The sequence below is a fragment of the Populus nigra genome, chromosome 1 (assembly GCF_951802175.1).
Source record: "Populus nigra chromosome 1, ddPopNigr1.1, whole genome shotgun sequence".
Taxonomy (NCBI): domain Eukaryota; kingdom Viridiplantae; phylum Streptophyta; class Magnoliopsida; order Malpighiales; family Salicaceae; genus Populus; species Populus nigra.
Genome location: NC_084852.1, coordinates 15,052,444 through 15,107,188, shown reverse-complemented (window position 1 = coordinate 15,107,188; position 54,745 = coordinate 15,052,444). Strand labels below are relative to the sequence as shown.

The 54,745-nt window shown below is 33.2% G+C and overlaps 7 protein-coding genes across 10 annotated transcripts; 3 read left to right on the top strand and 4 right to left on the bottom strand.

Moving 5' to 3' along the window:
- Positions 1-4,463: 4,463 nt before the first annotated feature.
- On the top strand, positions 4,464-8,127 carry LOC133682366 (chloroplast envelope quinone oxidoreductase homolog). The gene is made up of 4 exons (XM_062105718.1): positions 4,464-4,762; positions 5,128-5,269; positions 6,200-6,291; positions 7,217-8,127. Exons 1-4 carry the CDS (start codon positions 4,697-4,699, stop codon positions 7,904-7,906), a joined length of 990 nt encoding a protein of 329 aa, XP_061961702.1. The 5' UTR covers positions 4,464-4,696; the 3' UTR covers positions 7,907-8,127.
- Positions 8,128-20,596: 12,469 nt separating this feature from the next.
- On the bottom strand, positions 20,597-21,633 carry LOC133669839 (NAD(P)H-quinone oxidoreductase subunit 5, chloroplastic-like). The gene is made up of 4 exons (XM_062090195.1): positions 21,486-21,633; positions 20,939-21,155; positions 20,744-20,903; positions 20,597-20,602 (listed from the first exon to the last, which is right to left on the bottom strand). The coding sequence occupies exons 1-4, from the start codon at positions 21,631-21,633 to the stop codon at positions 20,597-20,599; spliced, it is 531 nt and encodes a 176-aa protein (XP_061946179.1).
- A 4,474-nt stretch (positions 21,634-26,107) lies between these two features.
- LOC133671807 (chloroplast envelope quinone oxidoreductase homolog) lies at positions 26,108-29,476 on the top strand. Its single transcript, XM_062092585.1, has 4 exons — positions 26,108-26,335; positions 26,610-26,751; positions 27,584-27,678; positions 28,600-29,476. Exons 1-4 carry the CDS (start codon positions 26,270-26,272, stop codon positions 29,287-29,289), a joined length of 993 nt encoding a protein of 330 aa, XP_061948569.1. The 5' UTR covers positions 26,108-26,269; the 3' UTR covers positions 29,290-29,476.
- A 324-nt stretch (positions 29,477-29,800) lies between these two features.
- On the bottom strand, positions 29,801-38,572 carry LOC133671738 (uncharacterized). 3 transcript variants are annotated; one of them, XM_062092581.1, is made up of 9 exons: positions 37,477-38,571; positions 36,326-36,381; positions 36,171-36,253; positions 35,938-36,016; positions 35,148-35,258; positions 31,947-32,056; positions 31,116-31,199; positions 30,344-30,381; positions 29,801-30,176 (listed from the first exon to the last, which is right to left on the bottom strand). In XM_062092581.1, exons 1-9 carry the CDS (start codon positions 38,438-38,440, stop codon positions 30,106-30,108), a joined length of 1,596 nt encoding a protein of 531 aa, XP_061948565.1. In that variant the 5' UTR covers positions 38,441-38,571; the 3' UTR covers positions 29,801-30,105. The 3 variants fall into 3 exon arrangements, 1 of the variants encoding a protein (XP_061948565.1); XR_009834367.1 differs by having other exon boundaries at positions 30,116-30,176; positions 31,918-32,056; XR_009834373.1 differs by lacking the exon at positions 31,947-32,056 and having other exon boundaries at positions 37,477-38,572.
- A 171-nt stretch (positions 38,573-38,743) lies between these two features.
- On the top strand, positions 38,744-40,039 carry LOC133671781 (uncharacterized). Of its 2 annotated transcripts, XM_062092583.1 has the most exons (3): positions 38,744-39,272; positions 39,353-39,507; positions 39,769-40,039. In XM_062092583.1, exons 1-3 carry the CDS (start codon positions 38,898-38,900, stop codon positions 39,812-39,814), a joined length of 576 nt encoding a protein of 191 aa, XP_061948567.1. In that variant the 5' UTR covers positions 38,744-38,897; the 3' UTR covers positions 39,815-40,039. The 2 variants fall into 2 exon arrangements, with proteins under 2 accessions (XP_061948567.1, XP_061948568.1); XM_062092584.1 differs by having other exon boundaries at positions 38,745-39,272; positions 39,353-39,896.
- Positions 40,040-41,910: 1,871 nt separating this feature from the next.
- Positions 41,911-45,034, bottom strand: LOC133671764 (glucuronokinase 1). Its single transcript, XM_062092582.1, has 6 exons — positions 44,686-45,034; positions 44,450-44,599; positions 44,045-44,233; positions 43,852-43,968; positions 43,192-43,352; positions 41,911-42,430 (listed from the first exon to the last, which is right to left on the bottom strand). Exons 1-6 carry the CDS (start codon positions 44,908-44,910, stop codon positions 42,187-42,189), a joined length of 1,086 nt encoding a protein of 361 aa, XP_061948566.1. The 5' UTR covers positions 44,911-45,034; the 3' UTR covers positions 41,911-42,186.
- Positions 45,035-45,345: 311 nt separating this feature from the next.
- Positions 45,346-54,085, bottom strand: LOC133695050 (golgin candidate 6). The gene is made up of 19 exons (XM_062116813.1): positions 53,865-54,085; positions 53,684-53,736; positions 53,367-53,494; positions 53,229-53,281; positions 52,647-52,793; positions 52,473-52,546; positions 52,310-52,379; positions 51,981-52,034; positions 51,769-51,864; positions 50,927-50,977; positions 50,766-50,852; positions 50,522-50,635; positions 50,366-50,437; positions 49,981-50,166; positions 49,710-49,813; positions 49,512-49,560; positions 49,265-49,330; positions 46,897-47,664; positions 45,346-46,070 (listed from the first exon to the last, which is right to left on the bottom strand). Exons 1-19 carry the CDS (start codon positions 53,886-53,888, stop codon positions 45,519-45,521), a joined length of 2,748 nt encoding a protein of 915 aa, XP_061972797.1. The 5' UTR covers positions 53,889-54,085; the 3' UTR covers positions 45,346-45,518.
- Positions 54,086-54,745: the final 660 nt, after the last annotated feature.

Genomic DNA, 54,745 nt, shown 5'->3' with positions numbered 1-54,745 from the left:
ATTTTAGTAAGATAGTATATCCAAATTAGAATCTGAATCATGTTTATAAATTATAATTTTACTAATTATATATATATATATATATATAATACTTAAATTATGAATTATTTTTATAGTTTTGAATTTCACTAAATTTCCATTAAACCATACAAAAGACCTATGCATCCATTGAATTTTCGTGTATTACTTTCTTTTCACATTAAACCCATAAAAAAACAAACATACAATTAGAAAGTTATGAAAATTCTTGACCATTATTCTAGCATCTTGAATGGTGAGATACTAGCTTGAAAAATGATATTAGTCCGTGGCCACAATAAAATTATGAAAATGAAAAGAAGAAAACAAAGAGAAAAAAAAAAGAATTCAATAGAAAATATCCTACCCCTTGTTATGAATTTTTATAATAGATTCAACATATTTCTAATACATTACAAGTTTATATGTGGGTTAATCCTAGTACAAATAGAAACAATATAGAAAAAAAATATATTTCAAACTAGAGCAAGCAAAATACAAAATATAAAAATATATCTCTTTATAAGGTTATAAAGCCTTTTAGGCTTTCTCATCAATATTGGGCTTTAATAAGCGTTGTAAATTTTTTATGGGTGGAGGCACATATCCAACTTGGATTGATGTTGTTATAGGATTAAATTAAGGTAAGATCTTTTTATTTTTCTTCTTTTTTTATGTTTTTTTCATTATACTTGTTTTTTATTTTATTTTAAAATTTTTCTGTTCTTAATAATTGTATGAATGTTGTTGTAGAATTTGTTTTTCATGCGAAATCAATTTTGTTGGATTTTAGTTGTATTTTTTTTCAATTTTATTGGTCAATTTCAATTAAATTAATTTATTTGTTGTTGGATTATGAGTTATGGAATAGGTTTTCTAGGTTAGGTGGAAATGTTTTTTAGTTTATTTATTTATTTGTTGTTGTTGTTGTGTATTTTTTTAGTATTATTATTGAGTATTATTATTGATTGTTGATTTATATTAATTTAATTATTTTCTACTTTGTTAAATAGATTTTTTTAAAAAATATTTTTAAATAATTATTGACAGTATTATCAACATATTAAGTTCGTTGGTATATTTCAAAAAGTTGGAAAAACATTACTACAAATATCACTGTTTAATCACTACAGAATTGTATATGGTATTTCTATCAGTTACATGGAAAAATTCCCGAGGAAAATACCAACAGAATGAAGCAGGTAAATTTTTTTAACGTACTTTTATCGTCAGTAAATCTATCGGTAATTTTACTATTGACAGACTCACTGACATATCAAAAATTATCGATGGAGTATTTTTATCCATGAGCCCGTCAATAAATTTATTACTGACAAAATGAGAGTATAAATACCAACAGAAAATTCTGTTAGTAAATCTAAGAATTCTGCTAGTGTAATATGAAAATTGACTAACATTGGGACATGCTAGTCTCATGAATAATGTCAAAGGCGTAGTGATATTTGAAGAAAAATATCTCATAAGAAGTATATTGTACCTTAATACTGAGAAAGTAACTCAAATAACCCAAGTTTTGAATAAAAAATTATATGCTAAGATGAGTAATTAGATGAGTCATAAAATCATTATCATTACATGTGATAAGGATATCTTTCATTTAATCATGTACATCCATTTTCAATTTACAACATCTATAGAGAAAAAAAAACTAAAGACTAGGTGTGTTTATGGACCAACATATCAAATTTTATAGCCATAATTGAATTCCATTTAGGATGTTATTTATCCTTAGCATAACAATTAGGTTTGGATAAAAAGTGTATAGCAATCATGGTTAAGAGAAGATGTAGGACATGATAGTGTTTAGGATGACATTAATATAAGGTCATAGCATGAGTATGAATAAGAATATATTGTGGGAGATTCAAAGGAGAAGATGACTTAAAGGAATTATTATCCATGATAACATTAAGACCAAAAGTATTAGGCAAAAACCTAGAGGTGGATGAATGATGGAGACAATACGAGACTATATTAAAATTAGAGAATAAAAACCAGATAGAGAGAGAGAGAAAAAAAGCCAAATATGAAGTAACACTTGGAGTCCTACAACTAGGATATGAAGGGGAAAGAGGTAAGGTAAAGTACAACACAGAAAAAAAGAGTAATAAGGTAGACAAAATAATGTTAAACATAGAGAATTGATATTAGAAGGATAAAAAGATAAGGACTATAATGATGGAGAGAAAAATAATGAAGTGGACTTGGTATAAGGAAATGGAAACTCATGGAATGTACAATGATGGACAATGTAGACATCATGAGTAGAGATATCCATGCAATGGTATCCTAGATGATCTGAATTATAATCAAGGAAGACAAATGAGGTATGGTGAAAATCAAGTTTATATTTATTGTATCGATGTAGAATAAAAAAGTATATGGAACCAAAAACCTTTAAAAATGCATAGTCAAGTTATCATTTGAAAAGTTTAGAAAAAAAAAAGATTAATATTGAAGAATTGGTATAGGTATTCAGTTGATAAGAAAAAATAAAAGTTCAAAGATAATAATAAAATTTTTATAAAAGAGAAGTATGTCTAAGTAACGAGAGGTCAATTTCAATAACAATATCGGCGACAACATTCCACGAACCTATTATGCTCGTATGTATAAGGATAAATAATATAATGTGCAATGCCTACAATTTTAAAATATAAAATTAGTTTTTAAAACTTGCCTCCTTGGTGACTTTAAAATTATTTTATATGAGTTCGAAACTAATTTTCAACTAACTTTTAAAACTAGATAAAAACATCATTAGTCTTGAATTCATTGAGTAAAGGAAAAAAACCATACGTATTTGAAAAAATTATCAATAACAAAAACAAAATTCTTATATCTATTCATTGAACAAGATGGTGAGGTACCCATAAAATCAATATAAGCTAAGTCTAACAGAGCTAAACCAATATGCTTCGATAAACCTAAATGAGATTCACTAGACTTGTTTAAAGGAAAAGCTATTTAATTAAAATGATAATTAGCTGAGGAAAAATCAGAAGAGCCTTATTAGAAAGAATTCAATGCAAGATACGAGAATATGGATGACCAAACCATTGATGCCAAATTCCATGGCAAAGTTTATGATAGATAACACTTGAGGATTATAGTTAGAGGGTTGGTATTGAAGTTGGTATAAACCATTTATAATTGTGCTGGACATAAGGATAATTTTAAAAACTCGATCATTGATAAGATGAAAGTGATTATGAAATTTAAAGAAAACATTATTATTTAAAGCAAATTATCTTATAGAAAAAAAGAATTTCATGATATTATGAACACATAAAATAAAAGATAACATTAGGGAATTTTAAGGTGTATGAATTGAAGTATTTTCAAGGTGATATATATATATATAGCACCTATTTGATCAAAGCTAATATAGGGTTCTATTATGCCTTGACATGTTGTGTTGCTCTAACATTAAAATGCCATAATTGACCATGATTAGAGAAGAGTGATTAGTTAAAGTATTGATAGCAAAACTTGAAGGGTCCAAAATTAAAGAGTCTAAAAAGTTTCCTCTAAGAAGAGAACTAACACCTAAAAAGAAAAGGAAACATGATAAGGTAGTATGATTATAATTACTGTAGGCTTAACACTAAGTTTGGGTGTTTTATTATAGTTGAGTTGAACATGATTTATTTTCTCGAAAAAAATGTTTTTTGTTTTGTTGATCTCACTAATTTTTATCATGCATTATATTGAAAGTACCATTTTTACTAGAAAAGAAATAAGATTTAAAGTTGTTACCAATGTTAGCAAAAGTGGACTATCTATCAATATTAGTTGAGAGGATTATAACATTATTGGTAGATGTGGGTCTAATGAAGAGCATTAAAAGTCATCATTGTGTAAGAATTTATGGCTCAAGAGTAAAACTATGCAATTTCAAGAAAGTAACAAGTTCAAATCGAGCTATCAAAGTGATCATCAAGCCCTTGAACCCTTATCATCATCGAACTTTAAAGAAATATAAGTTAAAAATTATAGGAGTGAGTGGCTTATTAATTGTTACCAATTCATTGTTGTATGTTTTCCCATAATGCATACAAGTATAAATGAATTCTCTAGGTAGTTGTTGCAGTTTAAAAAAGCCAAATGAAGAAATGTAATTCTAGTTGTCGATGGCAAAGTCAGGGTTGATTCTAGAGCTGTCCAAATAAAGTAAGAAATCTGATAATTATTCATATGAGATAATACATCAATAGACAAAAATATAATTCAAGTATTGATTATCAATTGATCTTGTTGAGCCTAGTGCAGGTGATCCAGGTTTGGATATGGCAGTGGATGCATTTTCTATGATATTATTATTATTCCCTTTTAAAAAAATGGTATAAATGGTGTTCACAGCAAACAAAACAGGCATAAATTCCTAGGGGGCATAGTTTCTTATAACCGACTTGTATTTTGTCCTTTCCATTAATGCAAAAAAAAGATAACAAAAGTTTGTCATTTCCCGTATGGTAGACATGTGTAGCACAGACAGTAGGCCTCTCTTATCTCTCTTTTAAGTTTTACCGTGAAGCCACCGCCTCCTCTCCTGCCAGTTCCTCTTACGCTCCACTACTTTTTTCTTCTCTTCTTTCCGTGCCCAGGTTTTTTTCCTTCTGTTTCTCTGATAACAACGGCGTCGCTTCTATTGGATATGGCAGGGAAGCTGATGCATGCCGTTCAGTATAGCACCTATGGAGGAGGCGCCGCTGGTTTAAAGGTTAATTGTTTTTTTAACCAAATCTTGTTAGCGTAATTATATGTCCCTTTTCTTTTCTTTGATGACCATTTAGTTAGTTAGTAATTGTTGAAACATGGAGATGAATTATAGATTCTTGCCCCCATTTCTTTTTGTTTCTAAATAATAATAATAATAATAATAATAATAATAATGGTGGTGGTGGTGGCGGAGGAGGAGAAGGATTGGATGTGATGTGAGTTTTGCTTTAATTTTTGATAAAATAATTAAATAATAAAGGTGTTTGAAAGTGTGAAATGGTTATTTTTAAAATATTTCTTTTAAAAATAATTGATGCACCTACTGTGAGTTACTGCTATTATATAAAATAGTTTTGCTTGTTGCAGCATGTTGAGGTTCCAGTCCCTAGTGCCAAGAGAGACGAGGTTTTGCTCAAGTTAGAAGCAACTAGTCTAAACCCAGTCGATTGGAAGATGCAGAAGGGGATGTTGCGCCCCCTACTCCCTCGGAGATTCCCTTACATCCCCGGTGATTCACTTCTTTCTTTATGTGGACTTTGATTTTTATATGTAATCTGACTCAGACACTATCTTACTGCTTGTTAAGGCTTTTGATTGCACACAAACTCCGCCATATAGCCTAATCCACAAGGAAATTGTTCTTTGTAATGTTAGTTGATTGCATGATTTTCTTCTTTTAGGTGCTTACTCATTATTTTGATTTGGATTTAAGTTTGTAACGGTGTGGTGTTGCATCTAGGAAACTTTGGAAACGGGTTTGGTGTTACTGGGGACCATCTCAATAGAATCGTTTCCATATAAATATTAAATACTAGTTGTCAATATTAAATATTAGTTGCCAATTCGATACTTTTTTGTTCCTTTGTTTAGCTTTCAGAATGCGGAACTTGGAAACTGGCATACCTTTGTCATTTTTTTATGGTATATGAATGCAAAAGCAATAATCTTTACTTACCATTTCAAACGTTTGACTTCAGTTCAGTGGTGTCAAAGTTTTGGGAATTTGTGTTGGGGTGCTGTTTGGCAGAAGGTTTCCTTTCCATGGTTACTCTGTCAGTTCCAATGGCTTGTGGGTTCTTTACTTGGTCTCGTTTAAACAATGTAAAAGCTTAAAAAGAGGGTTCCTTGTTAAGATTAGATGGTTGTTGTAGTCACTGCTCCAGGACTTGCACCATACTCTCTGTTCAGTGAACTGCCCCATATGTCAACAAAGATCTACAATTTTTAAAACAAGATACAAATGGAGAAACAACTGATCTAAACTTTATTTCCAGCACCCTTCTGAAAGATAGCTTGTAATCCATGTGGTTAACATTCTTTCAATCTCATGCTCATATATTAATTTCATAGTTTTAGCAATACTGTGTGTTTGCCAAGCACGCATTCACACACACACACAGCGTTCACTTTTTGGCTGAAGAAACCTTTGTCGCAACAGGCACTGATGTGGCAGGAGAGGTTGTAGAGGTTGGACCAGGAGTAACAAATTTCAAAACTGGTGACAAAGTTGTAGCTATTCTAAGCCACCTTGTAAGTGCTCATTCAATATTTTGGTGTTTTTTATTTCGTTATTTTCGTAATATTTCAAGTGATTTACATTGGTGAGGCGACCTCTAGATTATCTTTTTTTGGTTTAATGGCTATGTACACAATTGGGGTCAACCTTACCCTCACTTGTGCCTTAAATAATGTCATATCAAATAAGCCAGCTTGCATCAACACGGCCTGAAGGTTACACGACATGGATGACTGGTTGTAAGCTAAAAAATCAACATGAAAGGGGGTTGGGGGTGATTTGAAGAGTGAGATAATAAAATTGTTGCATTCATCATATTAGATAAAGCACAAGTAGAAAATTGTTTCCAGGTATTGACAGAGGTATGAGTCAATAACAAATGTGAATAATTTATAGCTAAATCTGTCTATTGTGTGAACAGCCAACCTTCATGCCCTCAATATCTTTCATGAAAGTGAACGGTGAAATACAACTTTCATCAAGGACTACTTGTTATTTCTCTTCTCCATAGGCAACTTAGTTTCCTCCCCTAAAAAGTAAAATCAGATAACTCTGTTTTGGACATTTGCTCAGCTTCAATGAAACACAAAAGCGATACCTTAATGTCGTCATTGTAGCTACCTTCTTTGGAAAGAAAACAGATCAAAGCCTTTGATGCTTATGAATTTTTTTTACTAGTTTGTAGTATGGCCAACTTGAGGCGCATTATAGAGGTTAGTTTGCTTAGATGCCTTGCTCATGGATCTTGTATACCATTAAGTGTTACATAGGAGTTTGGACCTGGGACTTGGCATATGCTATCTACTTAGTTGTACACATATGAAAAGTGCATTTTAGCATTTGGCAATCTTATGTGTATGGAGGAATTTTACCATTGGTCTCTGAATTTTGTTTCGTTCTGTTTCTTTGATTAATTGTTGTGTGTTCTAAAAACAACAGAGTGGAGGTGGACTAGCTGAATTTGTAGTGGCTAAGAAGAGCTTGCCAGTTGCAAGGCCACCTGAAGTTTCAGCAGCTGAAGGTGCAGGCTTGCCTGTTGCTGGGCTCACAGCTCACCAGGCTCTCACTCAATCTGCTGGGGTCAAGCTTGATGGAAGTGGTAACCAGAAAAATATTCTGATCACTGCTGCCTCAGGTGGTGTAGGTCACTATGCAGTTCAGCTTGCAAAGCTTGGAAACACTCATGTGACTGCCACTTGTGGGGCTCGTAACATCGAATTTGTGAAGAGCTTAGGTGCTGATGAGGTTCTGGATTACAAAACCCCGGAAGGAGCAGCTCTGAAGAGCCCATCTGGTAAGAAATATGATGCTGTGATCCACTGCGCTGCCGGCGTTCCTTGGAGCACTTTTGAGCCAAATCTGAGTGCAAATGGGAAGGTTATAGATATCACTCCTGGCCCCAGTGCCTTCATGACTTTTGCTTTTAAGAAACTTACCTTCTCCAAGAAGCAGCTGGTGCCGCTGCTTTTGATTCCCAATGGCGAGAACCTGAATTATCTTGTTAATCTGGTAAAGGAAGGGAAGCTTAAAACAGTCATCGACTCAAAGCATCCATTAAGCAGGGCTGAAGATGCTTGGGCAAAGAGTATCGACGGTCATGCTACTGGGAAGATCATTGTGGAGCCGTGAATGGAAATAATGTGCTTGAATTGCTAAAATTTCTGCAACTGTGAGGTCTTTCCTGTACAATGTGGATCCGATGGCATACACAGCTGATGAGGCATTGTCTGATGCGTGATCTTGCACACCAATTTCTTTTGACTGGATGTTTCCCTAAATGATAGGGTTTGGGTTGAGTTTATTAACTATTGATTATGTTTGTTCTTCAATATCAGATGCTTCTTTTTGCATTTTGGTGTTATTTTATTTAATGACGCGAGACTCCCCATATGGGGGGCTAATTCTAGGTATAGTTTGTCGTCTAGAGAATTGATGTCCTCTGTTGCAGGGGACATTTCCACTAACTATTAATTAATTAATTAAAGAACTCTAAAACACGTGGGATATTCATTGCATGTTTTTTTTTTTTTGCTTTTGTTTTTTTTACATGTTTTTTTTACCTAAAATTGAATTTTTCTTCTTTTTTTTGTTTCTTTTTTCTAAAAAAATTTTTTGTTTCAAAATTATTTTTGCTAATTTTTTTAAATATTGAGTTGGTTGAAAATTTGATTATGTAGTTTTTTCTTTAAAACATTGTGGATTGGTATAATATTCTCATACATTGTTTTTTTTTTTATGATTTCTTTATTTTTTTTTTCAAAATGGTCTTTGTAGATTTTATTTTTTTTATTAAATTGGTTGAGAATTTAGCTTTGGAGTTTTTTTTTAAAAAAATATGGATTGCTACAGTGTTTCCCCTACATAGTTTTTGTTTTAATGCAGTGTTTCTCCATATTTTTTTTTTAAATTATCTTTATCGAATTTATTTTTTCAATATTAAGCAGACTGATAATCTATCTTTAGCTTTTTCCATATGTTTTTTTTTCTTTTTTTTCAAAATTGTCATTTTTTACATATTTTCTTTTTTTTTTGTTTTGTTATTTTCAGAATTATTTTTGTTGATTTTATTTTTTTACTATTGAGCTTGTTGAAAATTTAGTTTTTTTGTCTTTTTCTTTAAAACACTGTAGCTTTCCCCACGTGTTTTTTTTCGCTTTTGTTTCCTTTTTTGTACATTTTTTTTTCATTTCTTTTACCCAAAATTGACTTTTTTTTTTAGATAGCCTTTGTTGGTTTTTTTTTTTTATATTGAGCTGGTTGAGAGATTAACTTTGTAGCTTTTTTTTTTCAAAAAAAATACTATGGATTACTACAGTGTTTTCCTTACATGGTTTTTGTTTGGTTACAGAGTTTCCCCCACATGTTTTTTTTTAAATTATCTTTATTAAATTTATTTTTTCAATATTGAGTTGGTTGAGAATTTAGCTTTAGCTTTAGCTTTCCCCACCTTTTTTTTTTCAATTTTTTAAATTTTCCCCACGTTTTTTCATTATAATTATAATAATAATTATTATTATATTGTATTATATTATATAACTGTTTTTTCTTTTGTTTTTTCTTTTGATTTTTTTAATGAATTTTTTTTGTTTGATTTAGTTTGTTAATGTTAAATTTTTTTTTATTTAGTTATCAGATTTTCATGATAAGAATCTCGGGTTTGATGGGTTAACCTGATTTGACGAGTTATTTTTTTCATTTAGTTTAGTTTGTTAAAGTTAATTTTCTTTCTATTTAATTATCAGACTTTCATACTTTCATGACAAGTATCCTAAGCTTGACGGGTTAACTTGGTTTGATGGGTTAACCCGGTTAATTCTAGGTAAACCCATCATTTTTTTTCTATTTAGTTATCAAACTTTCATGATGCAAATTCCAGGTTTTACGGGATAACCTGGTTTAAAAGGTTGACCCAATTAATTCAATGTTTTTTTTCTTTTTCTTCATTAGTTTTTTCATTTCTGTAGATTTTTTTCTTTGTTTTTTTTAATTAATCTATTTAATTATCACACTTTTATGACACGATCTTATAGCCAGACCCACATCCAGTATTCTTGGGTCCGGTGTTACAGCCAGACTCACTTAAACTTAGGTCATGCAAGTTTAATTTTATTATTAATATTATAAATATTACTCTTGGGTAAGGCGTTGCAGCCAAACCCAAGATTCTTGGGTATAACTTTGCAGAAAAACACAAGATTCTTAAATTTTTATTTTTTTAATATTTGTTATGCAAAAAAAATGACCCGCGGCATCGCGCGGGTATCAAAGCTAGTAGAATACTCTAAAATGTGCGGGTTTTTTACTGTAGCAGCAGTTTTTTTTTTCTGTTTTACATATAATGTATCACTGTGCACACAGTGCATAGTGAAACACTTGACTTTTTCTTTTCTTTTTTTTTGTTTTTGTTTTCCTTTTTTGTTTTTTTTTTCGCCTATGGGTTTTTTTTCTTTTTTCTTTGTAGTTTTTTTCCTTTAATGATTTTTTTTTGTTTAATTTAGTTTGTTAATGTGAAATTTTGTTTTTATTTAGTTATCATATTTTTATTACATAGATCTCGGGTTTGACGAGTTAACCTGAATTTTTTTTTGTTTTTTTTCCTTTTTAATCAATTTTTTCGTTTGATCCATCGATTTGTTTTTTCTATTTAGTTATCAAACTTTCATAACGCGAATCCCAGGTTTGACGGGTTAACTCAGTTGATTCAGATTTTTTTTTTCTTTTTCCTCATTGGTAATATGCTTATGTCTTTTGTTTATTTTTATTTTTTTAATTAATTTTTTTTGTTTAGTTTAGGTTGTTAATGTTCACATTTTTTTCTATTTCTTTTAATGAATTGTTTTTGTTTAATTTAGTTTGTTAATGTGAAAAAAAAAATTTATTTAGTTATCATACTTTCATGACACGAATCTCGGGTTTGACGGGTTAACCTGGTTTAACGAGTTAACCTGAATTGTTTTTTGTTTTTTTCCTTTTTAATCATTTTTTTTTGTTTCACCCATCAATTTTTTTTCCTATTTAGTTATCAAACTTTCATGACGTGAATCTCAGGTTTGACTAGTTAACTCAGTTAATTCAGATTTTTTTTCCTCATTTATATCAAGCTTATGTCTTTTGTTTGTTTTTGTTTTTTATTATTTTTAATTAATTTTTTTCGTTTAGTTTAGGTTGTTAATGTTCAATTTTTTTTTTATTTAGTTATCAGACTTTCATGACACGGATCCCGGGTTTAACAGGTAACCTGGTTTGATGGGTTAGCCTGGTTAATTCTGGGTTAACCCGTCAATTTTTTTTTCTATTTAGTTACAAACTTTCACGACATGAATCCAAGGTTTGACGAGTTAACCCAGTTAATTCAGATTTTTTTTTCTTTTTCTTCATTAGTTTTTGTCTTTCTATTGGTTTTTTTCTTTTTAATTAATTTATTTAATTATCATATTTTAATGACACGACCTTACAGTCAGACCCACATCCAAGACTATTGGGTCTGGTATTAGAGCTAGGACTAGATCTACTGTGTCATGCAAGTTTATTATTATTATTATTATTATTATTATTATAAATATTACTTTTGGGTCAGGTATTATAACCAAACTCAAGATTTTTAGATATAACTTTGCAGAAAGACCTAACACTTTTAGATCTTAGTTTTTTTTGTATTTTTTATAAAAAAAATAACCCGCGGCATCGCGCGGGTTATGTGACTAATAAGAACTCTAAAACGTGTGGGTTTTTCACTGTAGCAGCAAGGGGTTTTTTTTTTTTTGCTTTTTTTTGCTTTTTTTTTTTTACATTTTTTTTCCTTTTTTTTACCCAAAATTGATTTCTTCTTCTTTTTTTTTTTTAATTTTTTATTTCAAAATTATCTTAATTTTTTAAAATATTAAGCTGGTTCAAAATTTAACTATGTAGTTTTTTTCTTTAAAACATTGTGGATTGCTATAATATTCTCATATATTGTTTTCTTTTCTTTTCTTTTTCAAAATGATCTTTGTAGATTTTATTTTTTTATATTAAGTTGGTTGAGAATTTAGCTTTGTAGTTTTTTTTTTTTACCCAAAATTGATTTCTTCTTCTTTTTTTTGTTTCTTTTTATTTTTATTTTTTTTTTGTTTCAAAATTATCTTTACTAATTGTTTTTAAATATTGAGTTGGTTGAAAATTTAACTATGTAGTTTTTTTCTTTAAACATTGTGGATTGCTATAATATTCTCATACATTGTTTTTTTTTTATGATTTCTTTATTCTTTTTTTTTTCAAAATGGTCTTTGTAGATTTTATTTTTTTTTTATTAAGTTGGTTGAGAATTTAGCTTTGTAGTTTTTTTTTTAAAAATATGGATTGCTACAGTGTTTTCCCTACATAATTTTTGTTTTGCTACAGTGTTTTTCCATATATATTTTTTTTAAAATTATCTTTATCGAATTTATTTTTTCAATATTAAGCTGGCTGATAATCTAGTTTTAGCTTTCCCCACATGTTTTTTTTATTTGTTTTTCTTTTTTCCCAAAATTGTCATTTTTTACATATTTTCTTTTTTTTTGTTTTGTTTTTTTTAGAATTATTTTGTTGATTTTATGTTTTTTACTATTAAACTGGTTGAAAATTTAGTTTTTTTGTCTTTTTTTTTTAAATACTATAGCTTCCCCCACGTGTTTTTTTTCCGCTTTTGTTTCCTTTTTTTACATGTTTTTTTTTCATTTCTTTTACCCAAAATTGACTTTTTGTTTTTTTTTTAAATAGCATTTGTCGGTTTTTTTTATATATTGAGCTGGTTGAGAACTTAGCTTTGTAGCTTTTTTTTTAAAAAAAAAAACACTATGGATTACTACAGTGTTTCTCTTACATGGTTTTTGTTTGGCTGCAGTATTTCCCCCACATGTTTTTTTAAAATTATCTTTGTTAAATTTATTTTTTCAGTATTGAGTTGGTTGAGAATTTAGCTTTAGTTTTAACTTTCCCCACGTTTTTTTTTTCTTTTTTTTAAATTTTCCCCACGTTTTTTCATTATAATGATAATTATTATTATATTATATTATATTATGTTATATTATATAACTGTTTTTTTCTTTTGTTTTTTCTTTTTAATTTTTGACGAGTTATTTTTTTCATTTAGTTTAGTTTGTTAAAGTTAATTTTTTTTTCTATTTAATTATCAAACTTTCATACTTTCATGACACGTATCCTGGGCTTGACGGGTTAATTGGTTTAATAGGTTAACCCGATTAATTCTGGGTAAACCCGTCATTTTTTTCTATTTAGTTATCAAACTTTCATGACGCGAATCTCAGGTTTTACGGGATAACTTGGTTTAAAGGGTTAACTCAATTAATTCAATTTTTTTCTTTTTCTTCATTAGTTTTTTCCTTCCTGTTGATTTTTTTTCGTTGTTTTTTTCATTAATCTATTTAATTATCACACTTTTATGACACAACCTTATAACCAGACCCACATCCAATATTCTTGGGTTCGGTATTTCAACCAAGCTCACTTAAACTTGGGTCATGCAAGTTTAATTTTATTATTAATATTATAAATATTACTCTTAGATCAAGCGTTGTAACCAAACCAAGATTCTTGGGTATAACTTTGCAGAAAACCCCAAAATTTTTATTTTTTATTTTTTTTAATATTTTTTATGCAAAAAAAATAACCTGCGGCATCACGCGGGTTATGTATCTAGTAACTATGAAAAGCTAAATACGATAAAAAGGTGATCACTTAGGTTTTTTTTGTTTCGTTTTTATTTGGAGAGCTGATGATGAGAGAGAAAGCCTGAAGAGATTTTTTACAGAGAATTGGGCTAACGGAGCTATAACTCCGCCACCCACTGTTGTTAAGAGAAATCATTGTTGGTATTTTACTGGAAAAGCTGATTTCGAGGCAGCCATATTCGTCGGGTTGGTGCTCCTCCACTCATCGTTAGATCTGCACCATATTGCTTAGGAGGTTCACTTGGGTATTCTCTTTGTTCTTAACGGTGGAGATTAGATTTGCACAACCCTGGAATTTTGTGATTATTGTTGAAACTATTCTTCAAGCATGAACACTAATTATCCAAAAATAATAGACCTGTTCAAAAAACCCAGAAACTAGTCAATCGGTTCACCCCTCAGACCATTACCCACACCACCATAGTCATTAAATTAGACACCAACATTGCCCCTAAACCATCATAGCACCCTACATAACCACAACCACAAATATCAAGCATACCACCACCAACACAAAAATTAAACCTTTTTTTGAGATTTGGGCTGACAGAGTTATTCACTGATTCTAGTACTCGCTTTACTTTTAACCTCATAACTAAATAGTAGGTTAAAACCCGTCTAAAGATCTTTGAGGAGATACTAACAAAAATGCTCAGCAATGGAACTGATGCATGATTGGTTTCTTCGCTAGATTTAAAATGCCATACATTGTTGTTAACATTATCGCTAACAGAGTATAAAAGAATTGTGGTATGAAGAATGTAATGACCACTTCTATGGGTTCATGATTTTTCTTTATATCTATGTTTAATATAGGAAATTGGAATAAATGAGGATTTAATGGGCCCTAAAAAAAGTTAGAAACTAGACTCCTAAGTATAATCTTGGTATTATTAGACTATTGGAGACCAAAATTGTTATGGCTAATATGGCGTAGTTGAATTGGGTATTGCATTGCCTTCTTGGACTTTTCTTTCTAATGTTAGTGTTGACTTTAGATGTTGCATTCTAGTGGGTTGGGATCCTTTTCAATATAGTCTTTATTATGTGCATATTGTTGAGTAGTGGGTTACCTATGATGTTACTATTCTCTCCTTTAATATTTCTTTCAGTGTGACTTTTGTATATAACTTAAATACACCTACCAGATGTAAGCTTCCATGGCATTATATTCGTTAACAAGCTTATTCTTTTTCTTTCATACTATGGGTTTTGATAAGCTCCTCTTTTTTCTTCCATACCATGGGTTTTGATGAGGGACTTTAATGCCATTTAGAGATTTACTGATAAATCAGACGAAGATAGAACTTGGTGTGTGTGTGTGTGTGTTGGTTGTTGTATCTATGATTTGAGTTAGTACAGGTACCTTATACAAGGTTAAAGTTCTTATGGTATTATGTTCAACAGGGAGGGGATGCCATTTCAAAGAAATTAGATTGGATTTTTGCTAACCCTTTTTTTTTCCTTCTCTTGGCTGAATGCTCATTCTGAATTTTTGCCAAGAGACTATTCCGAGCATAGTGCTATGATTCTTCAGCTTCGTACTTCTGTGAGTTAGATTCATTCTCATTTTAAATTCATGAATTTATGGAATGACGGTGAAGATTTATTGGATGTGGTAGGATTGGTTTGGCGATTAAAGGTTAGTGACAACCCTATTTACATATTCACTTCCAAGCCACGCTTACTGAAGCTTAAGCTTAAAAATTTGCATCGCCATCATACTAGTCATATATATAGTAAGGTGACTAAAGCAAAGACCCAATGGACTATACTTAGGTTTTGCTTTATGAAATCTTTCAAGAAGCTTCTTATTACTGAAAGGGATCTTGCTTGAAGATACCTTCAGTTATGCAAGGATGATGAGGCCTTTTATAAACAATGGCCTAAGATTTAGTGGCTTTAGCTTGGTAACAGGAATACTAAGCTCTTTCATAGATCTCTGATCCACAGGAAGGTCAGGAACAAGATTTATGAGTTGACTGATGAGGCAGGGATTCAGGTTCATGATCAGCAACATTTTGGTCAGTTCATAGTTCGTTACTTTCAGAACCTCCTGGCAGCCTCTACATCCCAACATGATATGGATGTCTCTAGGTCTATTCATCTAATATCTTTGAGGCCTTGTTGCCTATCTTAGAGATGGATTTTACAAATAAGGAAATTAAGGTACCCTTGTTCTCCATATTGGATGACAAGACACGTAGGCCAAATGGCTTCACCTATTTGGTTTTTTTAAAAAAAATTGGGCTATTATTAGGGTGGATCTTATAGCTGCAATCCAATATTTCTTTGATTATTTCACTTTTCCCTATCTCTTTGTAGTAGCTAATAAAGCTTAGGAGGAATTATTAGAAAGGCCACTCAAGACCTTAGGTTTTGGTTTAAATGAAGATGTAAACAAAACTATATCATCTATATTTGTTTTGTTGATGACCTTATGGTATTATGTCATGCTGATATAGACTCGGTGGGAATTTTATGAAGAGCTTTAGATGCTTTTGTTGGGCTTTCTGGATTAGCCATTAACCAGGATAAGAGTGTTGTCTACTTATTAGGGGTGGATGACGACCTAAAAATTGCTTTTCAGGATCATTTGGGGCTTAGGTTAAGAGCTTTGTTGGTTAAATATCTTAGTGTCCTTTTAATTACAACCATATTGACTCATAATGACTGTATACCTCTGGTGGAATAGATTATTTTCAGGATCAAGCTTTGGACATTAACATTCCTTGTTTATGTTAGTTGTCTTAAGCTAATCAAATCCGTTCTTTTTTTTTCATTCAGGTATATTGGTCTACTATGTTTATCTTACCTTGCTTTATTATTAGGTGGATTGAGAGTATTTTAGATGCCTTCATCTGGAAAGGTTCCTATCTCACCCACTCATAGACTAAGGTTGCATGGGCCTCAGTTTGTTACCTTCTGAAAGAGGAGGGGGGGGATTAAGGATTAAAATGGTCAAGATTTGAAATAGAGCAACTACTCTAAAGTATATATGACGGTTCCTTTCAAACAACTATTTAGTATGGGCATAATAGATTCATAGATATTTGCTTTGAGGGAGATCCTTTTGGCATATTAAACTTACCTCATCCACTTTATGGTTTTGGAGGAAGATTCTACTTAGTAGAGATTGGTGTAAAGGGTATTTGTTTCTTGCATTGGCAACAATATGAGTACATCTTTTTTCTTGGACTACTGGTTGCTAGATAGGGGATGATTCTGCGATCTTCTAGCTTTCAGGGTGTTATCTTTTACATGGTTTCGTTGAAATACGAAGGTCTTATATATTATTTCAGATGGAGCTTGGGCATTTCCCATGGGTCATCATGATCTTCAATGTTTTTAGGATTCAATTCATTTCCATCCTCGGATTGATGTTCCAGATCACTACGCCTGGAAGGGTCATTTGTCAGAAAGGTTTACTATTGACTCTGCTTAGAAGGTTTTTAGAGATTCCAAACCCATAAAATCTATGCATCACCTTCTTAGGTTTTCAAATCATATCTCGAGAAACTTTTTTATACCATGGCTTGCTTCTTTTGGTTGGCTTCACACCATGTACAGACTCTATGAATATCAAATCATCACCTCCTCGGTATGTATCCTTTGTGGGTTGGATGTTGAGACGTACGACTATTTGTTCTTTCAGTGCCTTTTTTTCGCTGCGGTTTGGAGGGCTACCACGAGCAGGACCCTTATGGACTGGCTTGGTATGACATGTCAACCTTTGATTTAGTGGGCTTATACGCACTTTTAGAAAAAGAAGGATTTCACTCTTCTGCGTGCTCGGCTAATCCTCTCAGCCACAATTTACTGCATCTGGTATGAAAGGAATAACCGAGTCTTCCACCATACTTATTAACCTCACTATGATGTTAGTAAGGATATTTATAAGCTCATGCAGTCCAGGTTGATTAAGCTTGCACCACGATATCAGATCCTAGCTACCCTTAGGTCCATATGGCACTTTCCAGTATCTTGAGTCTATCGCTCTTGGTGTCCTTCAAGTTCTAGTTCACAATTCTACTCTTTTGCAGAATTGGTCGACCAATTCTAATCTCTTCTAGAAGTCAGCCGACTAGTTTGTGGTTTTATCTTTGTTTTTCTGGGTTTTTGCTTGTACAACCGGTCGAATGATTTTGCATAGTTATCAAACCCGACCTAGGGGTTGACTTGGCCAAGGGTCTAGGTCATGGGTTACACGGGTCAACCCAAAAAATTTTAAAAAAATATTTGAAGTTTTAATATTTCATTTGGAAAGGTTGAGAAACAATTCATATGAATATAAGTTATACATGTTGTAAATAATAAAGTTTAAAAGAATATTTTAAAAAAATTGTTTATCCCATATTGAAAAGATATTATTTTAAGTTAAAGTATTTAAACAAAAAAAGTTTTTTTTTATCTCAGATTGAAAAAACATAATTTTTTTTCTTGTGAACATAGAGTATATATTCTAAAGGGTTTTAAATCTCATAATGAAAAAATAACTTTTTTCTTATAAACATAGAACACACACACATACACACTAAAGAGTTTTAAATCCTTCAAATTTCACATTGAAAAGATACTATGTTATCTTTTTAAGTTGAAGTATTTAAACCAAAAGGTTTTTTATCCCACATTGAAAAAACATAATTTTTTTCTTGTGAACATAGAGTATATACACTAAAGAACTTCAAATTCCACATTGAAAAAAATAAATTTTTTTTTAACATAGAGTATATACTAAAGGGCTTTAAATTTCACATTGAAAAAATAATTTTTTTCTTGTGGACATAGAATATATATACTAAAGGGTTTCAAATCTTTCAAATTTCACATTGAAAAGATATTATCTTACTTTTCTAGTATTTATATAGTGAACTTTGTAAAAATTAATAACCAACTAAAAAAATATGAAAAAAAGGGTTTGAGAGAAAAACCACATTTAAAAAAACAAAAACATGTCCCATCTGGGTTCACCTGGGTCACGGGTCGACCCGCCGGGTCGTCTGGGTTTGGCCGGGTTTTTGCACTCCCCAATTTTTTTCCTTACCTGGACCGATCCATCCACCGGGTCCCAGGTCGACTCGCCGGGCCGGTCCGAGTTTAATAACTAGGTGATTTTAAGGTTTCTAGAAACCGGTTGATTGGATACCTAACTGTTGTTTAGGCAATTTGGGTATTGGATCTTTTTTTCTTTTCTTTGGTTTTTTTTGTACCTGTTGCCTAAGGTCTATCGACTCTGGGCAACGAGTCTTTGTACTTCTTGAGATATGCCCCTCGTATCTTTGTACAATTTTTTCTTTTTGTACAAATTACACTTATCCAAAAAAAAAACTTAGTTTTAAAAGTAATTAGAAAACTTCAAATTGGACTTGTAGAGATTTTAGGTAAGGGATGAGTAATACCAAAGAAAAAAAATTAAAATCACCTTAAAGTATCATATCAAAGATAAGTTGTTTTGTATTTATTTTTAAAGATAAAAGGTGTTAGTTATGCTATATGTTATGGTTGCTTAACATAATATGTGTTGATTATTGTGGGTAAAAACTTAAATTAAACTTAAAAAAAAAGTGATTTGAGACCTTGGAATGAAGAATAACCAATCTTCACTTTTATGAAAAATAGGCTTTGAACTTGAAAAGATGATGAATGATTAATTGAACTTTAAAATGAGCTTAAAAGCCACCATTTACTCTTGATGACATATATGAGATATGTCAACCTAAACCAAATTCGCTCAAGGGAAGGTGTAAACAAAATCCCAAAAATAAATAAATAAACAAAAGATCATGAACACATATTCATATTTCAAATGTAAAATGAATAATATTGTAAACATCCAAATAATATTTATATATTTTTAATTATTTTTAAAAAATATATGTTGTTACCATATAGGTGACGCTGCTACTAAAGACACAATAGATTGGAAGATTGAAAAAATATCACGATAAGGTATTAACGGGGTACCCTTGAACCTTTAAGTCTAGATTCACACATTTAATAATAGAAATTCAAAAAAACATTAAAATAGTGACATATATTAATTAATTTTATTATCCTTCATGCAACATTTGAGGTATAGAACTTGATCATGAGTCGTACTATCCAATTGATTTTTTTGACAAAAAGATGAATAATACACAACATAAAAATAAATAAATCTCATTTTAAGCAAAATGGTGGCCTCAAGACTTGATGATGCAAACATGAGAAATTAAACAAAATAAAGATTAATAAATATAATAAATATAATAAGAGATAAAAAGAGATGTGACCACCTCCTATATATTTTATGCTTTCTCCTATAAAGAAACTCGTAAAGCCAACTTCATTGGTAATTCCATCAATTACTTGTCTATCAAAAAAATAAGTTAATTATGTCAATCTTCTTATTTCTTCTATTAAAGATATTGTATAAAAAACATCTATGTAACCATGATTATAGGACCAATCATATATCACATTTATTATTTTGTCCTAAAGAATTCTCATGAGACCTTTTTTAGTAACCAAATTAAAGAATTTCAAATTTTGTAAGGATGAATAAATTGACTTATATAAAGAAGACTCTATAAATATCCTAAAAGAAGCTATACTGACTGAAAAAGTTGAATTTGTTACAAATTCATACCAATCTACATACTTATTTTGATTTTGATATAAAAGACTTAAAGACAGAATTAACAGTTTGGATAATATATCCAATTCATTTCTTCTTGATTGAAAGGCATTCCTATAGCTCCAATAAACAAGGTAAATATTACCAAAACAAGTATCAGAAATTATATAGTATTATTCGATTCGTGGGGATAAGAAAAAATTTCTTTCAATGCCAAAATGATTAATAGTAATAAAAGGACACATTATCTTTCTTATAGTACCACTGGTTTGATATATTTTCTTCCAAAAAAAAAGAAGCTCTTTCATTATTATTTTTATTATTTATTGTTAATAAAGGTAATAAACACATTTTTAAACATTTTTAATCCTTGTTTACCCCATAAAGATATTGAATAGAATGCACTATTTTTTTTTACCACTATATTTTAAAAATAAATATTTAAATGCCCTTCAAAAGTAAGTAAATAAACCTGAAACATATAAAATACAGTTAATCCTGTTGTGGAAAAAGCTATTATTGTGAAAATAGGTAAATACAATCATCTATCATTAAAAAAACAATTTTTGTAATGGGAACATGTTTTGTTAAACCACCTATAAGAATCATATTTTGACTTTTATCTAAAGAATAACTAACAATAACTCCAATTGAATGAACAATGAATCCAGATCCTAAAAACAACAATGCTTTCGAATAAGTATAAGTAATCAAATGAAAAAAAACGGCTCGATAAGAGCCCATACCTAAAGCTAACATCGTATAACCTAATTGAGACATTGTAGAATAAGCTAAATCTCTCTTAATATTTTTTTTTAGCAAAAGCTAAAATACCTTTTAATAGTATTGTTATTATACCTATTAAGACTATTAGCTCCATTGTATAAGGTATAACTATGAAAAAAATGAAAAAGTCGAGCTACAAGAAAAATTCCCGCTACCACCATGGTAGCAACATGTATTAGAGCAAAAATACAGGTAGGTCCTTCCATGACATCCAATAACCACACATGAAGGGGGAATTGTGCTGATTTAGCAATTGCACCAAAAAATAATAAAAAAGCGCACAAGGTAACAAATAAAAAAAGAAAATTATTATCATTTTTATAAATCAAGTTATTGAATATTTCAAACAAATCCTAAAATTCAAAATTGTCTATTATCTAATAAATACCTAAAATTCCTAATAATAAACCAAAATCATCTACACAATTAGTTACAAATATTTTTTGACAAGCATTGGACACAATAAGTTGTGTGAACCAAAAACCTATTACTAGGTAAAAGCACATTCCAACAAAAGATATAAATTTGGGTTAAATTCAAACTAGTAACTAATCCCAACATTGGAGTATTGAAAAAACTTGTATAAACAAAAAACATCTCAAATGGCCTTGATCATGAGACATATAACTGTCACTATAAACAAGAACCAAAATTCCAACCATAATAATTAATATTAACAAAATAAAAGTAAGTGGGTCAATCAAGTGCAGAAAAATCATTGTTGATGGTCCAAGGTCATACATATTGATATATGAAACTACTATTTACTTGTTGAATAAACAGATCGATCAAGAAAACCATAGCTATACTTAACAATAAAACACTAGGAAAAACCCATATACAATGAAGGTTTTTTGTTGACACTGAAACAAAGTAGCAATCCCATTCCTATTAACATAACGACTGGAAGTGTAACAAAAGATATAATCCATAAATATCCATAAAAAAATCTTATTATTTTTAATTAAAAAATGAATTCTTTCTTGTTTATGATTCATTATTCATTGACTCTTCTCTCTTTTCAATTTTAAAGAATCATCAATACAAAAAAAATGAATTAAATTTAACTTATTTTATCAATGTCTTGACAATTTTTATTTTTAATCACTATAGAAAATAAAACCTTTGATGCCTTCAATCCAATTAAAAGAAGTACTAGGTATATAAAAATTTGTAAATTTTGACCGATCTAGTTTAGATCATATGTTTGGGCTGGATAATGTATCAAGATATATACATTAAATTAGATAAGAGTTTTTAATTTTCAATTTTAGAGAATTTTAAAGTTCGGAACAGAACTCGAAACTTTTTTGTTATATTATATGTCTATAAATCAATACTTAATGGGGTTGCTAAATCTTAACATAAATTTTCTACCTAACAAAACTCTAAGGATTAATACAATAAAATAGTTTCATAAATCTCTTCAATGGAATGTTGAAATTGAAAAAAATAATAATTTTTTTTTCATTAATTTGAATGTTTCTAAAAAATTATTACATTGAATTAACTTCTTTAAGCTCAGCGATTGAATAAAAAAGAGTTATTATAATTTTAAGCAAGTCGCCATAGTGAAATCGATAGACATGTTGCTCTTTGAAAGCAATGCTAGAGCATCTTAATTTGAGTTTGAGTGGCGACATAACATTTTTAAATTATCTAATTATTAAAACTATAGAATAAATCCTATAATGAATTCAATTTCGTATGTAGAATTATGGATAATTAAAGTATTCCTCTTTTTTTTTATGATATTTTTGACATTAGAACATATATTAACTCATATATTTTTTTTGGTCATTTCAATTGTAATTATAATTCATTTTCTAACCTTATTAGTCAATGAATTCATGGGATTCTATGATTCATCATAAAAAAAGCATGTTAATTACTTTATTTTGCCTAACAGGATTACTAATTACTTGTTGTATTTATTCGGGACATTTACCAATAAATGATTTATACGAATCATCAATATTTCTTTCATGGATTTTCATTATTGTTCATATGGTTCCATATTATTAAAAACATAAAAATTATTTAAGCACAATAACCACACCAAGTACTTTTTTAACCCAAGGCTTTGCTACCTAGGATCTTTTAACTGACATGTATTAATCTAAAATCTTAGTACTTGTTATCAAATCCTAGTGATTAATAATGCACGTAAGTATGATGGTATTAGGCTATGTAACTCTTTTATACAGATCATTATTGTCAACATCACTTCTAGTAATTACATTTCAAAAGGTCATAAGAATTGTTAGTAAAAACAATAGTTTATTAAATGATTAATTTCTCAATGATGAGATCCAATACATGATGGAAAAAAATATTTTTAAAAATATTTTTTTTCTTCTAGAAATTATTACATGCTTCAATTGATTCAACAATTAGATCATTGAGGTTTTTGTATTTTTAGTATAGGGTTTTTTTAAAAAACCATATTTATTCTTTTAGAAGCAGTCTTAGTTAATGAAGCATGAGGATCATATTGGAATTGGAACCCGAAAGAAACTTGGGCATTTATTACTTGGACCATATTCGCGATTTATTTCCATACTCGAACAAATAAGAATTTGGAAGGTTTAAATTTTACAATTGTCGCTTCTATCGGTTTTCTTATAATCTAGATATGTTATTTTGGGATTATTTTATTAAGAATAGGACTAAATAGTTATGATCATTTACATTAATATCTAATTGAATTGAAGAAAGAGTTTGATAAATATAACCATAGAACATCTTAACATATATATAAAAAGCTTCAAGTAAGTCATTGAGAGTGATTCAAAAGGCTTTCGCTAATGCTAAACATATCTGATTACAATTTTTTTTTATATATATAATTTTATAATAACTACCTATAAAATTATAATAATTAGCTATAAAAATAATTAGATAGAATAGCTTTAACCATGTGAATTGATAATAAGAAAATGAAATCTGGAGAAATACCAAACGAAATCCGAATATATATATCATTATTCATCATTCCTTGATTTCTATTTCTTTCAATTTTACTCTATATTTTTCTTTTCCCTCTTTTTTATGCTTGCCAATGATTGCCTTTTCTTTTTTTCTTTTTTTTTCGATACTTGATTTTTTTCACTTATTTTATTTTGATATATTTATTTATTTTTCTCATTCATTTTCCACTCGCTCATTTTTTTTTTGGTTTTTTTTTGTAAAAGATTGATATAAAAAATAAACTAATGTGCAAAAAAAATATAAAATGATTGTAATTTTGAAAATTTGATCAAATTGCATTGAAAAAGTATTTTCATGGAAGTTTTGTATATTGTTTACTTGAAAATATATTGAAAAAATAAGAATAAAAAATGGGTTATGACAACTAACTCTTCTTTATAATACTTATAGTATGAAGACATTAGAGAACTCATTTTTCTTTAACTTGTTTAGTAAGTTTGCAAAGAAAAGAAAAATATTTTTGTATTTTAAAGTTTTGTGCGCAATAATTATAGAATAAAAATAAAAATAGTCATATAAAGAGGCGACCTTAAATTTAAAAGGATAAAGTTGAGAGGTGATCCATCCTTGTAAAAAAGTAAGAAAAACCATTTTGATTGCAGGATTTGGTTTGGTATACTTGATTGGAGGGTTAAGTCTCATGACTGTAGGATTCTACTCAAAATGTCATTATAATAGGGTTGAGCCTTATAATTGCAGGGCAAATTGAACTTGATATCTACTTATACCTTTTTTTTTTATATCATCATGAGAAAACAAGACAGATAATTAGAGATAAATTAAAATATGACTAGTGACCAATGCGAAATGATTTTTAATATGTCATTTTATAAAGTGATAAAATCAAAGTAATTTTTATCATGTCATTTTATAAAGTGATGAACTTGAAGTAATTTTTAACATCTCATTTTATAGGATGACAAACTCGAAGGGATTGTTATCATGTCATGTTATTAAATGATGAACTAAGAGTGATTTTTATCATGTTATTTTATAGAGTGACAAACGTAAAGTGATTTTCAGGATGTCATTTTATAGAGTGGGGAGTTTGAATGAATTTTTATCACGTTATTTTATAGAGTAACATACTCAAAGTTATTTTTCATTATGTCATTTTATAGATGACAAACTCAAAGTGATTTTAAAAATATAGTCGTTGTATAGAGTGCTAAACTTAGTGATTTTTAACATGTTATTTTATATAATGATAAGCAGTACTTAAAATTAAAAAGGGATAAAATTGAGAAGTAACTAATCTAGACATAAAATTAAATGGATCAAATTGAGAGACAACCAACCTCAATATAAAATTAATAAATCAAATCAAGAGGAGATCCAATCTTTTTATGAATTTTTTTTTGAAAATTCTATCATTGGAACAAATTATGAAGCATTTAACTCAAACAAATTAAAAATCAAAATTGATAAGAGCTTTTACCAACCCAAAACAAGTTAGATAATAAATGTTTTGCAAAGCACTTAGCTTAAAAATAATTGTTCAAAAGGTTGAAGGATATACTTGTAACCTCAAATTTATTCTAGTTTTAATTTTTAATAGTACCTCTTGAAACTAAGGGAAAATACAAGTTACATATATTGAAAGCTTAATTTTCTTTCTTGACATCATCTGTATCTTTAAAGATTTATAACTTGGAAGCATATTAACTTTACTTGTCATTATCTTAGGTGTAGTTTAAGCTTATCTTTCCATTGCTTATTTTTGTTATTTTATTGATGTTGTTACCTTTTTTTTATTCTTAGTTTGTAATAAAGTTTTTTAAGTCATCATTTAAGAAATCCTATTAAAATACGAAATCAAATTGAATTATATTTTTCTTCCTCAATTTCAATTTATTCTCTAGATAATATTGAGATTTTAAACAACCATAATCAAGTTATTTTTTATAATAGAACTCGTGGAGATCAAGATAAATCAATTTGGTAGCTGAAATATATAAAAACATTGATTTTATTTCTCTATAACGAAATCTGGTAAAACTTTCTCTCTTTCACAAATTAAGAAATTGAAAATAATAAAAAAATAAAGTTGTGTCAAAATTGAATTTTAAAAAAATAAGGGACTGAACAACTAAGAATTTTAAAATTGAGGAACTAAATTGTATTTTCCATACCAACTTTAAACACACCATCTATTTTCGACGTAATTTTTATGTTGGTCATCTTTCTTTTAGCTTTCTTCAAGTATACTTGTTATGTCATTTGTGACACAGTACGTCTCTGTCGTATCTCTCTATTAAGTTTAACCGCGAAGCCACACCTGCTCTCCTGCCAGTTCCTTTTACATTACACTACTTTACCTCTCTTCTGTCCGTGCCCAGCTTGTTTTCTTCTGTTTCTCTGATAACAACGGCGTCGCTTCTACTGGACATGGCAGTGAAGTTGATGCATGCCGTTCAGTATAGCAGCTATGGTGGAGGCGCCGCTGGTTTAAAGGTTAATTGTTTTTTAACCAAATTTCCACTTTTTGTTAGTGTAGTTATATGTCCCTTTTCTTTGATGACCATTTAGTTAGTTGGTAATTGTTGAAATATGGAGATGAATTATAGATTGTTGCCCCCATTTGTTTTTGTTTCTAAATTAAATAATAATAATAATAATAATGGATTAGATGTGATGTGAGGTTTGCTTTAATTTTTGGTAAAGGTAGCCAAATGAAAAGGCATTGATGCACCTACTACTATTATATAAATAGTTTTGCTTGTTGCAGCATGTTGAGGTTCCAGTCCCTAGTGCCAAGAGAGACGAGGTTTTGCTCAAGTTAGAAGCAACTAGTCTAAACGCAGCTGATTGGAAGATACAGAAAGGCATCTTGCGCCCCCTTTTCCCTCGGAGATTCCCTTACATCCCTGGTGATTCACTTCTTTCTTTATGTGGATTTTTTGTGTACAATCTAATTCAGACACTATCTTACTGCTTGTTGGGGCTTTTAATTGTACATAAATTCCGCCGTATAGCCTAATCCACAAGGAAATTGTTCTTTGTAATGTTAGTTGATTGCATGATTTTCTTCCTTGAGGTGCTTAAGCATGATTTTGATTTAAGTTTGTGACGGTGTGGTGTTGCATCTAAGAAACTTTGGAAATGGGCTTTGTTGTTCTTTCGCTTAACATTCAGAATGCGGGAACTTGGAAACTGACATGCCTTTGTAATTTTTTTTATGGTATATGACAACGCAATGCAATAATCTATGCTTACCATTTCAAACGTTTGCCTTCAGTTCAGTTATGTCAAAGTTTTGGGAATTTGTGTTTGGGTGTTGTTTGGCAGAAGGTTTCCTTTCCATAGTTACTCTTTCAGTTCAAATGGCTTGTGGGTTCTTTACTTGATCTGGTTTAAGCAATGTAAAGGCTTAAAAAGAGGGGTTCCTTGTTAAGATTAGATGGTTGTTGCAGTCACTGCTCTAGGACTTGCACCATTCTCTATGTTCAATGAATTTCCTCATTTGTCAACAAAGATCTACAATTTTTAAAACAAGTTACAAATGGAGAAACAACTGTTCTAGACTTCATTTCCAGCTCCCTTCTGAAACATAGCTTGTAATCCATGTGGTTAACATTCTTTCAATCTAATGCTGATGTATTAATTTCATAGTTTTAGCAATACTGTGTGTTTGCCAAGCACGCATTCACACACGCACACACTGCGTTTACTTTTTGGCTGAAGAAACCTTTGTCGCAACAGGCACTGATGTGGCAGGAGAGGTTGTGGAGGTTGGACCAGGAGTAACAAATTTCAAAACTGGTGACAAAGTTGTAGCTATTCTTACCCATTGCCTTGTAAGTGCTCATTCAATATTTTGGTGTTTTTTATTTCCTTATCTTTGTAGTTTTTCAAATGATTTACATTGGTGAGGCGACCTCTTGATTATCTTTTTTGGTTTAATGGCTATGTACACAATTGGGGTCAACCATACCCTCACGTGCGCCTTAAATAATATCATATCAAATAAGACAGTTTGCATCAACACGGCCTGAAGGTTACATGACATGGATGACTGGTTATAAGTTAAAAAATCAGCGTATTGAAAGGGGGTTGGGGGTGGTTAGAAGAGAGAGATAATTAAATTGTTGCGTTCATCATATTAGATAAAGCACAAGTAGAAAATTGTTTCCAGGTATTGACAAAGGCACGAGTCAATAACAAGTGTGTGAGTAATTTATAGCTAAATCTGTCTATCGCGTGAACAGCCAACCTTCATGCCCTCAATATCTTCCATGAAAGTGACCGGTGAAATACAACTTTTATCAAGGACTAATTGTTGTTTCTTTTCTCCATGGACAACTTAGTTTCCCCTGAAAAGTAAAATCGGATAACTCTATTTTGGACATTTACTCAGCTTCAATGAAACACAAAAGCGATACCTTAATGTCATCATTGTAGCTACTTTTTTTTGGAAAGCAAACAGGTCAAAGCCTTTGATGCTTATGAATTTTTTTTGCTAGTTTGTAATATTGCCAACTTGAGGCGCATTATAGAGGTTAGTTTGCTTAGATGCCTTGCTCATGGATCTTGTGTACCATTAAGTGTTACATAGGAGTATGGACCTGGGACTTGGCACATGCTATCTACCTGGTTTCAAACATATGAATAGTGCATGCATTTGGCAATCTTATGTGTATGGAGGAATTTTAACATTAGTCTCCGAATTTTGTTTTGTTCTGTTTCTTTGATTAATTGTTGTGTTCTACAAACAACAGAGTGGAGGTGGACTAGCTGAATTTGTAGTGGCTAAGAAGAGCTTGTCAGTTGCAAGGCCACCTGAAGTTTCAGCAGCTGAAGGTGCAGGCTTGCCTGTTGCTGGGCTCACAGCTCACCAGGCTCTCACTCAATCTGCAGGGGTCAAGCTTGATGGAAGTGGTAACCGGAAAAATATTCTGATCACTGCTGCCTCAGGTGGTGTAGGTCACTATGCAGTTCAGCTTGCAAAGCTTGGAAACACTCATGTGACTGCCACTTGTGGGGCTCGTAACATCGAATTTGTGAAGAGCTTAGGTGCTGATGAGGTTCTGGATTACAAAACCCCAGAAGGAGCAGCTCTGAAGAACCCATCTGGTAAGAAATATGATGCTGTGATCCACTGCGCTGCTGGCGTTCCTTGGAACACTTTTGAGCCAAATCTGAGTGAAAATGGGAAGGTTATAGATATCACTCCTGGCCCCAGTGCCATCATGACTTTTGCTGCGAAGAAAGTTACCTTTTGCAAGAAGCAGCTGGTGCCGCTGTTTATGATTCCTAAGAGTGAGAACCTGAGTTATCTTGTTAATCTGGTAAAGGAAGGGAAGCTTAAAACAGTGACCGACTCAAAGCATCCATTAAGCAGGGCTGAAGATGCTTGGGTTAATAGTATCGATGGTCATGCTACTGGGAAGATTATTGTGGAGCAGTGAATGAAATTAATGTGCTTGAATTGCTAAAATTTCTGTAACTGTGTTTTTGCCTATACCATGTGGATCCGATGCCAAACACAGCTGAAGAGGCATTATATGATGTGTGATCTTGTAAATAATAGGGTTTGGGTTGAGTTTGATAGCTATTGATTATGTTTGTTCTTCAATATCAGATGCTTCTTTTTTCGTTTTGGTGTTATTTTATTTATTTAATGACGTGAGACTTCCATTTATGGGCTAATTCTAGGTATAGTTTGTCGTCTGAGAGTTCAATGTTGCATGAGTAAATAGAAAGAATTGAACTTGTTATCTGCTTATATCTTTTTTTATATCATCATGAGAAAATAAGATAGATAATTGGAGATAAATTAAAATATAGTCAATTTATAGACTGACTAGCTCGAAGTAATTTTCAACAGGCAAACTCAGTGATTTTTATCATTTCATTCTCCGAAGTATACCATTTGCTAAATCAAACATTGATCCCCATGATAACTCGACAGGTCACTCATAGCCAATTAGCATGCCTGATGCATTTTCTGTCATTTCATTGTTCTCTCCAGTTCCAGAATCGAATTAAGGTTTTTATCACATACATAAAGGCCCTCAAAATTCTGACGGGATCTATTCAATCATACTTTGGCTCCAAAACTTTTGGGAGTCTGATATGAACTGCCTAAGCAGTTAAAAATAACTTATTGCCTCTTGCAGATCATTGAATACAGATGAACTGATCATAGCTTCAGTATATGTCGTCTCCTGATCACACTGTTCGTCCTGAACTTTAGTAATCGCGCAACAGATTGCAATCAGCAGTTAGAAATAATTTTTAGTTATTGCCTCTTCCAGTTCTTTGAATTCCCATGCATCTTCTGCTGAATATTCACCTGCCATAGAGAAAAAGCGTGTTACCAAAATGTCTCTCCCCTCTCATTCTTTTGATTTTGCTTTCCTTTTTTCCCCTGATGTCTACATGATATGATGAATAAATTAAATGCAGATTACACGCTTGATCATCAATTTAAACTTCAAGAAAAAAAAGGAAGACTCTCACCAATTGAATCTCTTCGAAGAGCAGTTAAATGAGCACAACTGCAAGTGAAAGGTTAAGTTAGAAACATAACTAAGAAAGAGATGTTAGCACCATATTCCTCATAATGCCATTTCTTTATCTAAGAAAGAGGATGGAGAACTCTGATTATCTTCACTTGAGAGCTTATATGGTCTAAAAAAAGACGATAAATTAGGGTGAAAATACAGATTCTGATTTTATAGGCGTTATCAATTTAGAAATTTCACCAACCATGCGCTCAGAGGTATCCAGAACCTGTTTAAGGAACAATAAAACCTTGGAGCTTAGATTCCCAACTTTGAGGTTCTAGGTTCAAATCCCACAAGGAGAGGACAGTTTTTGGGATGTAGAAGGGCTACCAGCCATTTTGTAGTTCAAGACAGTCCTCATAAGCTACCATTTCACAAAAAATAGAGCTATTGAGATTGTCCTTGTTCAGGCACTTCGGATGATTCTGGATGCTCAAATGGTTGCAAGTTTTCATGTATTATAATAGGGTTTCTTTTTATAATATGCTCAAATGTCAAAGCATAAGCGAAGCTGCAATTTGAAACAATAGGGTTTCTTTTTATAATATAGGTTTCATCAATGACAAACTGTCAAAGCCAACTGATTTGGAATTCATTCTGGAAGTTGGAAGCCAAAGACTACAAGATTTCAGAACCCCTGGAACTACTGGCCATAGGATAAATTGATGAAAGAGACCATTGACCAACAAAATATAAGGAGAGATGAACCCATCAGAAGTCATTACCTTCGAAGAGCCTTTCCAAAATCTGCACAGAGTGACCGAATGTATGTTCCTTTAGAGCATGTCACTCGGAAGATCAAATTTTGCCTGCAATAACCACACAAAGTCAGCTCAGGTCAGAATACCAAGAAATATGATTGAACCTAGTTCTCTTAGATATTGTCAAATCAAACCCTCCATTAGTTTGTTGGAAGTTCTCCCAACATGAAATTTATCATCCAATGCACAAACTCATAAACCCAATATTTTCAAAGAAAATAAAATAAAAGCATTTCTTGAAAGTGAAATTTTGGAAATGAAATTTTATGCTAGATGTCATCAAATTTTTTTAATTGTGAAAAGATGGACCAAATTGAACATTGACATTCATTTAGTTTAATCATATGACCTACCCTATTGAGCCTCAAAATAAGCTTGAACTTTTAGTATTTAACCTAATACTTTCAAATAATGGAAAATAAAAGCATTTCTTGAAAGTGAAATTTTGGAACTGAAATTTTACACTAGATGCCATCAAACTTTTTAAATTGTGAAAAGATGGACTAAATTGCACATTGCAATTCATTTAGTTTAATCATATGACCTACCCTATCGAGCCTCAACAAGCTTTAACTTCTAGAATTTAACCTCAGGTATTTTCAAAGCCCTAGATATTGTTAAGCCACAGTTCAGTGATCAAGTGACTTTTATGTTGACTCATGGATGTGTAGAACCATAGGTAGGTATAAGGTATGGTTTCATAAAGAATCAACAAAAAAATAAATTAATTATGAAGGGACAGACTTGCAAGTGGGTGTGTGCCTACATTCATGCATATGCAACAAGATCTATGACCTGTCCTCTAAGCTTCGCTCTATGTCGAATTGAAAAATTGAAATTCTTCTAGGCGAGAGCTCAATGCTTTCTCCTTTCCTTGCTTTCTCATACATCCTTTCACCTCCAACCTATCACAATGCAGCAGAACTCTTAGGAAATAAACTGAAGGCCTGTAACAAAAAGTCTTGAATTTGTGTATGTATTTACAAGTCACAACAAGATCTTCAGGTAAAAAAATCCCTTCACTCTAGAGTTTCTAAAGGAATATGAGACCTTAAATTCCCCTGATCATGGTTCGAGCAAATAGGCCAAAATGAACTTGAGCATTACCACTCACCACAATTGAGGAGACATTTAAGAATCTTAGGTGCTCATACTAGATAACTCACTCACCATTTGATCCCTTAACAATGATACATTTTCAATTTCTGAGTAATTGATTACAGAAACAACCAGTATATGATGAATGATGTGAACAAAATCTAGAAGCATAACTAAGAAGACGATAGCCAATTTTTGCCCTGGGAATAGATTTCCCAAGTTCATGGGAACGCGGATATATGACACTGAATTATGCCTATTGCGCATTGGATGATATTATAATACACATGCACATAACATGCTCTTAGCCTCTAAGTGCCTAAGCCCAACTCTGTTGAGCCTTCAAGCTAGCTCCAAAAATCCTTTTCCTCCATTAATATAATGATATGGGGCACTTTCTTCATTATTCTTGGCCTAATAATATCTATTGTTTTATTTCCTTGATTCTTAAGATTTTCTAGGATGTGAAGAGTTTGAAAATATTCCAAGATGCAATTTGGTAAAACAATCATAATTTTTAATTTAACCATTGAATCGAGCTGAAATTTTGACAGAAGATTTTGAGGACCCTTATTAGGTTAAAATTTCATGAAAATCGAAAGTCAAGAAGACCTTAAAAAAAAAAGAATAGAAGTTATTGTGAAAAATTATCTTTATTTTTCTTGTTGTATTTGGATTATTTTTTCTATTTAGATTAGGACTTTCAATTTAATTATGATTTTACTAGTTAGGAATCCTAATGCTAGATGAATTCTATTAGTTATGTAAGTTTTAATTAAGAATAATTTTTCTATAATGATTTTAAGTCTAAAACTAATTACTCAGATTTTTTATAAAATATTGGAGATTTTTTCTATTCCTCTACAATGTTTAGGTCTATAATCTTTGGGCTTGAAAATCCTAATTTTATCCACGCTATCCGTTGTGTCAATTGATATTAGAGCGGGTTGACCTATTTTATGGGAAGCAACCCATTCTACAGAGCAGGAGTGAAGGGCATCTGGAGCGCTATGAGGGCTCAGGAGGCAACGCAAAAAGCACAAACACATAGGCTGGATCGTTTGAAGCAAACCATAGCAGATCTAGCTCAGCTGATGAGAGCTGCAAATAGAGATCATGAAGAGGAGAGGAAATTGCCTGTAGACTTACCTCGGAGCACACAAAACCCCAAACTCATTCCTGAATTCAATTAGATTCCTTTCCAAGATGAGAAATTTTCGAAGAAAATACTTATTAACTGGTTGACAAAGGTTAAAGGTTACTTTTATTTCAGCAAGATTATTTGTTGTAAAAAAGTATGGCTTGTTGTACACAAAAATTCTTGTGGTGCTCAAGAATAGCGGTATGAAGTTCTAGAAATAGAACTCGTCCGGTTAAGCCTTTAACTCCATCATAGAAATATTTGAAACAATCATTAATTATGAAGTTCATACAAGATGATTATGAAGAGATTTTATATTGGATTAATAAGCAAATAAATTGTAGTTATTTCAACCTTCTCAAATAGTAAGAGAAAAAAATTTGCAGGTCTCTTCAAAATAGCCAGTGTCAACATCACCTCGGTGATAACAGCAACATTGCTGCAAATATTATTCTACTTATCAATGTTTCATTTACTAATGGTAAAGAAGAAATCAAAGAAACTCTTAAATTAATATCATTTAGTGATTCTCAAGGTCTTGAAGCATTAAAAGAAAAGTTGGAACAAGTTATTGGAATTGCTCAAGAGGCTGAGGCTGACATTAAAAGGACTTAAGTGTGGATGTGTTGTGTTGTCCAAACCAAACTAGATCAATATTCTGAAATTATCAAATCGGCTGATGGTCAAGACATTACTGTTAGGGATGACCAAACACATAAACTAAAAATGCCTTCATTTTAAAAGATGGTTTTATGCGAGGCTGATTTTTTAGGTCTTGCGAAGTTCTGCCTAAATTCAAAAATTCTACATAAATATATCTTTGTTGAAATTGGATTTAAGATATTTGCAACAAGCTATCTCGTGCGTGCATTGATGACAGTGTTATATTTGAAGTATCTATTTATTTAGTGTGGTCGGGTTTAATTTCTAATAGTTAACTCGAGGGTGAGTTTTTCAGAAGTAGAGGGGATTGACGTGGGGCACTTTCTTTATTATTCTTGGCATAATAATGTCTAATATATTATTTTCTTAATTGTTAAGATTTTAAAGAGTTTTAGAAGAGTTCAAAATGCAATTTGGTAAAAAATGAGCTTAACTTTTAATCCGACAGTTTGATCGATTTAAAATTGTGATAAAAGATTTTGAAGACCCTATTTCCTATATGGTTAAAATTTCATGATGATAGAAGATTGGGAAGACCTTAAAATAAAGGATAAAAGTTATTGTGGGAGATTATCTTTATATACCCAGTTGTATTTGGATTCTTTTTTCTATTTATATTAGGACTTTCAATTTAATTAGGATTTTACTAGTTAGCAATCCTAATACTAGATGAATTCTATTAGTTAAGTAAGTTTTACTTAGAAATTCTTTTCCCAATAAGGATTCTAGATTTAAAACTAATATAAATAGAAATATCTAGTTTATTTTGAGAACATTTAGATTTAGATTATTATTCAGATTTTTTTATAAAATATCAAAGTTTTTCTCTATTCCTCTACAGTGTTTAGGGTTATAAACTTCAGAATTCTAGTTTTATCCACTCTATTCACTGCATCATATACCCTACAGTTTAATTACCTTCGATTTCCATTTTAGCTGCACCATATTAAGTTTTTCAGCTTTTTGCACATATTTTAAGATAAATATGGATTTATGTATTTTTTTAAAAAAAAAGAATGACCAGTCAACATAGCTACATATCTCAGGCTACTGATCCAGTACAGATTATCAAGAACTTCAACACAAATTCTTACTTTGATTGCAGAGAACATCGGTGGAACTTGCCATATCTCCCCACGAAATGATGCAGCAGCTTTCTTAATGTCAGCATCTTTAATGTGCTCCCAAGGTTCACGTTGAATAACCTGCATAAAATGATAGTTTAAAGATTCACACAATGCACGAACATAAATCGGAAATTGACCAATCACAATCAAGTGTTTTAAAAAAATTATGAAACTGATCACCACCACACCAAATGATGTCAATGAAGCAACAATCTAGAAAAGTTCAAGTGAAATTATCCAGTATAGTGACCATGGAAATTATTGGCATGTCTACTGGAACTGGAAGATAACAATGTAATGTCTTCTACTGTTTATCATGACTTCAACTTCTTCATGAATACATGCACATGTATAATTTCTATCTGCAAAATAACCATTCCTATTAGGTACTAATCCATGTTGAACATGTTTTGAGTGCTCAGCCAGTGCCACAGTTAATGTGAACTCATTTTCCTCCATTAGACCTCTCCCCAATTTCTTTCACTAACACCAGTAGTTGGACTACAAAAGGAGTGAACTAGTTGGTTAGCAAATCATTGAGCAACCATCTCCAAGAATCTACTGTACATTTCACAACTGATGTTGAATGAAAAGTATAAAGATGGATTAGGAATGTTCTTTTTTCCTGAAAGGAGAAGACATGGTAATATAATGCAAAAAATGCCTTAATTTTCAGGGCTTCAGAAAAAGAACATGCATATTTCAACTGGCATTAGACAGGGAAATAAAAGCGCAAGCTGCCTTTGAAAGTACATACCGGTGAATCAGCATCCCAAGTTGAAGTAGCCTCCCCTAAACGGAACACTCCACTATAACCCTTAACCATACCTTGATATCTGCATTAATAAAAAGGCCTTGAGGGGAAATCCATGTTCAAAAAAGAAAAAAAGGTCGCAGTTTGAGTCTGTGGGTGAAAAAGGGAACCGTGCATAAAACCTACATAGAAAAGTATATATAATGCTTAATAAAGTGATTCTATTTCAATCTTACCTATCTACCAGCTTTGTGGCTTTACCAACACACACAATCAATAAACCAGTTGCCATAGGATCAAGCGTCCCAGCATGCCCCACCTTCAATCCAAATGAAAATAATTAGAGAAATCTGTGACTAAATGCAGATGCAATGATATCAAAAAGTTGCACCTTTTTCACTTTGACCAGGCGACGCAGCTTTCCACAAACTGTAAATGAAGTCCATCCTGTTTTACAATAAGGACATGACTTTTCTTTAATAAAAATAAAGCTTATGTGATTCACAATTTGACATTATAGGTTTAAGTGTTAAATTAGAGAAAAAATTAACCACGGTCGGACAGGCATGCGGAGATAATCAAGAAATTTAATGAAAGAATGCAGTCAACTCTCAAACAAATAACCAAGGGACAAAATAAGGATTACCGGGTTGTGTGGTAAGTATGGAATTACCCTTAGCCATATCATGCTACATAATGGTATACCCAATTGCAACACATTATAAAACAAGTACCAGATGAGGTTTGTCAAATTAACAGTCCACCTTTTCTTGTGCAAAAAAGGATCAACACTGTTTTTTCTTATGGGAAACAGATAGATGCCATATATTTTCAACATGCCACCTTTCTCTATAGAGAAAAAAATACTTTACATTTCCATTCTTGCCGCATAGGAACTTGCTTAAGAACCTAGGAGGTTAGCTGCAAAAATGACATACTGTCAAAGCCTGGTATAACCAACTTCAGATCAGCAGACAAATCATTTTCTTTTTACCTGAATGTTAGGTACATTGATTCTACTATATCGAAGAACATAGTTTTTCTCTTTTTTGTTCTAATTATTGGCATATATGTGAAGTATCAGCAAAGGTGAAACGTAGATCCTCTCTTTTACCTACATCTTCAGCCTCCAATCCAACCCCAAATAGTTTGTAGCTGTTTAGTTTATGACTGGTCCTCAAAGCATAGAAATAATGGTGCTACTCAGATTCTCCGGGAGTGAATTCCAATCTAACTCTATCCTTGTTCACGTTCTTCTAACATGATATTAAAACAAAAATGCTACTTCCCCTTTGAACTAAATCCTTTTGTTCAATTAGTGTTCTGATATTGGGAAGGAATGGCCATCATGGCAGCAGTGAACAAATTCATTAGCAATCGTTTGGTTTTCCACAATTGTGCGCTGAAACCAATGTTTCATTCTTTACTAGTTTACTTTCCTAAATTCCAAAATGTTAATTCAAACCTTCCTCAATTTATATATATATATATATATAAATCATAACCATGAAACCAAATAACAAAAATAAGCTATCAACTCACCTTTAGGCTTATTCACCAAAACCACAGTCCCATAAGGACCATCCCACCTTGGTGGAAGAGCATTCCTTGTAGAAAGATAAGGATCTCCAGTATCCACTTCATTATCCTTATTGGGAACTTTTTTCAAACACTTAAAGAATTCCTCGACTTTCCTCTCGGTAACATCCTTCTTATCATTCAAATCAGTCCCTCTCTCACCCTTCTCCTCTTCGTCAAAAAAAACCAACCTTTTATCTTCCTCTCCCTCTCCAACCCCACTATGATCTCTCTCCTTCTCTCCTCTCTTAACCCCACTCTTGGTCTTCTTTGGTTTCCCACTTTGATTTACATTATTTGAGTCTTTAGGATCAAGAAATGCCTTATCAAGGCATTGGTCAGGGAAATACTTTTTCTCCAATTGATAAACCATCTTATAATGCTTATCTTTCTCCCATGGATAAGCAAAAGCATCATAAAAATATAACTCCTCCTCTCTCTTATGTAACCTATGAAATTCTACAACTTCAGGCTTCAACTCTACAAAACCCTCTTCATTTTTCTTATTTTCATCATCAGAATCTGACCCATACATTCTTTTCCTCCTCTTTCTATAATACTTTCTTTTAGACTTATCCATCTCATCTTCAGACAGTTTTCGATCAACCCATGAATCAAGACCAAGTTCTGCATCTGGGTTTTGAGTTGAGTCGGAGTCTGAGTCTGAGTCTGGTCTAGTGACTCGAGCAGGTTGTGGCCGAGATTGGGGGCGTTGGGGCTGAACGGGGCGGTTAATGATCATCTCATATTGAAGAGGGTATCTAGTAGAAGTGGTGGAGAAGAGATTTTGATATAGTGAGAAGATAGGTTTGTTTGAGAGAGTGGGTCTTTTTGAGGGAAAGAGAGAAGGATAGAATGTTGCTTTCGTTGTTGTTGAAAAGGCCATTGGTTTCGGAAGGAAGCAGAGCAGAGAAAGTGATTTAGCCATTGATGATTAGATCAGTTTCTTCTTCTTGTTCCCGTCGCTGCTGTTCGTTTCGGTGGTGTTTGGGGTTTTAGCATGGTTTTAGGATTTCGCGGTTGCTTCCTAGATGTGTTTCTGCGGTTGAAAAATGTTCTTGTATAAATTTTTTTGATTTTTGAATTATTTTTATCTGTTAATTTGAAAATTAATTTTAAAAAAATAAAAAATATATATTATTTATTTTGAACAGGCTTTTAATTAAATTCAATTAAAGGGATTAAAAACTTTTTTAGGAACTTAAATGAGAATTAATATATAGTTGGTGGACTTATTCGAGGTTTGCCGAAATCCTAATAACAAGTTAAAATTTTCCTCTCCGCGCTCAATTTCCTCTCTCTTGCAATTGCATCCTCCTTGAATCCCACGGACCCTTCCGTTTTGCAAAATTTTAGTTGGAGCCCAGAATTCGCGCTCCAACAAAATGGACTTGGCTTGGGCTCCACAAGATGGCGAAGAGTGGGAGCTCCGCCACGACGACGACGGCTTCACCTACAAAATCCTCAAGCGCCAACGCCTCACCGACCCATCTGCCGCTGTTTCACAACTTCCATTCACAGATCCAAAAGTTGAAGCGAAGCAAAGGAGAGAACGCAAAAGAAACACACTCTTGAAACTTAAAAATCAGTACCAAAATGAGATCCACAAGTGGGAAGTTTTATCGAATACCTTGCGTTCAATGGAAGAAAAGACCAAAGAAGTGAACCAAGCTGCCTCGTATTTGGGTTCCAGTAATTCTTCTGTGGTCAAAAAGAGCGAGGATTCTTCTGGGTCGTTAGTTGATGAGCTTCTCTTGCAGGTAAAAGAAATGGGTTGTTCTGGTTTTAGGGTTTTATTTTTCTTTCGTTCTTTACCCTGTTTGGTTTGTGAATATTTCAGGCAGAGACACAAGAGGCAATAATCCGTGACATATCGAATTTATGCGATGTAGCTGAAGCAATGTGTGATGCCCAGCAAGAACAGTTAGTTCAATCATTTATTGATCTGCCAGTCTGGTCTTCACCGCGTGAGCTCATGAAATCCCTCTGCGACGAGTAAGTCTTATCTTGGGGTGGTTAAATAAGTAGTCTTGTGAAGTTGATGCTCACGTAGTGAAATATTTTGTCTTGTAGATCTCTTTGTTCTTAATGTAAGTCTTCTTGGTGCTTTTCTAATGTTCTGTGATCATGTAAATTAGTAGAAATTGTGGCTTAGAGAAATATCTGTGGGAGAACGGTTTTTAGCAAGTAAGTTGTGGTATATTCGAGTTAGTGAAATGTTTGTTTGTTAACCTTGAGCACTGTTTTACTTTCCAGTGTAGAAAGATGTCAAAATTTCTTTCACTATGGTTGCAATGATTAGAGATGGTGAAAGAATGTGGCCGGATCTCATGCCTACGATTTTTCCATGCAGAATGAAAATTTCAGTGCAGTTTGGTTTCGAATTAATTGTGTGACACTCTTGATTTCCAAGTCTCTCATTTTATTAGTTCGTATGGATGAATTGTGGTTCTATGACTTGTTGGTGAACTTCAGTTCCGTGGTCTGTAGACATGTTGTGTTTTAATTTCAGGAGTGCTTGTTCTTATCCCTGATTTTGCCATGATTTGATGATTATTTTGGAGAGAAATGGTTTAATATGGTATAAATTGATATGACTGGAACTAGCCTGCAGCCTCTTTTTTACCCATGAAAGGCATTGCAGTTAAAGAGATGATGTACATTTGCAACTGTAGATCCTTTATTGCATTGTTGATACTTCTGGATCCAGAAACTCACTTTTTCATGCAAGATCATGTTTCTGAAAATTACTTGCATTGAACATTGGATGTGCATTTACTTTACTATTTTTCTTCTGAAATGATTTATATCCGACTACATGAAGCTAGTCGGTGCTTGGTACTCAATTTATGAGCTTCGGATTACTTTAGCCTTTAGACCGCTAGCATGTATCACACATAATCTTCTAATTCTGAGCCTGCATTTTACAACAACAAAACTTGATGACAGTTTGATTTCACAAAGTCTCCCTTGGAGAATTGTATGGTGGATCAAAGTATGCATCTTTTTTCTTGTCGGAATCTCCTCACACAATGCTTTCTTGCTCATTTGGATCACAATGGGAAAATGCCATTGTGGAGTCGGTAAATGTCTCACAAGAGACCACCAGAAACCAAAATTGATCGTATAGTTACCATGAATCATGCGCAGCTGGGGCATAGAGATAAATGATTCACAGGGCGTGGTCGGCAAGGGCTTTCTGATCAGGGGATGGAACAATCCATGGCTGTACCCTCCTGCAGTAAGACAAGTGATCATCACTCATCAGAATAGTTCCCATCTAACTAAGAATTCACCCAAGTTTAGATTGAGAGCTGCATCCCATGGATCTGAATACCTTCCCATTGCGTTCAATTTGTTTTTAGTAACACTAAACAAACTTGGCTCCAAGGATATAAAAAAGAGGGCTATTTTCCAACTTAAATCTATGATTCTGAAGAAAACGTGATCCCAATATGGTAAGCTACAAGCCATCATCGGACTCGGAAATTACTGAGCTCTATAGCATAACGGTGATTCTTCATCTTCTTCTCCTCCTTCTCTCCATCCTCCATGCAACTTGTCATCACTCCATAGAAAACAGAGAAATTAAGCATGAAACTGAACTGTACATTCAGAGCATTAACGTAATGGTAACTGCAACACAATCATTGGAAGAGGGAGAGGAGAAAAGACAAGGCGCCAGTGATAGGCATGCATTCCAAAAGCCTAAATGCGTCAATAACAAATCTTTCACAAGAGAGGAGTTGCGCCTCATTGACCGTTAGCCATCTCTGTCGAACTAGAGCACGCAGACTTGCTGTTGTAGATAAAGCTGTCTTCCATGTTGTCATAATCCCACAGCGAACACAAAGTTTGACGATCAACTACAAGAAGATGTGATTTTGGCATGCAAGTCCAAGCAACATTGGGCGCAAGTAACTTGGATCAAAACCTTCAATAGGGTTAGAGGACGAGTTCGTCTTTTTAAGTTCCATAAAAGAATGGTGAGGGGAAGTTTTCAAGAGCAAAATGACATGGCAGAAGAGTAACAGGGGGCTAATAGATAAAACCAGCAAAGAAGATCCTCTGTATAACCTTCAAACTCGGATTTTTCTTGGTTTGTTAGCCAATAACTTGACCATTAAAAGCAATTTTGATGATTTATTAAGCTATCAAGTCTCGGTTGCTGTATTGGTTTTTGACAAATCCCAACATTATTTGTGCAACGGATCAAGTAATTTGATTGATCTGATCTATCGTCCGCATGGACAAATTACATGTAACAATTACCTCGGAGTCCAAGAAGAGATCTGGCGGGGTTGATGAATCCAGGATTTGATTTGTCAGGCGCACAATTACTTCATTTTATGCAATCCATTACAGAACTCGGACCTCATAATATGTAAAATGCTAATATTTCAAACGGATAAAAATTGTGTAAAATTCTTTCAAGAGAATTCACTGTGCCGCAGCAAGATCTGTTTGCATTTCGAATTCCAACAAGTTCAAGCACCCCCAAATGTGGTGGCAGGCCAAAACTGAAGGTTCTATCCAATCTGATATTAGCAAGCTGTTCAATGAACTATAGATAATATCTGCCCAACATAAAACTTTTTTTTTGTTATTATTATTCATCTTGATGAGAGAGCAAAGAACAATATCGCCAAGACTGCTGGTGAAGACTGAAATTTCTTAGCCTGGCAGGGTTTTGAGATCATCTTCATTCAGATATGAAGGAACAACTTTCACAGGTTGAATAACAAAACCGGCTTCCTTACAAGCATCCTCCAGAAGTTTTACTTGTGGAGGCCCATCAGGGCAGAATACAACCACAGCTCCTCCACTACCTGTAAATTTTGAAGCAGCACCCACCCTTCGGGCCACCTCCACCATTTCAATGTTTAAAGAACCAAGAGCATCATCTCCAAACATGCTCCTATAAAAAATTTCCGTATCAGCTAGGTTGGTATGGCTATAAAATGCCTGAATCATCTTTAAAAAAAAACAGAGACACCATTTGTTCTGGAAAGTAAAAGGTAACAGCAAGAGCATTTAAAAATTATTGAAACAAAGATATCAATTCTTTTCTTTGGTTCTTTCTATTATTGAAACAAAGTTAATATTACACATATGGCCAAGATAAGGAACTCCATTGCAACCACTTTAGCACAAAGACAAATAATTCATGTGCTAAGACATGAAAAGAGCAGAAATAACAGGATTTGTTTGCGTCTAATGATGCAAGGATTAACAATTTTAACAAGGAAAATCTTCCAAAGAGAAATCATCACCAAAACCCAATTAATTTAAATCTGTCAATTCATAGTCATGGTCCACAAGGTCATGAATCATTAGCAACCCTCATCAAACTTTTAGTATGAAATAATTTTAGTGATCGAAAAATAACAGCCAGGCACACACATGATGACAACGATGGTCGTCATGGTGTGAAACACCATTATCAGCATTATGAAAATGGTAATGGACTCTTCCTTTTCCAATAAAACTACGGTTGGCATAAACAAATGATGCTCATAAGAAGAGCACTTTTGTTCCCAAAACATTTTTTCATTTTCAAAGTGCACAACAAACATGCAAATATTGTAACGTGAAAGCTTTAATGGTATTGAGACACAACATCCCTGAAGAGCTAATTTCTCTTCTGATCTAGGCCGATTAGAAGCAGAAACATATTACCTTCGAAGGTCAAAATTGCGATTCATCAGGTCTGCAAGTTTGGAATAATCCTTTTCAAGCATTGCAGTTTGTCCTTGTAAAGCTAGATCTGCAACTTCCGCCATTGATGATACAATAAACTCATCACCATCAAGCCACCTTTTCCGAACTGTGCTATGTACCTGCAATTAAAACAGACAGAAGATATTACCAAGTTCAAAAAAAAAATCATCGAATGAAATATCAATGCCATGCCATTAAATGAATATTATACAAAATCACTCTCTTGCATAGAAGCTCCTGGTACAAGCTTGTAGTGCGTGGCATTAAAAATGTCTGAAAGATATCTACATATAACTAGAACTTTAACAAAGAAAGGAGTTGCTACCACACGAGAGAAAAACAGAGGCATTGCTATTTTACACACAAGCAGGCACACACAGCTGTTTGAAATTGCTGGGGCCTATAACACTATTCATGAGCACCTCGTTGCACTTTCAAGGCATTCTGTCCTTTGTATAGAACAAAAACTACATCTGGGCACAAAACCAGAATCATTCATGGCCACATCAGCAGGAATGATAATTCCATGCAGCCACCAATTCATGTATATACCCTGTGAGGTAACGGAGAGAGTATCTAAGTCAAGGGTAAGAAAAAAGTCTTCAAAATAATGCTAACCTTCCCAGAATCACTTGGATTCTCAGCATAGATGAGCTGGAGAGGTGGGAGAAGACTGGTATCCATTGGTGTATAGACACCATGGCCAAACTTTTCCATGTGATCTTTATTAAAATCCTGCAGAAGAGTATGTAACATATGTGAATCATTATATTTTAACCAATTTGTTTAACATGTTTGAATTAGCACCTACCATGTAAACAAGGCCCCCGAAGACCTGTGCCACTCGATCTTGAAGACCAGCAATAATTCCAAGTTCTTTCTCTGCACTTAGTATAAGGTCAGGCCTGATTTCTACTTTGACCAAATGCCTGACTTTGTAGAAGTCAAGAAGGCAGTTTAAGGCTGCACAAACAATTGCACTAGAACCTGAAAGTCCTGTCTGAAACGTCAAAATTATAACTTAAGCCCTGTTTTGCAAAGAATTTAGAGGAAGAAAACAAAGAAAAAAGAAGGAAATTGCTTTCAGTACTACTCTACACGATCTGAGATGCATATATGACTGCACCCCATTTTCATTCGAAAGCAAACAATGGCTTAAAACATAGATCTCAAGCACAGATCAGAGAATACATAGGATGAAGAAAAGTGGATGCACCTGGCGAGGAATGTTAGTGTCATATGACAGAGTAAAGTTCTCCTTACTAAGCTCAATATTATTCTCATTGCAATAGTTGTAGAAAACCTTACAGATTGACATAAGCAATCTTACACCTCCATAGTAACCCTCACTTTGCAACCGATTCACCTAACAAATAAAATGGCACATACACATCATTAAACAGCAAGATAAAAATGCAACAATCATAGCACAAGAAGAGAAGAGAAAGAAACCAGGTGATCAAGGCCTGAGAACTGGACAAGATCATGAGTAGGATGTGGGGTGATGATGAGATGATGAGAGGGCTGCAGTTTGGCAGTGGCCCAGAAATTGGCAAGGCTGAAAGAGATAGTGCGGCCATAATAAACATCGCTGGGATTACCTAAGAGACCCACACGTGCATACACTTTGTGTTCGATTTCATTGCTTTTTCTTGATGATGGTGATTCCTCGTCCATCGCGTCTTTCTTTCTCTCCGTCTTTTGGCAGATCCACAGGGAGAGAGTTTCAATGTTTATCAAAGTGTTTCAGTTTGAGTTTGTGTTGTCCTGTTGCCGAGTTGTTTGTCTTGAATGATGTTTCGTTTCTTTTAATGTTTAATTTATTTTATTTTATTGTTAGGATGAGGACGTGACTTGAAGGCATGACTAGATGATGATGAGGTTGGTGTGATTGAGTTGGTAAGGCGGCCAGGCTGGCCCAGTCGAGGAAAAGGCGCCGCTTTTCTCTCTCATCCGAGCGCCACTTAATCGGTAATTTTTTTATATTTTTAAATTATTTTAATGTGTAAATAATAAAATTATTTATTTAAAAATATTATTTTAATACATTTCACAACAAAAAAAATAATTATTATAAAAAAATATAAAATATATCACCTAATTGTTATGAGATTATTTTCCTGAAATGTCATGCATTGCGAGAAAAATTAAATTAATTAAAGACATTCACAAGTTCCTGCACCACAGGCAATAATTTAGTTACTGTACAATTCACCAGGAATGTACAAATTGAGTGTCGACAGAAAAGGAACATGCCATGATTTCAAACATTAAACAAGGAAACATTAGTCTTCCTCCTTTTCGCTGTCTTCGGGCAGCCCCATGTCATCTCCAACACCTTCAAGTAGTTTATCCACATCCTCCCCGAGCTCCATTAACCTTGCGCTCAGCTTTTCGACCCTGCTCTGTTCTTGCCCAAGGCACACTAGCAAATCATTCAGCTCCGCTTCGCTCTCCTTCTGGGCTTCTTCCCTGGCTTCTGCTCTTATCGCCTCAACATCTGGAGGTGTTGAGGCTCCCCCACTCTTCAAGGCTTTCACTTCCTTCTCCAGATGGAAATTGGCCTGTTCGAGACTGTTATAGGCATCAGATAGGCTCTTCAGATCGGACTCCATCTTTCCAGCTAGATTCTGGTACATGGATGCCTCTGATTCTATTTTGGCTTTCTCTGCCTTGAGCATCTCTATTCGTTGAGATGCTTCCTGAAGATCTCTCCGGAGTGTCTCTGCCTGGACTCTGTCTAAGCCCCCACTTGTCCTTTGTTCAGGTTGAGATGAGACACTCCCACCTGTCTTGGCCAAGTTCTCAGCCAGAGTTGCATTCCGACCAAGAAGATTCTAAAGAAACAAGAAAAATATAAACTGATAAATCAAATACATTTCCCTGCAGCTCTAAAATTCTTTTTTTTTTTAAATAATAATAAATAACAGTTGCAACTGTTACGAATCTCCCTGCAACACATAATGAATGACATCACAGGTTACCACCACATATTAGAATGGCTTGAAGCAATCAACAATGGCAACCATGGTACAATGGCATTAATTCCCACGATAGTAATGTATAAGAGCAATACTTTAATTATGGGAACAGAGTAACGTTCTGGTCCACAGGTTCTGATCTAAATAATAGGGATGGTCAAAGAAACCAAAAGCCTAAAACACTTTATGCGATAGCATACAAGAGGTCGGTTAAGAATACTTGTATCAGCGGTGCAGTTTTCTATCCATCAAATTTCTTCCTAATCACAGTATCAATCATCTTAGTTGTTCCCTTTTCCCGCTTTTGGATACTTTTTTTTGAGTTATAGCTTCACCATTTGATGCTCAATTTAATATGCAACGTAACATTTGCCCAACAGGTAAAGCTAGTACATCTAACATGCCTATAATCTATCAAGTAAATTTTAAAAGGTCCAGGTCACTTCAAAGCCAATTAACTTTTCTCAAAGTTTTTTGGTGTCCATCATTGCATCCAGCTGAAGGATTAAGATAAGACTGCTGAGAACCCATGACAGGCTCCAACTTTATTTAAATGTAAGGAAAGATATAACTAAACAAGGTAGCTCATGCTTAGCCATTTCCTTTTGTCTTTCAGGAGAATAAGCTGTATCCAGAAATGATTGAATAGAAAAGGTAATCAGCTCTAAGACATAAAAAGTACCTGTATCTCAGAGCATTGCTTCTGCACAAATGATTTCAGCCGTTCTATGTAGTCTTTGTCACTTTCTCCTCTCTTTAGCTCCAATTCTGCAGGTACAACAGCCACCTCACTCTTTGGACGACTATATACATCTACAATTGTTTCTCTGATATTTCCTTCCAAACTCTTGACAAAGTTGACAAAATGAGAATCAAATAGTGATGAAAGTATAGGATGATCCTCATTCTTATGGTCAGATGAATCCTGCTCATCAACATCGTCAATCTCTGCCATACTAGCAGCAGCAGATCTCGTCAATGGTTTATGAAGCTTTGTTGGCTTAACAGAGGAGAAAAGGAAGCTCTTCATCATTTCATCAAACTTAAGAAAGTACGATGTGAGTCCAATCTTCTGACTTATGGCATCAACTACTGTAAAAGCATCCTTTCCACTCTCACCAGACTTGTTGTAAATAACACACTCCCCCAAGAGAATTGCTCCCAACCCCCTTATGCACATAGTTGCAGATGGATTTGACACCAACTCAAGCAAATATGTTAGATGGGGTCGTGAAGCTAGGAAGCACTGAATTGCATTGGGGCAGTCAGCTAGCCAGGTCACCAGCAATTTCAGAATAATTGGTTGAACATACGAGTTCTCTTTTGTACTTGTTTTTCCATCTTTATTTTTCATGTTGGAAGCAAGGGCCAAGTATTTAACCATGCGGTGCATTAGTGGCTCTGGAGCTCCTAGGGATGGCGTGGGAGACTCAAGCTCAATGCGCAGAACCTGCAAATGTTTTCTTAAAATCAGATAATCTCGAAAAAGACAGGAGGGGAAGGGGGTTCACATTTCTCTTGAAAAAAACTACATGCGATGGGGGAAAACCCAAGTCCACTCTTGTTTATCTCCACTTACCTAATTTATCCAGATTTATCCAAACCCATACTCATTATCTCCAATTACCTAATTTATCCAAACCCATACTCATTATCTCCCCGCATGGATTCTTGATCAATAGTATCCATAAATAATTGTGTTGGCTCAACAATCAATCAAAGGCGGTAAAAAGAACATTCAAAAAGCAGACCCTACATTTCTGGTTTGCAATAGACAGTAGCTAAACTTGCAAGGAGTTCATTTCCAGGTGCTTTTAAGCATCAATTTACCAACCCCTCACAAAAGGAATACATTACAGGGGACACTTGGAAAAAGAAATACAGCAGCAACCATATAAAATGCAACTCTTGCAACCATGAAAGCAACAACTTTCACAGGTTATATGTATCATTAAAGATGATGTTTGAATTTTCACTTCAAAAGAATAAAACATTTATCAGAATTCAAAACAGGAATGGAATGTGGAGAACAGGAACTCAATCCATGGGTCAGATACAGGATAACATACTTTGAGATGCATTTGTATCATGATAATTTTAAAAGAAACAGTCTAAATCCATGGAAACAAAGCCTATAATTCATGAAAGACAGATAAAATTACAAACACATCCCTTCTAGCCATAACTGCACCCTTGATTTGTTTCAAAATCAACTCATTGACAAGCCTCAATTTACAACTGCTACGCCTCCAACAACACTTCTTGAATCCATCTCTAGTCACTCCATTACCACTTCTTAAATCCACTTCCAACCTCCAGTATATCCGGTCAAACCTTTCTGAATTGTCAATTCCATACCAACTAAGAACTATTCTTAATCACCTTACAAAACTGCTCATTGAAAGCAATCAAATGCTAATGAGTACAAAAGAAGCGCTTGCTATTCAAGTTGTTAGTGTTTAGCAGCATTATCTGATAACTCATCAAAAAGATAAATAAAAAGAAAGAAAATGAAACCACTTGGTCTAGCTCAATCTCTCTTCTTAAGATGATTCAACTTTTAAAGCAGGAAATCTATTGTTCAATTTTCCCTCTCAGTCTTTTCACTTTCTGAATAATTTCAGTAACAAAAGGTTTTTTTTTTTTTTCATTGGGAAAAATTGTTATTAAATCAATTGTTTGGAGCCTTTTCTTTCTAATGATTGTATCTTGTGACAACAAATCTTTCCTAGGAGAATTAAAAAGTATGTGAAAGGGGAGTCAAATATGAGCTAGAGAACAAGAGTTTTAGTGGTGATGGTGTTTGAGACGATTTTGAATTTTTGTGGCAAATGGAGAGGTATGAGATACCAAAAGTCTGAAATATGAAAAGAGAGGCAGAACTGAGATTAAAATAAAATAAAAGAGATATAGTTGTAAGTTTGACTAACTTTGCATGGATGCAAGCTTCTAGCTGGTGGATTTGAGACTCTCATTTTAATATCTTGAATATCATTTTTCAGTCCCACATCCATGTTAAAACAGACGAAGAAAAATAAGAGATTGCATACCCTTTCCTTGCACTGGATATTGTCCCTGAGTATATGAGAAAGCACACTCGCAGCCCTGCAACAAGTCTGGAGTTCAAAAGATTAGATTGATGGTTAACATGCAGCAAGTACCAGCAAGTATATTTAATGCTCCATAAAGTGCAAGCAACACTTAGGAGCAGATGCAAATTTGATGGGACCATTTCAGGCATTTCTATTCCTATTTCTTTTTCATTGGATATTATGCAATACCAAAACACTGTATTACCTCAAGATCACCATCACTTTCACCCAAAGTAAGACCATGTAACAGCATGCTGTGGAAAAATTAGAGATAAGCCATAAAAAAAATTATTTGTTACCGTGGCAGTGGAGTTTAATTAAGGCAATAAAACTTGATACATATCCTGGTTCAAAATAAACTAATTAAAAAGTGCACTAGTAAATGCACTAGAAATATACAAACCTCCCAAATGACATTCTCACATCCTCTTCAATGGGAGCATGAGTCATTGAATATGGTTGAGGTATTAATGTGGATGCTAACATTGTTTGACCATCAGAATTTCTCTGAAAAAAAAATACAAAACAGTCAAATAAGATTTGGAGACAGTAATGGATTGCACTTTTAATAACACACAAATTAAGAGTGTAAATAACTGATAGAATTAGCATAATCATCAACTACATTAACATAACCCAATAGAGGATATTACACAGCAAATACATGAATTAACCTCACAAAAGCTCTTAAAAACATGGTCAGCTTCAATGAACTCTTGCACACTGGATGTCCGCAAAATGATTCGAAGAATAGAATTCAGAGCTGGTTCTACTTGTGGCTGCTCACCAAGAACTTTGCTTGCAAGAGTATCAAGATTCTTTGGGTGTCCAACAATCAAATCACCAATGCACCGCAATGCCTGCCAAAGTGAATAATCTTCGAGTAAATGAATAAGCTTTGGTGACTGTTAGGAAATACTTAGAATAAATCACCATCCAGAAGAACCAACAAAGCTTTATCCCATATGATAACCCATAGTCTTTCACAAGTTTTCTTCATTTGTGATGGCTATAGTGCCTTATTTTACAATGACAACAAGAAGAAGGTCCAAGACTTACCGCACAACGTACAGGAATAGGAGCCCATTGGCTTTCGACACCCAACAATAGAAGATAGTCAAACACTTTATTCTGCAATCAAATCAACAGATTTAGGATGGAGTGTTATTATACTATCAGAAATTATTGGTGCTGATAAGTGAGCGTGTAACAAACCTGAACCAGGACTGTTCTATTTGTCAGCTTATTCATATCTTTTCCAGGATCAGATTCTGAACCTCCCATCAATAACAAATTAATTGTTTCCAAGGCACTGAGCAGATTAATTGTCTACTGGCAAGACATTTGTATCAGAAACAGCAAAAATCACTGGTAAGGCTTCCAAGACAACATGCCCAAACATCTAGAATGCTCAAACTACAGAAGAAATATTAGCATTTTTGGCAGTCAACTGTCTAACCTTCTGTTGGGTAAAACTGTAAGCACTTCCACGTAGCTTCAAGATTGATATTATAGCATCAAAGCCCAACGTCTCCCTCAGGAGTACCTAAACCACACGCAAAATATTAGCGGCTCAACTGGAACACGTGCATCAGAAACTATACCAGAGAAGCTACAAACCTGATTGGAAGCATTGTTGCGAAGAAGATTGTTCAATAGTTCAAGACAGTCCTGTGTAAAGAACAACGCTAGATTACATTAGCAATTTGTTAAAAAGATTTCTTCAATGCTTATAAAAATAAATTAGACTATACTACAGATATAACGAGGGCTGTTTTCGTTTTATGCTCCAGACATGGAGCAAAAAACCAGGTCACAATAATATGTTAGAGCATGTCTTCTGATAAAAGATTAGCTGAAATTCGAACCTTTTCCCATCCCTATCCCCCATCCCAGAGGGGAAAAAACAAAAGAAACTAGATAATATATATATATATATGGTATTCAATTCCAGCATCTCATTAAAGAAAAATGAAACAAAAATTTTTTAGTTTTCAGTTTTTCATCATTTACTGAATGCATTTCTCAAAATTCTCGCAATGGAAGCAAATACCCCAAATATCCAAGGAAGATTACTTCAGTCCATTTCTCAACCAAAGCAGTGGACAGCATCAACAGGAAACAAGCTAAGACTGGTTCATGGTTATGAGAATCCTACCAACCAGTTCAATTCAGGTCACAAAACATTGGCCACAAATGCATGTGAAAGTGGCCTCTGTAATCAATAGCTATGATCAGAATGTGATGAAGAAAATGAAAAGTTAGACTACAGAGTCTAGAATTGCACATGAAAAAGGGGGGAAAAACTTGAGCTTTAGATGAGAGTCGTGCAAAAGAACTACATAATTTACATAAAGAGCCAACAAAACAAAAGGGTCTACGTACAGGGACAAGTGATCTAGCAGCAAGCATGCTAAACAAGTTAACAGGACTAAATTAAAATTGAGATGAATGTGAATCACCTGCACAACAACACCGCCTTCTGAACCTCCTTCCTCTTTGATAATGCTAAAAATTTTCTCAAATGCGCCTTCGAAGACTAAAATTTTTTGAATCTCCTAGATATTACAAAAATAAATCAGTAAGTAACAGAACAATACGCACACCAGTATGTATTCGGTTATAAGAAAGTAAAAAAATGGGTGTAAGAGATGACAGAAAGAAAAACCCTCACCTCAGCTTCTCGAGTGAGGTGAGTAAGAAGCAGCAAGGCCTCATTTCTTATAACCTGAAAGCAGACTAGAAATTATTTCACAAAAAAGCACAATGGCATAGTACATGTATAAGAAGAAGTGAACAGCACAATAAAAAATCGAAACTAATTTGATATTCCCACCTCCTATTTTAAAGTTTCATAAAGCAAAGAACAAAGGGTTTTTTTTAGTGTCAGGTCATCACTTTACTCTTTATATGGATAGCTGAAAGTTCTACATTGAAATGAAACCCTAGGCAACTAAGAACTTCTTAACAAAGAAATAGCTGTTCGGTTAAAGAGTTTTGAACCTCACGATCCATAAGCATATCCATGAGCCGAGTTATACCACGTGGAATGGTCAGAATTGCTTCCTGTAACCTGAAGAGGAACTCAGAAAGAGTCTTTCCAGCATAACTAGAAAAATGAAATACACCAAGGTATATAAAGAAGATATCTGTTGTGAATCAATACCTATTTTGAGAATTTGAAAGAAGCGCAGTCAAAATTTGAAGGGTATAGTATCGCACATAGAAATCTTCTTCTGACTGCCAAAAGAAACAATCAAACAAACAGCAAAACAAATTGCAATCAGAAAAGTCTCATTTGAACAATAAATGTTAGAAAATACATATACAGGACTCTCACCAATAAACTGAGAAGGAGAGAGATGTTTTCTGCTTCCCGTGAAAGCAAATCAGTATTCATTAAAGCTGGTTGGACCTCGTTCTGTGGCCCCTTTGCATGATCAATAGGCGTCAAAGCACTAACAAGAGTTTCTAGGGCACCTCGAATCTGCTCAGAATAACATTCATTTTAGTTCATAATGAATTCGACCAAGCAATTTATAAAGATAAAAAAAAATCCATAATAACCAATCAAAGAGGCAAAGAAATGACCATATGGGCGGATTAGGCAACCAAAAAATTCAAAAAAAGAATGAATAAGCTTCAGCTAGCAGAAGAGAACCATCAATCCCAAAACTTTATAAAGATGCAGATCAGATTACTGGAAAATACAAGACTATCACGGCCAAACACTATACAATTCAATGGTTTAGTAAAACAGATCCTTCATTTTTTTTCTCCACCAACATATTGATAATAAATGCATTCTTAAGCAACATGTCAACCAAAAAGGGCAGAAGGACAAAAAGAAGGAGAAAAGGCAAGAAAGAAAGAAATAGAAAAAGAAAAGGAAGTAAAGGATAAGGAAGAGAAGATTGGAAACCATTTCAACATCATCTCGCTCCTCCTTTAAGACACCCATAAGTACAGGAAACCCTGCAAGAGAAGTAAACGAAGCAACTTATCATATGTCAAAGGTAATTCAAAAAAAAAAAAACCAAAATGAGAAAGAAGCACACACCCATTGCTCCAAAAGCTAGCTGCGCACCCCGACTTTCAGCAACAACAGACTGAAGCTCAGCCATAGCATTCCTCCTGTCGTCTGGTAGGACACCATTGCTTATCCGATCAAGTAACCTTTCAACATAGCTATGGACACAAACCATGTCAGAAAGACATCACCCAACAACCCCAACTAATAAAATAAAAGCAAAACCTATTGAAGACAAGATGCTACTCCATACAAGATAAAGCAACGAGACCAAAGCAGATATAGCATGAAATTCTCCAACATTAACTCAAAAGGAAAAGGTAAGGAAAACCAGTTAATTTTGTTACCTGTCTTCATTAGAACCAGAATTGTCGTTGCCGAAAACAAGCCCAACCATTCCCTTGATCATCAAAATAAAAAAGATTTATACATCAATTAATCGAACATGCATTATAACAATTAAAAAAAGCGCAAGTGCAGTAATAAAAATTGGAGGAGGCAATTAGGAGAGAGAAGGGCGATCATGACCTTGTAACCGGACACCAAATCCATGTCTCAGGCTTATTAGCTTGATAATAACCAGAGCAACACCTCTCTCTATTAATGATAATAAAATCGATATAGATATTAAAAAAAGAAAAAAAGAAAGAAAACCCTAGTGCTCGGGCAAGGAGAGGGAGGGGAGATCGAGTGAAGTGAATAGAGAAGAAAAGGGAAAGGTCAAAATTGGATCTGGGCGTCGTTATTTCACTTGCGCTTTCTTACCCCCTTCTTTTTTTTTTTTTACTTTTTTATCTGAGCGAGAAAGCTGAAAAATGATCTAAATGGAGTCACGTTGACCTTAATCACTGTTTTTTTTCAAATAAAAAAGAAAGAAAGAAATAGCATGGTCAAAAAAGTCATAGTTCTAACCCGCGAGCTGTTAAAATACTGCAATAACTACGGTTTTTCAACATAGCACAACAGTTGTTAGAGTAAAGGTGTTTTTTTTAACCCTTCAGTAGTTGAACACCATCTAATTAATTAATTAGTGATAGTGATAAGAATTTAAAATTAAAAAAAAAAAAAAATTTATGTTTCAGGTTTGAGTTTTATAGTTACTAATATAACAATCACTGGAGAGGCTAACATATTCGTTAATTTCAGGGTCTGTGGGATTAGTCGAAGTGTCTGCAAGCTGTCTCGGAAATCCACGTTAATAAATAAAAAATTAATACCAAAAATTTCTTTAAATACTACAATTTTTAATTATTTTTTTTGGTTAATTGCACTATTTTCTATAATATTCTTTACCTATGATATTTTCTCAAAACTTTTGAAATTTTATGTTAGTTTACAAATACACTCATAATTGAATCAAATTTGTTTCAATACTAATTTAGGTGTTGAAGGGCTTAATTGTCATTCAT

Excerpts from the sequence above, each read along its gene's own strand:
- LOC133671764 (XM_062092582.1), bottom strand. The coding sequence starts at position 44,910 with ATGGACGAGGAATCACCATCATCAAGAAAAAGCAATGAAATCGAACAC. Across the intron at positions 44,600-44,685 it reads TCTCAGGCCTTGATCACCTG|GTGAATCGGTTGCAAAGTGA; the intron begins GTTTCTTTCTCT and ends TTTATTTGTTAG. Across the intron at positions 43,353-43,851 it reads ATCCAAGTGATTCTGGGAAG|GTACATAGCACAGTTCGGAA; the intron begins GTTAGCATTATT and ends TTTTAATTGCAG.
- LOC133671738 (XM_062092581.1), bottom strand. The coding sequence starts at position 38,440 with ATGGCTAAATCACTTTCTCTGCTCTGCTTCCTTCCGAAACCAATGGCC. Across the intron at positions 36,254-36,325 it reads GCCTGGTCAAAGTGAAAAAG|GTGGGGCATGCTGGGACGCT; the intron begins GTGCAACTTTTT and ends TTTGGATTGAAG. Across the intron at positions 30,177-30,343 it reads TCTTCGAAGAGATTCAATTG|GTGAATATTCAGCAGAAGAT; the intron begins GTGAGAGTCTTC and ends TCTCTATGGCAG.
- LOC133671807 (XM_062092585.1), top strand. The coding sequence starts at position 26,270 with ATGGCAGTGAAGTTGATGCATGCCGTTCAGTATAGCAGCTATGGTGGA. Across the intron at positions 26,336-26,609 it reads GAGGCGCCGCTGGTTTAAAG|CATGTTGAGGTTCCAGTCCC; the intron begins GTTAATTGTTTT and ends TGCTTGTTGCAG. Across the intron at positions 26,752-27,583 it reads GAGATTCCCTTACATCCCTG|GCACTGATGTGGCAGGAGAG; the intron begins GTGATTCACTTC and ends TTGTCGCAACAG.
- LOC133669839 (XM_062090195.1), bottom strand. The coding sequence starts at position 21,633 with ATGTATGACCTTGGACCATCAACAATGATTTTTCTGCACTTGATTGAC. Across the intron at positions 21,156-21,485 it reads TGATCAAGGCCATTTGAGAT|TTTTTGGTGCAATTGCTAAA; the intron begins GTTTTTTGTTTA and ends CTTTTTTATTAT. Across the intron at positions 20,904-20,938 it reads AATAACAATACTATTAAAAG|AGATTTAGCTTATTCTACAA; the intron begins GTATTTTAGCTT and ends AAATATTAAGAG.
- LOC133671781 (XM_062092583.1), top strand. The coding sequence starts at position 38,898 with ATGGACTTGGCTTGGGCTCCACAAGATGGCGAAGAGTGGGAGCTCCGC. Across the intron at positions 39,273-39,352 it reads TTGATGAGCTTCTCTTGCAG|GCAGAGACACAAGAGGCAAT; the intron begins GTAAAAGAAATG and ends TGAATATTTCAG. Across the intron at positions 39,508-39,768 it reads ATGAAATCCCTCTGCGACGA|TGTAGAAAGATGTCAAAATT; the intron begins GTAAGTCTTATC and ends TTTACTTTCCAG.
- LOC133695050 (XM_062116813.1), bottom strand. The coding sequence starts at position 53,888 with ATGGATTTGGTGTCCGGTTACAAG. Across the intron at positions 53,282-53,366 it reads GCTAGCTTTTGGAGCAATGG|GGTTTCCTGTACTTATGGGT; the intron begins GTGTGTGCTTCT and ends CTTCTCTTGCAG. Across the intron at positions 50,978-51,768 it reads AAGGCGGTGTTGTTGTGCAG|GACTGTCTTGAACTATTGAA; the intron begins GTGATTCACATT and ends TTCTTTACACAG.
- LOC133682366 (XM_062105718.1), top strand. The coding sequence starts at position 4,697 with ATGGCAGGGAAGCTGATGCATGCCGTTCAGTATAGCACCTATGGAGGA. Across the intron at positions 4,763-5,127 it reads GAGGCGCCGCTGGTTTAAAG|CATGTTGAGGTTCCAGTCCC; the intron begins GTTAATTGTTTT and ends TGCTTGTTGCAG. Across the intron at positions 6,292-7,216 it reads TAGCTATTCTAAGCCACCTT|AGTGGAGGTGGACTAGCTGA; the intron begins GTAAGTGCTCAT and ends TAAAAACAACAG.